This window comes from Ambystoma mexicanum, chromosome 5q (assembly GCF_040938575.1).
Source record: "Ambystoma mexicanum isolate Mex_15411 chromosome 5q, UKY_AmexF1_1, whole genome shotgun sequence".
Lineage (NCBI taxonomy): Eukaryota > Metazoa > Chordata > Amphibia > Caudata > Ambystomatidae > Ambystoma > Ambystoma mexicanum.
Window position 1 is genome coordinate 127,027,837 of NC_090933.1, and position 72,089 is coordinate 127,099,925.

A 72,089-nucleotide genomic window follows, 5' to 3' on the forward strand; every position below is an offset into this window, starting at 1 on the left:
TGACGGAAGCTCTATATATAATCCCTTGCCATGTTTTCTGCTTTCTTTTGTGATCAGTTTCAAGTGGAACTCAAACCTTCCTTTCTTAGACAATAGTGCTTCAACAGCACTGTGGTGGTTTGGGGCCTATCATTGGTCTCTGATTGCCATTGTCCTGGGTTCAAGCCCCAAATGAGACTGAAACCTAATTATATGAATATTAATATTGAGCATTGTGTAGGAGAGGAATCAGTCTGCTTGTCTTTTCCGGGCACTAGTTGAAAGTCACCTCTCTGTCTGTATGCAATGGGGTGCGACCATTCCAGACAGAAGGCATTTTCTCTTCCATTTTGCCACTTTCCTGGTGACTCTGCAGCCTTAGAGGATTATCAGATGGTTCTCCCGGATCAGAGATTTGCAGTGAACACTATGTCAGGAGGTAGCTTTCCCCATGAATATCAATGAAGAGCGTGGCAATTCTCAGAGCGCTGCTAATGTCTGTGTTGCAAGGACTGAGTGAGCAGATAACTTGCAAGTCTCATGTCTACAGGGAGGACATTGAATCACAATGAGGGTTCTAAGCACGGACCCGGGAGCAACACAGGTTCGAATCCCGGTTCTGCACTTAGAAACCTCTTTGGTATTAAGCGTGCTATAAACAACCAATTATAATTCGAATAACTCACACAGATCTGGCTAGTCTTCTGCTATAATGAAGGGGAATCTACTACAGCAAAAGTATGCAACCTTTGGCCGACCAGATGTTTTGGATTATAACTCCGATCTGTCCTAGCCAGTAGAGTCAATGGTGGGGGATTATGGAAGTCGTAGTCCAAAACAGCTGGCGAGCTGTAGGTTGGAAGACCCATGAGCTATTGTTATGGATAGCCTTCTATTTGGAATCAGCTCTGGCATGCAAATTCCTAATCACACAAAGAAATTATTGATATCTTTATATCTGTCAATGACCTTGGCCATTGTATTAGTCATGGAATCAGCTGAGTGCTATATGACACTCTCTAATGTACCATGCAGAGCAAGTATTTATAGGCAATGGATGTCTATGACAGAAGGAGGTTACTTAATTCTTTTAGAATACATTGATTACCTTTGCGTTTGGTTAACGTAATGTGGTGAGGACACTTGATCGAATGGTGCATGGAAAATGTGAATCAGTTTCAATAGAAACCGGAATGCAGTCCCTTTTCTTCTGTCCCTATGAAACAAAAGCACTTACTTAACTCCTTTATTATTCCAGTTTTCCCAAGGTACACATATATTTTCATATGTTTGCTTCTAACCAGAAAGTAGAGTTTTCTGTGCTTTCGTGATATTTCTTCTAAGAGCCATATGTGTCCGAGCCAAAATATAGGAGTCGATTACCCTCCCACAAGTTTGTTTGTTTGTTTGTTTATTTATTTATAGTGCACATCACACTCTGAGGTATCTGGGCGCATTACATGAATATGCATTAACATGGTTACAGAGTTTATCATTACATACAAATAAAACAGTGGAAATAGGGCAGAATTGTTAGTTACAGCAGAGTGGAATTAGGGTCATTTACAGGAAGCTAGAGAAAGCAACATTATTATATTCAGATACAATTTTTACATACAGCTGAATCGCTAGGCAGGAAGTTAGATACAGCAACATTATTATATTCAGATACTTACAATTTTTACATACAGCTGAATCGCTGGAAAGATCAGTTAGCGCACAGTACACGGCCTAATAGTGAAAATCATTTGAGATGATCCAACTCTTCATGTCTTTTTTAAACTTGTAGAAGGGTTGGCCAGATCTTAGGGTAATGGGAAGTGAGTTCCAGAGTTGGGCGGCCATAACCAGGAAACTACTGCCTCCTGCTTTCTTAAGTTTATATCTTGGTATTTGGAGGCGACCTGAGGTGGAGGATCTAGTCGGACGCGCTGTGTGGGCTTTAGAGAATTTGTCAGAGAGGTATTAGGGGGCTGCATTGTTAAGACATTTGTGAGTCAGCGCTGCTGTTTTGAGTTGGATTCTTTCCTTGATGGACAACCATTGGTTGTCGCATCTTATTGCGGAGATATGTTGTCTGCGAGGAATGCTCAAAGCTGATCTTAATGCATTGTTCTGCAGGATCTGAAGTTTTTTGATAACATGTTTGTTAGAACCTAAGTATAAGGCATTACAGTAATCGATTTTAGATAATATTAAAGCTCTGGTCAGAGTTAAGCAACTTTTTGAGGACAGGAAGGGTTTACAAGCGCGGATAAGCCTACAAGTTTATGCTGTAAAGGATGCCGTAACACTCACTTGTTTGCCCAGATTCAGTGAGGAGTCGAGGTAGAAGCCTAAGGTTTTTACTTCATTAACAACCTTCATATTATTTCCATCAATGCTGGAGCGGTATTTGTCACCTAGTTTAGCCAAATTGCTAGGAGTGGCTAGTATAAGAAACTCAGTTATCTCATCATTCAGGCACAGGCCGTGTGTGGCCATCCATGCCTGGATGATGAGATAGATTCTGTTTATCAGGACCAAGTCCCTATCGTAGTCTCCTGTCAGTGGTATGAGGATCTGGGTGTCATCCGCATAGTTAGTATAGGTGACAACCAGATCATCCAATTCATCAAACAGTGGTTTGGTAAAAGTACTACTGAATAGTTTGCAATATCACAATAAACCTCTTTTTCAGCAATGTATTTTGGGAATCGTTGTCACAATTGATTTTTAAACGAAATAGTAAATGTTGATTATTTGTTTAGTTGTTTTTAGCCCATGGCATAACTATCTTCTATTTAGATTTGACATTTTATATAATTGTACATAACCCAAAATACTAAGTTCTGGTGAATCAATTGTGTCTTCTCTAAAACACTTCAGCACATTGCAAGATGACTTTATAATTTCCCATTATATCTAACCATCATGTTGTAATATGCTGATTAAAGTGTAATTTTCATGTCAGTGTCAGTCTCTTCAAGCCACAAGGCTCCAATCAGGTTCCGAATCCCAATCAAGAATATTGTTTTGCATGTCTTCATATTTATTACATTAATCGTCTGACAGATTGTCTTGTTTGCAAATTTTTATTCTCAATTTGCACGTTTAGGGCCTAATTCACAGAAGCGTTTTATAATGGTAAAACCCCATTGGAAAACGTTCTGTGAATTAGACCTGTTTTGAGTCTTTTATCATTCATACTAGAAAGGAAAGAATGAAAAAAAAACAGACCTGGCAGCAGCTGCTCCCAAGCTGCACCAATTACACTGGATAGGACACTTTGCTCTGCCTTCGGATGGAAAATCTTGTACTTATGCTACCCAACATTTTTTTTTATCGTTGTCTGCTCCTGTAAAAGGGGAGTATTGGCTCTCCATCCCTTATTTAGAGAGTGGGATTCCACACATAATAAAGAAATAAGCCCTCAGCAGGAGGGGCATGACCACTTCAGGTATTGCCCTGGGGCCCATAGTTACAGGCCCGAGTGAAGCGGGGGCCTTAACGAAGGCCCTGGGGCATTACCTGAAGTTGTAATACCATCCCTGTGAGGGGCATATTGCTATAAGTACCCTGGCCCGTAAGACCAGGGCACTAAAATAATGTTTGTTTCTGTTACGAAACACTCCAGGCATTTCGGAGCAGAACATTTTTATTTTTTAAATGAGCGCCGGGGAAGGGAAAATGAAGTGTGTGTTCCCTTTCCATGGCAGCCATAGAAAAGTTTTTTTTTAATGGCTGCCAATGGAATCGTGAGAAGGGACCACAAGTAGTTCCTTCTCTCTTTCCATGACGTGCATTAAAAAATTAAAAAAAGTAAATAAAAAAAATGGCCTCCATGGAAAGGGGAGAAGGGACTATGTGTAGTCCTTTCTTCCTTTCCATGACCAGCCGGTCGCGGATCGGGAGCGGACGTGCTGGGGACAGAAGTGTTCACATCACGTCCACTCCCGAAATGGACTTTAAAAAGGGAGGTGGGGGTAGGGTGCAGGGAGGGAATTCAGTGGTTGGGGGGAGGTGGGTGAGGATGGGGGAGGGAGACCACACTTACCTCGTTCCCCGGCGGGAGAAGATGGTGGCCTCCAGCTATACCGAGCCTTCTCATTGGATGAGAGGCTGCCAAACGGTTACTAATAAAGCATAGTTCCCTCTCGATGAAAATTGATGAGCTTCAAATTCAGTTTCAGTGTATGTAGGAAACTGCAAGCATCTGTGATTTTTGGCAGACATATGGATGATGGCTTGTGGGTTCATAATTGTTTCTCTCATTGGGTGTTGTACAGGAATGGGAATTATTGCCGTCAGGCTCTGGATGCTCTGGTTTCCATTTTGTTTTTCATCTCTATCATAGATGCTTGGTACTGCTCCTGGAAACTCTGCTTAGGAAAATACTGACGTCTTCTCATTATTATTATTATTATTATTATTATTAATATTAGTGTATTTATTGAGCACTGACCTAGCTTCGGGAAGCAATGGAGCGCTTTCCAAGTCATAGGGGGAAGAGCACGGTGAGGGAAGCAGAGATACAAGGGATCATGGAGCTAGCAATGGCTGAGGGTGGGTGAGCAATTTGGTGGCAAGGGATCAAAAAGAAGGGGGAAAACCGGGGTAGCATATCGCCCACTGTCAGTTAGGGTGGGCAGTGTGTGCAGACCTAGGTGTTAGGGAGGAGCCATTCTCTGCAGTGGAGGGTCTTGAGCTCCTTCCTGAAATGTAGAAGTGAAGGGGCGGGTCTCATATTGATGGGGAGATGTTTTGGATTTTGTGGGATATAGAAAAAGAAAGCCTGTCTGTTTCTTTCCTTCCTGCACCAGTGGAATTCAAGTGTGCACATATCCTCACTTCTGGTGGATTGTAGGCCTCTGGAGATGCAGAGCTCGTCAGCACGGTACCTTGGGGACTTTCTAGATGATGCAGCATGATTTGAAGGTGATAGATGCTTCAAGCAGGAGCCAGTGCAGTGCAGTGTGATTAGGGTCGGGAAATGTGGTTGAAGTTGCAGAGTCCTTTCATGAGTCGTGCTGCAGCATGTAAGACACATTTCATGGGTATCAGGGTGGTCAGCAGAAGGATTTCCAGAAGAGCATTGCCACAATCTAGGTGGGAGAGGACCAAGGCTTGGGCAGCATATCTGAAGTTGTTTGCTGGTATAAAGGGTTCATTTACATTCTGAGAATCCTGAACATCCGTCTTCCCATTTTGGCTTTCTAATTCCATAAAGTTTTCTGTCTGTAACTGAAGGTGGATAAGTATATAGAAATGATGCAGGTGCAGGCGTGCTGCGGAGCAACAACTAAGATGGCTGGAAAACTACAGAGCTCCACTGAGCCCATTTAGAGTTCAACTAAACAAATATCGGTGGCTGCATCTATCGTGCACAACTGTCTGAAGTTTTGAGCTGCAGCACCCTGGAGAGAGCGCTGTGCAGCCGTGAGCAGTGGGACAGCCGGGTTGAGCTCTGGGTCCTCCTGTGCAGCGACTCCCTGGAGATGTGTAGCCACTGTCTAGCTCAGCCCGGCATCGGAGGAGATCTGCACCTCGTTTTGTTGTGGCTAGTGACTGCGGTTGGAAACCCCACCACCTCAAACTGCCACGCACCGCCCCAAATCCCCTATCCCCAAACACACAACACATTGATGTAAAAACAAAATTGCAAAACCCGGCAGCGGAAAAAAACGTCACGTTTAAAATAGCCACAGTAAAAAAAAGCCACGGCAAAAACACGGTGATCGGGTGGAGCAGGACTTGGAGTGATGAATAGTATCATACATGATCAAGCCATTGCATAACAACAGAAGTAGCACACACTCCAAGTACCGTGTAAGTTCTTTGGAAAGACCGTGGGTTTGTGTCAATGCATTTAATAAATGTCACGTGCATAATTAAAGCAACCACAATTAAAAAAAGGAGTTGTACTAACATGTAAATAGGGCAGATTTCCAAGAAATCGTGACGACAGTTGATTGGATGTGTGAAACTTGCGCATCTACGGGAAGCAGCTGCTAAATGTTAACTTGTATGGAAAAATTGACGCACTGTTTTTTTCCTTCCTTTTTAAAGGTTTGTAATAAACCAAATAAAAACACAAAAAAAAACAAAAAAAATGTTAAATTGCACTTAACGGTGTAAGGTAATCAGAACTGAAAGGTCCCGTTCCGGAGTTCTGGACGTTCCTAATTGCCAGTGTTTACAAATCTAGACCTGAAAGTGTGATTGGCATATTATAAAACTGTGATTACAAAAAGTAGCCAGAACTAAAAAAAAAAAAAAAAAAAATGAGCAGCAAAAAATGAACCTGTTAGGAACATCCCAGGCATCCATGCAGGTCCCTCTATTGAGCTGGCTGCTTCAAGGACCCCTCTTCCTGCTTGAAAGAGTCTGGCGAATTGATTGAGTACCCCTTTGACCCCTTCACAATCATTAGTCTCCCGGTGTATAACGTGCACCCGTGGGAACGGCGCTCTTCCGTTAAATGATCCTCCATTACAGCCCATCATGCCATGGGGGCGACACGGCCTGGCCCCCGCGGCTCGCCTTTCATGCACTGTGAAATTCTCATCCGCCACACCCAGAAGGGCAGAGTGATGCTGCTAGAGACGGGCAAACAGATGGCAGGCACTGTGTGCAGAGCTGGATGCGGACAGGACAGCTGCAAGTGGGAAATGGAAAACGTGTACTCTAGGAGCGCACCTTCTTGGGTTGGAGTCACGCGGGCAAAGGATGGGCTTGCGAAAAAGTGTAAAAATCATGGGGCTCAAATATCAGTCACACGGCGATGACTTGGGAGATGCACAAATCACATAATAAATCAACATGACAATGTGTCTTTAAATCCTTATAGTACCATGGGGAGCAAAACAAGGATTTTAGTATGGGTTTAGCTTTATTTTTCTCATACGAAACGGAAATCTACAATTTCCAGGACGCAAAGTAATGTCAGCCTAAAAAAATGCAGCTGAGATCATTCAAAGTTGCTATCCTGTCCCAGTTCTAATTTCCCACCCTTCACATTTCTTAAAGGACAGTCCAAAAGCAACAGCCACGCCCAGTACCCGCCTACTGCTGCTTGTGCAGCCTTCTAATGTTAATCGATCTTTAATGTGCTAAACAAAGAGAATAAAAAAACGAATCTGACCAGAGGTCTTATGTCAGTGAACAAAAAAAGAGGGAGCCAGACATGTGATGGCATCAGTGATGTCATCAATGACATTTGTGATGTCATCTTTGAGGTCATGGGTGTTAGTCCTTGCAGTGCACAGTCGTAGCGCAAGTTATGGTTGCGTACCTTACCAGAACTGGTGAATTTCTGGGGGTTTTCAATTTTTCCTGTAAGCATAACGTCCCTGTAGTAATGTTTTTCCATTGAATTTCATAGATTTTTTAGTAGTGCAACTTAACCATAACGTCCCTTTAAAAATGTTTTTTGTATTTTTGTAAGTGGGCCTCATTACACGGATGGCGGTAATGGTTAATGGTCACCGTTAATGGTAACGGTGACCGTTAACCATTACCACCTTACTTCGAGGTCCCTTAGCGGGTTGGTGCTTTAACGCCTGCTTTTTGCAGGCGTTAAAAACCAACTCGCTAAGGGACCTTGGTGCTAATTACGGCACCGCAAAATTGCGGTGCCGTAATTAGCACCTTCCCCATTCCCATTATGCCCTATGGGGCAAAAATGGGAATGGGGAAGGGCAGTGGTGGAAGGGGGAATTACCGCCCCGCCAACCTTGGAATGGGGCAGTAATTCCCCTTTCCACCAAGGCGGTGCCGGTATTTTACCAGCATGGACCAACGTGCTAATAGCCCCTTGGTCCATGTGCTAATACCGCCATCCGTGTAATGAGGCCCAGTGAATTTCATAGGTTTTTAGTAGGGACTTTAACCATAACGTTGCTTTAGGGTCGTTTTTTCAATAAAGGGGAAATGTTTTTAGTAGCGCAACTTAACCATAACGTCTCTTTAACAATGTTTTTTGTTAGTGAATTTCATAGGTTTTTAGTAGGGCGCTTTAACCATAACGTTATTTTATCATAGTTTTTTCAGGAAAGGTGATAGGGTTTTAGTAGCACAACTGAACCATAGCATCCCTTTAATAATGTTTCTTTCACTAAATTCCATTACTTTTTCACAGGATACACTTAGTTTGTATAATGTACTGTACAGCATACTGAAGCCGGTGGCCCTATACAAATAGCCACAGTGGTTGGGAACACTGCGTCTGTTTGCAGACATCGGGTGGAGTCCAACGTGCCGAGAAACGGTGGGGTGATCATAAAAAGTGGTAACATGCAGCAAATACAAAAAATATATAGAAACAGCAGCAAGTGTGTGAATGGGAAGGGAAATGCAGTAGCTGTACAAAGTCTGTACTTTCACAATAAAGAGCTCCAAGGCATAGGGTGTGTAGCATAATGGAAAGCACCAACAAGAGAAGTGACGTTTGCCTTCATCAATGTTACCGCACATCTGATTCACTATCGAACAAAGGATGAAGAGGCAGAGGTTGAGACGTCCACTACCGAGAGCAGAACGTCACTGCAACGTGGTGAGTACACGAAAGTTTATGTTGTAATTGCACAGGCCCGGTAGTGTACAATAGTAGGAAAGCATGATGTTTTCTGTTTGTGCACAGCAATGGCTATACCCCAGAATGGCTGGAGGGTGATAGCCCCATTGCTACCCGCCACACTGTGAAAAGGGAAAGAGTTACTGCAAGGGCAAGCAGCCTAGAATGGCTGGAGGAGAATTTCCTGCATGACGAAATGAGTGACCATAGTAACTTGTGGCTATGAATGTGTGCTAATAAACATTGATATTTTAATGTATACTGATTGTATATGTGCCTTTTCCTTTGTTTTAAGAAGGCCATTCTAAGAGTGAAGGGCACAGCACTAGTGGGGATGATTGCAAGTGAGGAAAATGGAGTAGTCGTGTGACTGCCGCACCTGGCTGCCCTATGTGCAATCACAATGAAAGCATCCATAGGATGCCAGTACTGGCCACATGTTTGCATGCACAGAACCTCCTGTAAATAGTTGCAGGACCGTGCGTTTCTCTCGGTCGCACAACTGTGCACATTCGTATCTCATCCTGTGATGCCTGGTAACACCGTCCATGGTCATGATATGCGAAGAAACGTGTGATGTAGTTGTAGTAGGTGAAAGCGTGCACCCACATCCTGCGAGTACCTTTGCACGTAAACATTCCACCTACTGTATTGTGCTCACACCAAGCTTATGTAGAAATGTTCAATGCAGGTGTGCCGTACATTTAAGTAGTCCGGGAATGGCAAGTGTATCCGTAGGACAGCTATGCATGTGGCCACAAAGTATTACGGACAATATACGTCCCGCAGACAGGCGTCCAAATGGAGAACAATGGCAACGTCACCATGATAACGGAACAACGCTGCATGTGGTTCTTTATTTGGAGGATACAAGCCAGATCCATGCACATCGAAAGAGGACACATTTCTGTAATGTATGGAGTGTTACAGTGAGAGTGCACCCTTACCGAGATCCTACACTCTTCCTTCTGCATGAAGGTATTGTAGGGAAACACTTAGGCCCACTTTGCGGTGGCATGTGCTCCACAACACTCCTATAAAAGGATGTAGTGCACCCCATTAGTGCACTACAATCCCTGTTTGGCTTTCCAGAGAAGAGCAGCGGTGCACATTGGTTCGTGCAGAAATTGCTTTCTCGCCAATTGTGTGCCTGCAAAGTATCTCTCTCAGTAATGGCCACCAGAGCTTCTGCTACTACCTCTGACTCAGGAACACCCACACCCTCACCACCAACACCTCCTTCTGAAGGTCCTGAGCAGGGGAACAGGCATCATAATGTGGAGGGCCATCGAAAAGGAAATGAGAATAAAGTAGAAGGAATTCCCATTGCCTGCAGCCAGCGTGAGTCGTGGGTGTGGAATCTATTTAGGACCATTGGAGATGTGCCCAAATCTTGTGCAAACCAGGTAAAATGCACTGAGTGCAACATAGTACTCAGGTGTGGAAAACCTGGCTTGTACAGCTATGGCACCACCTCCAGGAGGCGGCACCTGAAAGCGATCCACCAGGCAGCTGTTCGGAGGGTTGTCCACTTCCAAGCAGGCAGTAGGTTATTTTCCTTCAGAGCATCCTTAGCATCTGCTCCTGCCACCACTACGGACCCTCCAGTGGGCCACCGCGTCCCACAAGCAGCCTTGGAGGACATACGCACTGCAACAGACCTGTACCTTTCAAAGGTCACTGTATTGTGCATATAATGCGACGCAGTACTGTGTAGGGGGAACATTTTCAAAGTGCTTTTGAGGTTTCGGTACGGGAGCATGACAAAGAGTGCCCCCTACCCAAGTGAGGTGCACCCCACATCTTCTACTATCCACGTACGATTTCTTACCCATGTGATTAGTACCCTTTCTCAAATCTCCCTTCAATTGGCGGCTTTTGTGGCATGTCTTATGACAACAGCAAAGATGCTACAGAAACAGAAGTTGGGTACAAAAATGCTCTTATCAGAGCCACCTTGCACCGTTGAAAAATAGAAGTTGAAAGAAACATGAAGGCGGTGGCACAGCCTATGAACGCCGCGTACAGAGATGGCAACAATGGGTGGCGGGACTCCGGCAAAAGCATTGTGTGCAATTGCAAAACGGAGTGGTGGCTCTGCAAAGAGCCTTTTTGTGCTGTTTCTGTTTGTAATATTGGAAGTGGTGAAAAACCACAGGGAAAATGCTTGCTAGACTTGCAGGAAGCACTGCAATGCATTTTGGATATTACGCAGAAACAGCTCATTGCCAGCATCAGTCAGATGAACTCCATCTGAACGAAAAATGTTGGTACTACGAAACGTAATGTTTTCATTGTGGAAGGAGAACATGCGAACGTTGCGCAAAAAAGCGCAAACAGCCTTGTTCCCATTGCACCGCGCTTTCTCCATTTGTGGCCCACACAAGGAAGTACTCAGCCACATCTGTCTCTGGGCAATGCAAGAAAAAATGATGTGTGAATTTGGAAACATTTCCATGAGTTGCCAACATGTCTCCTTCATTGCAAACTGCAGTGAAATGCTGCTAACATGCCCAAAACTATTCCCTCCACAATGAATAATAATAATGTCTGGATGAGCAAGCGTCGCCAAACTGGCACACAGAGGACCCAAATGGACCCACTTCATCCCACAGATTCCGTACCAGTGCACGTTGACATTATGGAACCCAAGGTGCGCTGCTAGTGCACAGCGTTCTGTGTGAACTTGTACCCAATTTATCCAGGAGTTGCCCAAAAGCCATATAGTCCACCTACTGAATGGCACAACCACACCCATAGCCATCTCTACTCCTATTTGTAAACACACGTTCTGGCACAATCTGTTGCTACACACCACACCCAGGAAATCAAATTGACCAATCCCAACTCCTGCACAGTCCCATTTTCATTGCAGCCATGCTGAAAAGACCCGGATGTAGCACATGTGCACCTCCAAATGGCGCGGCTTTCACAAACATATTGCCCTGTGTGGGGGGCTGCACAAACACATTTTAAGCATCATAGAAAATGGGCGTCTTGGTGGAAGTTGTGAAAAGTGTTTTGTTCTAATTTTGCTAAAGCGACGTGTAAAGAAACACCTTTTTGTGTGCTCCTTGTTACGGATTGCTCTCTGCTTTTCCTCCTTACATTACTATACGAGTGTCTGCAGCGTACATTGTACATAGTGCAACAGATGACTAATTTCAATAGAGGAAAAAATATCAACGTCACTGACAAAAGTCACACTAGATGCACAACGGTTCTCATGGGCACAGAAGAACATCCTAGCATGGAACAGAAAAGCATACATACACCAGAATCGATATTCCGTAGTCCCATTTCCATGACAAGCACATTAAGAAGGACAGAATGCAGCATGTGCGCTTTGTCCAACTACCGCAAGGGCCGCGCCTAGGAAAGCAGGGCTAGTCCTTCTTCCCTTTCCAATACTCTTTTACCAGCACTCCCTGATTGGCTACTGTTAAACGATTACTTACACATCCACCAATTACATCCAAGAATTGTGCATGTAACGCTATCACATCTATTGAATAGTCCATACCAACCGTTAAACACCCAGAGGTCCAATGTCCTGTAAACCAAAAGCACCGGCACTGGAAAGTACTGTAAAACAATCTACAAGTGCTGCAAACACATATATCTGTATCGCTACCCATCACCACGCCTAGTAGGTATTACTATTTTTTTGTGCAGTACAGTGGCAACTGTATTATAAGGTCGTAGCAACAGGGCACCTAGCAGTGAATCTCCATAACGTACCATCTTCTTATACAAGTGCAGTACCCACCTCTCTCCAGAGAGCCACTGGAGTGTGATATGACATGATATGGCATTTGTAACGCGCCTATACACAAGTGTTTCAAGGTGCGACGAGGCGGGGGGAACAAGGGGAGACAGACAACGATCCTACTAGGCCAGGTGTCATTCAGATCGCGCAAGTGCAAGGGTAGAGGGGAAGGGAAAGTGCAAGGGGGAAGTGGAGAGGGGAGAGTGCAGAACATGGTTAATAGCATACAGGATAAATAACAAGGGCCAGCTAGTGGCAATTGCAGGATAAGTGCAGACAAGTGCTGGGAAGGGGGGCTGTAGGGATACAGACACAGTCCCGCAGTGCAGGGGGTAGCCAGGGAGGCAGTGCAGGGGAGAGTGGCTCGACCAATGACCGAGAACGGTGAGTCGCCCAGTTGCAGATTCAGTGCAGTTTTAGAAGTTTAGCAGGGGAGAGGGGGAGAGAAAGCGGAGGCAAAGAGGAAGGTTTTGAGGTGCTTTCGGAACCAGAGATGGTTCTCCTCAAGTTTCAGGGAGGCAGGAAGGCTGTTCCAGAGGGAGGCCCCTGCAGCGGAGAGAGATCTGCCCCCAACTCGTTGTTTGGAGAAGCGGCTGACCCTGAGGGAGTTGGAGGCGGATGAGTGAAGAGCTTGAGAAGGAAGATATTTAGGAAGAGAGAGTTGAAGGTATTTTGGCCCAAGGCCCCAGAAGACCTTGTGGACAATGCAGAGGGTTTTGAACTTGATCCTTGCAGTCACTGGGAGCCAGTGTAGTGATTTCAGTCCTGGAGAGATACGGTCCCTGGGCTTGAGGCCAAGGACAAGTCTCGCAGTCCTGTTCTGCATGAGTTGCAAAGGGCGGAGAGTAGAGGCAGGCAGATTTAGATAGAGGCTGTTACAGTAGTCCAGCTTCGGGAGAACCAGGGCTCTAGAGACAGTGAGCTTCTGGGGAAAGGAGAGGAAAGGAAGGATACCTCGGAGGAGGTGGAGCAGGTAGTGTGACTTCTTAGCGCCATCGGATATGTGAGGAGAGAAGGAGAGTGTGGAGTCGAAGATGACCCTGAGGTTTTTTGCCTTGCAGGTAGGAGCAGGATGAGGGCCAAGAGAGGCCAGCCAGAGAGTTGCAGGGAAGGAGGAAGTGGGTGTGCCGATGAGTAGAATCTCAATCTTACTGGCATTAAGGCAGAGGTCGTTGGCGGCACACCATTCCTGGATAGCAGAAAGACAGTCAGAGATGAGGGAAGGAGAAGAGGAGGCCGAGGGTAGCCTGAAAATGATCTGGGTATCATCCGCGTAGCACTGAAAGTTGGGGCAGAGAGCGGCGATGCGGTTGGCGAGGAGTGCCAGATACTCGTTAAACAGCCAAGGAGAGAGGTTAGATCCCTGGGGGACACCACAGGTAGAGAAAAAGATGTCAGAGAGGAAAGACCCCAGTTGGACCTGGGAGGGTCGATTGGAGAGCAAAGAGGACAGCCACACCAGAGCCTGGCCAGTGATACCCAGGTTATCACGGAGACGGTTGAGCAGGATGGTATGGTTGACGGTGTCAAAGGCAGAAGAGAGATCAAGCAAAATGAGAACACATGGAGTGTTAGAGTCAAGATTCGAGAGCAGGTCCTCACGAATGTTCAGGAGAGCAGTTTCCATGCTTCTGGCAGCTCTGAAGCCAGACTGATGGTCATGAAGACTACCAACAGATTCAGCATGGAGATTAAGCTGGTAGATTGCCAGTTTCTCCAGGAGTTTGCCCAGGAAGGGAGTGATAGAGATTGGGCGAGCGTTAGCAGGGCAGGATGGGTCGGAAGAGGGTTTCTTAAGAAGGGGGTGCACAAGGGAGTGCTTGAGAGGGGATAGGAAGACTCCAGAGGTGAAGGAGTGATTGCAGAAGTCAGCAAGGGCAGGAGCCAAGGAGTCGATATGGTCCTTGATAGTTTTGGAGGAACAGGGGTGGACCTGTTTTGACGAGACTTTCATAGATGGGACTTGTCTCAAAACCTCGTCAGCAGAAAACAGGGGAAAGGCAGAGAAGGAGAGAGGAGGGGTGGCTGCAGAAGGGCCAGAGGTAGAGCAGGGAATAGAGGGGGGAGGTGATAGGAGGAGAGTGAGGACAGGATGTTCTGAATTTTTGAGATGAAGTGAGAGGCCAGTGCCGTGCAGAGGGCCTGGGAGGGGACAGGAAAAGTAGAGACTGCAGCAGGGTTGGCCAGCTCCTTGCAGATTTTAAAGAGTTTGGCCGAATTATTAGATGCAGCAGAGATGCAGGATTGGATAAGGGCTCTCTTCTTGGTGAGAACGGAGAGCCGGTATTGCCTTTGGAGCAGGCGACAGTCCAGTTTGTCAGAGGATGAACATGAGGCACGCCATTTCCTCTCTGCCACCCTGCACTTGCGTTTAAGGGTGACGAGATCCGAGTCATACCAGGAGTTACATTTGGCTTTGGGCTTCAGGCGGATTCTCATGACAGGGGCAAGGATATCAAGAGTATCAGATATAGCAGAGTGGAGAGTAGAGAGGGCTGTGTCAGGGTGGGAGTAAGCCGAAGGGGGACGAGGGGGCGAGAAGGTGGCAGCGAAAGCCTCAACTGACACGAGCTTCATGGGTCGGATGACCGAGAAGGAAGGTGGCAGTGATGAGGGTGGCTTTGCCTGTGGGGTAGGGAGGGTGAGGTGGGAGGAGAGGAGAAAGTGATCACTCCAGGAGAGAGGAGTGAAGAGAGGGACAGAGAGGGGAAGGTCAGAAGAGATCAGAGCTTCGAGAGTGTGCCCTGCACAATGGGTCGGCCCAGACGAGAGAATAGAGAGTGAGAGAGAGTCGCAGAGGTCGCGAAAGAGTCCAGAGGTCCACAGGAGGCATCCAGGTGGATGTTGAAGTCTCCAAGAAGGAGGAGTTGAGTGGTTGAGGACAGGAGTGAGGAGAAGAGGTCCGCCCACTCGGAGAGGAAGGAAGAAATTTGACCAGGTGGCCGATAGATAGTGGCCACGGTAAGGGAATGGCTAGGAGAGAGAGAGAGTCGGCAGACAAGAAATTCAAAAGAGGAGTAGGTCTGCGTGGGAGTAACAGTGGCAGGAATCCACTCAGGGAAGATAAGGGCCACACCCCCTCCAGCACGGTTGGGCCTGGGCACGGAGAGGATCTTGTAGCCGTCAGGTAGGAGTTTGTCAAAGCTGGTGACAGAGATGGCCGTGAACCACGTCTCAGTGAGACCGAGGACATCAAGGTCCAGTTCCTCAAGAAGGCGGCAGATATCAGAGGAATGTTTGACGGCAGAGCGAGAGTTAAGAGTAGCAATGTGGAGACGGTTGCCATCTTTGCTGGACTTCCGGGGAGGGGTACAGATCAGAGGTACGCCCTGCAGAGGTGAAGAAGGAGCATGTGAGGGGGCAGGGAGGGAGGGTAGAGGCAAGGTAGTAGAGGACAGAGGAGGGTGGTGTGCACTTCAAAATACAGCCTACAATAAACCTACTCTCAGCAAGCAACAAAGTAAGTACAATACCATCATACTGTTGTATGTCTTACTAGAAAAGTACACTATTGTTGTATTGTAGCATTTAGATGTGTGGCCATACACCAGTATATACTTCATTGTTACTGATGACACTGCTACAGGTGCTCAGTGTTTGTTATGTCGCCACCATTAGACTAATCCCCACATAGTAAGATACTGTCCCCAACCAAATGTTAGACACCACTCCACAGTGACACACTTCCAGTTAAACGCCTACCCTCCTATTGACCCACTCATGCACATTGCACACATATACATTTCAATTTTTACACACCCACACTTCCCTTTCTTCGCCAACAGCTACTACACAATACCTACCAAAATGCAACTCTGTAGAAAGCAATGCAGAAAGAGAGCCACGCAACCTAAAAACACCGAAAGTAGCCATACACTGCAAGCTGAACGTGACCAGAAAGTTGAATGAGAAGAGGTAATTCAGTCATTAATTAAAAAGGATGCATTTATCAGTGAAGATAGCGTAGTTGATCTGTCAAAATGTGAGAGTGAAAAGAAAACCACTAAGTACAGTACAACTCACACTACTGCTAAGAGAGCATGTACAAATGGTATTGTAACCCCAAGCAAGCAGTCTAAAAAATTAATTTAACAAATAAAATTCCACCACAGAATCCTTCAGAACCTTTTAAATATAGGGCAAAATCACGCTCAACCCTCAAAACCTACCGCAGAAAAGTCATCCTAGAAGCTCTTGTAGACAGTGCAATGAGCGTGAAACGGAAACTGTTTAGAGTAATTCTGAACAGAATGAAACCACTAACAAGATTAATTGGTAAATTGCAAGCACTACTTCGAAACAAACGCAATGTCAGCATAGATACCTTTGGCCACATCTGTACAGGTGAGTGGAGTCACACCACTAACAGAGAGCCATACTTCAATGAAGAATTATACAAACAAGAACAAACAATCCAAATTGCCTTGCATCGGATTGGACGAGGGTATGAAAAGATACACAATACCATAATGGAAGAGGAAACACTGCTATCAGAAATATCCCCATCAAACTTAGATGTCACTCTCCATTCCACCAAAGCAACACACCTCACCTACAAATGGCCTTTCACATCAATGTGTAACGTTCACCAATGCTTAATCAAATCTTTGCAGCAATTCCTCAATCAATATTTCAAAAGCAACGACAAAATAAAAATAAAAATACTACGAACTATGCAAAAAGTCCACCTTTAGCACTCCAACATTTAAATCATATTCTCCTACACGGTACAGCCAAACAAGTGCTCGATAAAATAGAGCACATCCAAAGGAAATATGGTAGAACTGAAGACCACTTACACAATCCAGCATTTTCAGACAACAGTACTGACAACAGTGCAGCTATCAACTTTTTATATCACACATACAGAAAAGAAATACAACTTTTCAAAAGCACATCTGTTGAAATGCTAAACCAAGTATGTGTGTGTTGTCGTAGAACTTTCTATAGAAAGAGCACCAAAACCATAGATATAATGCAGAAAATAGAAGGCAATGAGGAATCCCAATGGTTTCAATTAGCTCTGTACCTTATAGCTGAAAACAAATACGAAATTACGAACACCTCCATACTGTGCACTTACTGCACTGCAAAACTTGACAATAAACAAAGGCCTTCACGGGCAATTAGTAATAGTTTGGAACTAGTTCCACTGCCAAACGCACTGCAGCAGCTTAATTTGTATGAGACCATTATAATCCAAACACTGCACCCATTTCAAGCAATAATACGACTTCAACTGAATAGTAGTTTATTTACCATTAGCTCTCAAAGAAAATGTAGACACTCGACGAGTGCAAAGACCAATACAAGAATCTTTGATTATCCTGGTAAATGATGTACCTACAAAAGACAAAAATAAATTGGCAGCAGCTAGTGGACTTAATCAAAGTTAGGGAAGCATTGGAATTCCTTAAAGAAAACCATGAATACTACAAGGAAATAAACGTTCAAGAAAACCTGAGAGAAACAACTGAAATAATTCAGGACTCCTCAACAACTGGCCAATTTGAACGTCTAGATCCTAGTGCAGCCTCCAATATTTTAGACCACTATACAATTCACCCACTGCACTCCAAAGACACCACAGACGATGCACTAGAAACATTTCAAATGCGGCAAGCCAAAGGAGCGCCAATCAGTATATGGGAAAAAAGTGTGGCAGCACAAGCCTTTCCTCTCCTCTTACCGACTGGAAAAGGTGGAAAATATGATGAAAGAGGCACACAAATAACAGCATCAGAATACCTTTGTTTACTAATGTATTCTTAACACCTAGATTTAGACCGAAGGTGGAGTACATATTTCACAAGCTCTTTGAAAGTGAAGTGGCAACGCTATGTAATGGAGTTGCCCACACATTAAATGGGGGATGTGGCATTCCCAAATGGGCTCAATGGGGAATGGGGAATTACTTTACCGCCGAACTCGTGATCCGGCGCTATTAGCGCCGGGGAGTTCGGTGGTAGGGCTAATACCGCCGGCGGTAATGCCACCTGTGTTCCCGCCAAAGTCGTGATCAGGCCCATAGTGAGCTACGAGCATACATTTTGCAATTCCAAAGACACAAGTGTGGCAAGTATTGTCAACGCAAATATAAAAACAGAGGCAAATACTACAACAAATGCCGCTTTGGTTTCCCTAGACCAGTTTCAACAACAGGCCAAGTAAACAGCTTCATGTCTTCGGGTTTTTCCTAAGAACACATACTGCATAAAAAGGAGTGAAGCATTAAGGTACATCAATGATTACAATGCAATTATTGCCCTCCTATGGAATGCCAATGTTGATGTATAGTAAATTGCATACAATTCCACGGCAGTTGCACGATATGTCACCACCTACTTAACCAAAGCAGACAAAACAGAGTTCAAAGACCTCTGGGATGACATATCCTCTGACAAAACACTGGCACAGAAATTGTACAGCTTTGGCATTAAAATGCTGTCCGATAGAGAATGTGGCAGTTATGAAGCCGCTGATCATTTAACCAGCACTGCATTATATGGGAAATCTGACAACATAGTGTGTCTAAACCTTGGTGCTGCTGCATCCAGAAAAAAAGTACTTAAATCATATGAAGACATCCAAACAATAGGCAAAAGTGATCCCAACAGCCAGGACATTTTGAAGAACAATTTATTGGACACATACTACCCGAACCGGAGTATTACTTTAGAAGCCTTGTGCCTGTACCAGATAGCCCGAAACTTTGCATACAAAAACAACATTAAACCAAATGAGGAAAAAAGGTATTTATTTATTTATTTATTTATTCGTATTTGTTAAGCGCACAGAATCAGCCTGAGGCATCGTGGCGCTGGTTACAGAGATAGTGCTGGTTACAGAAATAGCGCGACTTAGTTACAACATAGAGGAATACAGCATACAGGGTTCGACAATAGCAACATTTGCAATGTGTGTAAGTTAGGCTCTATGCAGAGCAAGTTTAGTTAAAGAGAGAGGTTTTGAGTTTTTTTCTAAACACCGACAGGGAGCATTCTTCTCTTAGAGCATGGGGGAGATTGTTCCAGAGTCTGGGTGCTATGTAGGGGAAACCTTGCCCTCCTGCTGTAGTCTTTTTGATGCGAGATACAGTGAGTTGGTTGGTGTAGCAAAGTCTGGTCAGTCTGGATGAGGTCATTCTAAGGATAGTGTATAGTGTATAGATAGTGATAGGTAGATACAGAGTGGAAAGTTGTGAAGGCAGCCAGGTGAAACTTACCAAACGCAGCCTAATTAATCATATGAAGTTGTCATTAAAAACTCCTCAACACAAAGAACTGTACTACATGGCTCTACTGCAACTTTTCAAACCATGGAGAAAAGAGGATTTATTAGCCATCTACACCTCCTCTGAAGATGCTTTCAATGCCTGTGAAAGTACAATTACAGATGAAAACTTTACACAGTACAAAACCATATTGGATAATGAATGCCAACAAGAAGAAGAACTTCAAGCACAACTAAATGTAGACACTTCTTAGAGCAGTGAACCTTCTCAAACAGTCAGCCAAGAACCACTTCGACAGCCACTCATAGCAAATGAGGCAGAATTATCCATGGCAGAAGTAACCACCACTATGCTTCAGTATGAGCAGTGCACAGAAAAGTTGGCAGTACTGAAATCCCAACTAAACAATGAACAGTGTGCCATTTTTGTCAAAGTAAGTGAAACCATTACACATGGTATACAGCACGAAAGTAAAACTTGCACTTGTGACAACTAAAAACCTGTATTGCTGTATGTAAGTGGTGAAGCTGGGTCAGGTAAAACATTCTTGATAAAAATGATCAGTAAATACCTCCAACAATTAACAAACAACAACCTTTCTGCTGTTGTAATTGCCCCGACAGGTTTGGCTGCCTACAACATAGGTGGAATCACTCTACACCGATTGCTACTCCGTCCATGAGAACACCAAAACAAATTAGAGTACTAGAAACTTTCAGCAGAATCTGCTATGGAGCTACACAGAGTTCTGAAACAAATGAAAATGCTCCTAATAGATCAGGTGAGCATGGTCTCCAACCTAATGTTGGCTTTGATTCACCTCAGATTGCAAGAGGTCCTCAAAACAGGCTACGAAGAACTCTTTGGAAGAAAACATGTGATTGTTTTTGGAGATCTCCTTCAATTAACACCAGTCAAAGGTGAACCTATCTTCAAAACCTTAGGACACAAACAGTGCCGTAAAAGTCTTGGAAGCATCAGGAATGTAAATCTCTGGCAACATTTCCAATACAGAGAACTAACTCAAAACATTCGTCAGTCTGCAGACCTCACCTACTCACCGACGCCAACATTTAAAAAAACACATGGATTGGTGTACTATCAAAGGAGGCACAGTCTACCCTCAATACTAGATGCATCCATGAGCTGTACAGGCATAACACATGTGCTACTGATGTCATGGAACAATTAGCTCAACAAAATATCAGCTGTATGTCCTTAATGCCAACTCTAGCAAGCTGCGTACAATTTAATGCAACAATGCCTCAAAAACAAAAACAACCACTAGTAGAAATCTATGCCACAGACAAACTGGACGTACACGGTATGACAATACCTATGTGTAAACAAGGCATAGCAGGACTACAAACCTTAGAGAACTATTATCTCCAACACTGTCATAACCTACTTGTAAACCACTGATAAGTGAGAAGAAACCCACTAACCTGGATCAAATGAAGCAGCAGATATTGAGAGATCTCCCCGAGACCTCTTTATCCCCCACCCTGTCTGAAAGGTACAAAGGGAAACAGAAGCCCCAGGGACACCCTCTGTGGTAAAAAACCCTGGACACTGGATTAGAGTGCGATGTGTTTCTGGATTTCAGCAGATCAGAAGTGTTCTGAAGTCACTGGAGTTACCACTGCGCCTTGAAGGATTGTGTCCTGGATTGCCTTCAATTCACCGGGTCACTGAAGAGCAGCGAGACAGTAGATTAATGTAGGGAAATCAATTAGAAGACGGATAGACGGGGCTCAGGGAAAATCCTAACCTGCACAGATGCTTGTGTCGGCTTTGGTGTGTTCGGCAGGGATTAGTTGCTGTAGCGCGTTCAGAAGAGCAGTAGTATGCTGCAAGCGGGAGAGGAGAAATGTAAGTCTGAGAATACGAGGAGGAGCTAGCCGGTAGCGTGGGGGAATGCTTACCGTTTCGCGAAGGTGGTGGTCCCGTAGGAAGCCAGAAAGGCGGAAGGAAACGAAAGATGGATGTCGACAATGTCCGTTTGAGTCCGCCGTGAAACGGAAGCGAGATTCCAAGCGGGATAGAATGAATGGTACGTAATTAAGATAATGGTGCAGAGAGCAGGGAAGAAAAGTGGGAAAACAGTACAGAGCTTCCAAGAATCCCTAGGCACGCACTTCGAAAGCGTCAGATGCTGGAGTAGTGACGTGCTGTTCTACAGTTCGCCACTGCTGATAAGCTGGAAGAGGTGAACGTCGAGTGGGTTCCTCCCCAGCAACTAGCATGCAGGCAGGATTAGCAAAGGGAGGTAAGGCGGTGGCCATCTTGGGAGAGGAACCTGGAATAGAACTGATGCAGTGCACACCCCTACGGTGCAACCAAGACCAGTGCCGGTATGGGGTCATAACAGTATGCCCCCTTCACAGAGGCGCCCCGCCGGGCTTGCCCGAATGGAGCCGGTGGAAACGGCGAACAAGGTGGGTGCATGTACCGCAGATGCCGGTTCCCAAGACCTATCCGCTGGAGAGTAACCCCGCCAGTACACTAAATACTGAAGGCGACCCCTGTGGTAGCGGGAGGCAGAGATCCCAGAGACCTTGAACTCCGGACCTTTAGCAGTAGACACCGGAGGGGGATGAGAAAAAGCCACTTGCTGGAAGCGGTCTGGTGGGGCTGGCTTGACCTAAGACAAATGAAACACAGGGTGTATACGGGACCAAGAAGGAGGGAGCTGAAGACAAAGGGCCGCAGAGCTGACCAACTGAAGGACCTTAAAAGGCCCAAAATATTGGGGAGACAGTTTAGACGGAACTAGGTTGTGTGGCAAAAATTTGGAAGCCAACCAAACAAGGTCCCCAATAGCATACGATGGAGCAGGCTACCTCCGGCGATCAGAAAACTGCTTCATACGGTCCTGAGTTTCTTGAAGTGTGACGCGGGCCGACCAGTGGCCTTGCTGAATGTCAGCGATGAGAGCATCAACGTCAGGTATCCGTGAAGGAGTTGGTGAAAGGGCCGGAGCAAAAGAAGGATGGAAACCGTAGGTACAGTAAAAAGGGCTAGCCTTCAAGGACATATGCGCTGAGTTGTTGTAAGCGAACTTGGCCATGGGAAGGAGATCTATCCAGTTGTCCTGAGCTGCAGAAACAAAACAATGCAGTTAACATTCTAGCATTTGATTCAAACGCTCGGTCTGCCCATTGGTCTGAGGGTGAAATCCCGAGCTGAGGGCACGTCTTATGTGAAGACGGGAGCAGACCTCTCTCCAGTATTGTGAGTTGAATTGAGGGCCTCGGTAAGAGACTATTGGTCTCATCACGACTTTGGCGGTAACCCTTAAAGCTGGCGGTCGCGCTATTACCGCCGGATTTAAGGGTCCGCCATATCAGGACTTTGGCGGATTTCACCCCAGCTCTTGGCTGGGGGGAAATCCGCTGAAAATTTGCGCTATTACCGCCGGCGGGAAATCCGCCGGCGGTAAGAGCGTGAATTTTCCCCATTGAGCCCAATGGGGAATGGGGCATTCCCGAATGGGTTCAATGGGGAATGGGGAATTACATTACCCCCGAACTTGTGATCTGGCGCTATTAGTGCTGGGGAGTTTGGCGGTGGGGCTAATACCGCCGGCGGTAATACCACCGGCATTACCGCCAAAGTAGTGATCAGGCCCTATAACTTCGGGCAAGCCATGACGGGCAAAGATGGTGCCAATAAAGAGCTTTGCCATGTGGGCAGCTGTGGGAACACCTGGCAGTGAAAGAAAGTGAGCCAATTTGGTGAAGTAGTCTATGACAAACATGATAGCAGTGTGGTGACCTGACAGGGGTAGATCTACGTTAAAATCAGTAGATATAACTTGCGGGGCTTGTCCGGGATGGGCATGCGTGATAACAGAGCCGATGGGTGCTGACGGGGAGTCTTGGCCTGAAGGCAGATGGAACAGTAGGACCCATAGTCACGTTCGTCTCTAACCATATCAGGCCACCAAAAATGTCTTCTAACTAGGGCAAGAGTTTTGGAAATTGCTTTTTGACCTGCTGCTAGAGAGTCATGGCAAATCTGTAAGGACTCCAACCGGAGTTTTGAGGTAGGGATAAACAGTTGGTGACCATGAAAGAAATACCCCTTCTCAAAGGTCAAATTGTTCAGTACTGCGATTTCCTGGCATTCGGTAAGGTGTGTATGTGTGCTTCGCTTGACGGCTTGTAGGAAGTCTGTAATTACATATATGAATCTGGCCTTGGGGAAGATCTTTTCTGACTGGAATTTGATGGTGGGATGGTCTTTGCGGGACAAAGCGTCTGCTCTTAGGTTCTGCCTACCTGGTAGGAAGGTGAATAGAATGTTATAAGGTGAGAACAAATGGGCCCATCTGGCCTGTCCACTGTTCGTAGTGTGGGCATACTGTAGAGCATTCAGGTTTTGGTGATCAGTATGGACCTCAATCGGGAAGTGAGACCCTAGCAGGAGATGTCTCCATTCCTCTAAGGCCTTTTTTATTGCTAAGAGCTCCTTTTCAAGTACAGAATAATTCATTTCAGATGGGTTTAGCGTTTTGGAAAAATAGGATACTGGGGATTCTACACTGGCGTCATTCTCTTGCACTAAAACGGCTCCTATCGCATGGTGGGATGCGTCCATTTCCAAGATAAATTTCTTGTTCTGGTTGGGTGTGATAAGGATGGGTTCTCTGGAGAAGGCTTGTTTTAGATAGTCAAAGGCCGCCTGGACCTGGGAGTCCCACTAAAATGGTACCCCCTTTTTTAACAGTCGTGTTAGGGGCAAAATAATATCTGAAAAGGCAGGGATAAACCTTCTGTAAAAATGTGCAAACCCCACAAATCATTGTACTTCCTTAACTGAATTGGGTTGTGGCCACTCTAATACGGCTGATACTTTTGATGGATCCATGGCGATGCCTCCAGCTGATAATATATATCCTAAATAAGACACACTGGGCCTCATTACGAGTCATGCCGGTAAGGGAAAAATGATGCCGGTATGTAAATACCGGCATCATTTAACGTTCCGTAGCATTCTGACCCGCAAACCCGGTATGAACAGCACCGTTATTTACGGTGCCGCTAATAGCGGCATAGGCGCGTACACGTGCCTCTAATACCGGCATCGCAAACACGGTAACAACGGGCTGCATGATGCCGGAAAAATAGGCATCGCGGACCACCCGCAAACAGCAACCAAGATACAAGGCAGCTGCCACAGGTGCACACAATCCCCACAGGTGGAGTCAAAGGAGGCTGCGCCAGTATGAACTGAGCACACCCACACACCACAACCCCCCACCCCCACAGGTGTAGGCAATGCAGAGTGGGCCAGTACAAAAGGAGCACACCTACACACCACACCCCTTCCTACACCAAAATGCTACCACTAGCATTTGCAATCATGGTGCAGGAGGACATGCCTATACTGCTACAACTACAGCAACAACATAAACTACAACAACAACAACAGCAGCAAGAACAGGCAGCACAGAGGAGACGCAGGAGGAGAAGGAGGGTGAGTCAGGCCCAGCAATTACCACCAGCGCAGCCACCAGCGCCTCGTAGGCAGCCACCAATCCCTCGCACCAGACCCAGCCCATTCAACCTAACCCCTGAGCAGATCCACACCCTGTACCGGTTGGACCGTGACACCATCACCACCATAGTGGACATGATACAGAACGACATTGCCAGCCACATACAAATACGCACTGCCATCCCCCCACTACTGAAGGTGGTGTCTGTGATACACTTCCTGGCCACAGGCACCTACCAACACACAGTGGGCCAGCTGCATGGCATTTCACAACCACTATTCTCACGCATGCTGAACCAAGTGCTGGATGCCCTCCTGAAGCACGCAAGCACCCACATATCCCTACCACGGACTGGCCAGGAGATAGCCGAAACCAAAGTAGGCTTCCATGCACTGGCAGGCATGCCCAATTGTGTCGGTGCCATCGACTGCACCCATGTGGAATTGGTAGTCCCCCATGCCATAGAGGCGGTGTACCGCAATCGCAAGCAATACCACTCCATCAATGCGCAAATGGTATGTGACTCCAGCAAGATCATCACACATTGCTGCGCCCGATTTCCTGGATCCACACATGATGCCATGGTACTGCGTAACTCCACGCTACCCCGTCACATGGAGCGACATGCTGGACCACGTGCCTGGCTGCTCGGTGAGTTGCACAACAGGCCCATGGCCATGCTGTGGGGTACTCATGTGTGTGGATGCAGAAGGGGGGGGATAGTTTACCAGGGTGGGAAAGGGGGGGTTAAAAGTACACCTGGGTGGCAATAGCCAGTGAGTGGAGAATGAATGCAGAGCTAAACACTCCTCACCTGACACAGCCAAACTGAAAATGACACATCACTGGGCCACATATCACAAATAATGCAAATGGATGACAACAGGTAAGAGGCAGTAGCGCAATGGGCGGGCCCCGCGATACCGGTGTAGGGGGCTTGGAGGCCCTTTACGGGCATGGCGGTATTGCCACTACCGGCATGGGGGAACGCGCGTGCTCGCGCACTCGTAATGACCCGCTATTAGCGGGTTCATACGTGCACGAATTCGCTCATTCCGGCATGCCGGTAATGAACCCGGTTTTACCGGGCAACTCGTAATGAGGCCCACTGGGTTGGTGGAACTTGCATTTTTCCATCTTGCAATACAAGTGGTTTGACTGTAGACGCTCCAATACTACACGCACATGTAGAAAGTGATCCTAATACCAAAATATCATCTAGATTACCACGTAATATAGGAGAATGTCAGCAAACAAATGGTCCATAAATCTTTGGAATATGGCTGGTGCAGTGGACGTACAAAAGGGCATTACGTGATATTGATAATGTGCAAACGGGGTACGAAAGGCGGTCTCCCACTCGTCCCCTTCAGCAATGCGTATTAAATGATAGGCTTCTCTTAGGTCGAGCTTAGTGTAGATTGTGGCTCTGTTCACTGCCTCCAAGATGTCAGGTATGATGAGCATTGGGTAGCAATCTGGGATGGTAATCTTATTAAGTCCACGGTAGTCTAGACGAGAGCGAAGCTCATCTGTGTCCTTCTTAGGTATAAGAAATAAGAAGACGCCCGCAGGGGATGTGGATTCAGAAATGAGGCCCTTCTGCAGGTTCGTCTTGAGGTATTCCTTTAATATCATCTTCTCTTTTTGAGAGAGCATATACATCCGCCCGAAGGGGAGAGGCTGATCTGGCATCAATTCAATGTGACAATCATCGCTTCTGTGAGGTGATAGTGCAGCGTATTGTGGTGAAGAGAAAACTTCAGTGAAATCTGAATAACACAGAGGGAGGCTACTCATATGACTCAGTATCTTGGGTTTTTTCTACTGAAGGCAAGTGGGTACAGTTCTAATGCCAATGACTCCTTGGGTGAGACAATTATGCACACAGTGCTCTGAACGGAGAAATATGGTCCCAGCCTTCCAGTTGGCATAGGGATTATGAAGATGGAGCCACGGCAATCCTAGGATAACGGGGAAATGTGCTGCTCTTATGATGTCGAAGCTAATCTGTTCCATATGTGATGCAATCTTAGATGAGATCTCCTGGGTTTTTTCTCTGATAGGCCCTGAAATCAAGGGGCTACTGTCCACCCCTTGGACCGGGATGGACACAGGTTTGGTGCAACAGTCAAGGCCATTCTCTCTGGCCCACTGGTTGTCCACGAAGTTGCCAGCTGCTCTGCAGTCTACTAAGGCTGGGACGTTCTGGACAATCCTTTCCTTGATCTTTAATTGAAGAAGAATCACTACCTTAGGGGTTTCCATGGTTTCCGTGTTCTGAGAGAATAAAACAGGATTTGAGGAACCTTGTATGTGTTCCCCAGCCGTGGCTCCTCTTACGACTGGGTTCTGGTGTTTCCCGGTTTCCGGGGGTCCTAATGTTGTGGTGGAGTGACAGGGCATTCCCGGAGCAAGTGATCTGATGAACCACAATACATACATAAACCATTAGATCGCTGATGGTTTCTTTTCTCCTGAGTTAGGGGTCCTCTTGCGGTACCCAATTGCATAGATTCCTCTGGAGGCAAAGGTCAGGCCTGGGTGGACAAGCCTTCTACTCTTGCTTGAGGTGGTCTTTCTTTCCGTTTCACATGTTGTCGTTCCTGTATCCGATAGTCCATCTGCATCGTAAGTGTGATCATATCGGCCAGATTGGTGGGTCGAGGCACTCAGGAAATCTCGTCTTTCAGTTCCTCGGTTAATCCATGCAGGGAGAGGGTTAACAAAGCATCATCAGACCATGCAGTCTCGACTGACAACTGCTTGAACTTGGTGATGGAATCCAATATACTGAGTTGGCCTTGATGGAGATCCAAGAGCTTTTCCTGAGAAGTAACTGTTATTTCTTGACGACTAAACATGTTTCAGAGACTGTTCACGAATGCCGGAGAGACATTGTCATGCCCCGACCCCTTATGCGGCGATGCCAGCGTATGGGCACCCCTTATGTCACCTGGAAAATTCCCTGGTGTCTTGGGCAATGCCGAAAGTGTGGCGTTCCTGTTCGGACTACAACGTCCAGCATTCCGTGTTAGTAGTTGAATCAGACACTATGGTCACGTGAGCAGCACGGAATGCCTTCCCGCATCCGCATGCAAGTAGTCTATTTATTGTTAACTCGAATACGGCTTGGGTGCTCCTTAACTGTGTATTGTTGCCAGTTTTGTAGTGCTTTGTATCCTCATATTTACGTCTTGATTCCTGTTTTTGAATTTTTGGCCTGTTATCAGAAACTATTCTCTTGGATTACCCTTTGGTTCTTGGTGCCTGGCTCCCTCAGATTGATTCCCCGGTTTTCCGGACGCCGCATTGCTTACCTGGATTGCTTCGTGTTTGGTTACATCGATATTTGGATTCCAGTGTCTTGGTCTTGCAACTCCTGAAATCTTGCTAAGTACTTTCCGATTCCCGATTGGGCCATTTTGGTCTACCTGTGTTTCCCTTTCTTCAGTTTTCTTCTCTTTACCTTTCACTTCTTACGTTTGCTTTCTCTTTCTACCCCTTGCAAAGACTCACTTACCTTCAAATTTTCATTATATTTTTTGGGACGCTTTGCTGAATTTTCGAGGACCTTTTTTCCTGGACACACGGGTCACCACTCTGGACACTCTCTTGATTACTTCGCTGGTCACCCCTCCATCTAACTCTGGGACGCTGTGCAGAAAGTTAAAGGACTGCCGGGGAAATATTTGTGATTCATGCCCTCGTTCAGTGCTTCAATCTCTACTCTACTATTGGGATCTCGGGACTTCCTCTGAGGATTTGTTACCTTGTTTTCACCTTGCTGTATTCTGTGGGGCCAAGTAGGTTTCGGGTCTTTTCCTTCACGGAGTAGGTAAGAGTGGGAAGCAGAGGGTGGTGGCTGTCAAGGTTGGCATCCTTGATCATTGTACTGAACTGCTGTTGTTGTTGTCTTTTTCTTCTAGCTCTGTTGCTGCTGCTCCTGCCTTTTCCCTCAAGCCCCTACTCTGTCAGGTATACTATAGTCCTGCAGTCTGCGCTCTTGTGAGAAAAATCTGGTTGCAATTAGCTCCAGGCTTTTTTTGCAACCAGCTAGGATTGTATGGTAGAACTGTCTAGGTTTTGACAGGCATCAAGAATAGGGTTATTTAAAGTCACTAGGGGGGGAGCCCAAGCGAGAGCAGCACCAGAAAGATGGGAAATCAAATACCCCACCTTATCTTGGTCTGTTGGGAAATATGCTGATTTAAAGGAAAATTGGATGGTACAACTGTCCAGGAATTCTTTTAATTTATGAGGACCACCATCATACTTGCCACCTGGCAAGGAAGATAGGGGAAGTTCTGGACCTACAGTCAGACGGGCCACCTGTTGTTTGAGATAGTTGTTTTCCTGTTTTAAGTTTTGCACTTCATGGGTCATTGACTGTATAGCCTGCATATCCTGCTGCATTTGATCCATGTTGTCGGCTATGTAGGCATCGCTATCTGTCATAAGGATGTTGTAATCCACTGATAAGTGAGAAGAAACCCACTAACCTGGATCAAATGAAGCAGCAGACATTGAGAGATCTCTCCGAGACCTCTGTATCCACCGCCCTGTCTGAAAGGTACAAAGGGAAACAGAAGCCCCAGGAAAACCCTCTGGGGTAAAAAAAACCCTGGACACTGGATTAGAGTGCGATGTGATTCTGGATTTCAGCAGACCGGAAGTGTTCTGAAGTCACTGGAGTTACCCCTGTGCCTTGAAGGATAGTGTCCTGGATTGCCTTCAATTTACTGGGTCACTGAATAGCAGCTAGACAGTCGATTAATGTAGGGAAAACGATTAGAGGATGGATAGAAGGGGCTCGGGCGAATCCTAGCCTGCACAGATGCTTGTGTCTGCTTTGGTGTGGTTGGCAGGGATTAGTTGTTGTAGCGCGTTCAGGAGACCAGGAGTATGCTGCAAGCGAGAGAGGAGAAATGGTAAGTCCGAGAATAGGAGGAGGAGCTAGCCGGTAGCGCAGGGGAATGCTTACCGTTTCGTGAAGGGGGTGGTAGAAAGCCAGAAGGTGGAAGTAGACGAAAGATGGATGTCGACAATGTCGTTTGAGTCTGCCGCGAAACGGAGGCGAGATTCCTAGTGGGATAGAATGAATGGTAAGTAATTAAGATAACGGTGCAAAGAGCAGGGAAGAAAAGTCAGAAAACAGTACAGAGCTTCCAAGAATCTCTAGGCACCTACTTCAAAGCGTCAGATGCTGGAGTAGCGACGCGCTGTTTTACAGTTCTCCACTGCTGATAAGCTGGAAGCAGTGAGCGTCGAGAGGATTCCTCCCCAGCAACTAGAATGCAGGCAGGACTACCAAAGGGAGGCAAGGCGGAATCTTGGGAGAGGAACCTGGAATAGAACTGATGCAGTGCACACCCCTACGGCGCAACCAGGACTAGCGCCTGTATGGGGTCATAACAAACACAGCTGGTTTGGAGACAATGTTAACATTGCGGGTTAACTGTAGAGTTATGTTAAAACATAACATTGACGTAGAGCAAGGTTTAGTTAATGGAGCACTTGGTACAGTTGTTGGCTTCCAGGAATACCCACGGGATAACAGCATTCAGTTTGTAAATATCAAGTTTCAGAAGTCAAAAATATGGGACTCACAAAAGCGCAATTCCTTCTTTTCAAAGACATGTATGTACGCAGAGAAAAGTTTTCTCTGTCGCTAGCTTATGTAGTAACTATACATAAATCGCAAGGCCTAACCTTAGATCAAGCACTGATTGATATTGGCAGCACAGTCTTTAAAGAAGGCATGAGTTACTAGCACTGTCATGGCTACGTACACTGTAAGGACTGTATCTAGTAAATTTTGATGCAACTGCAGTCAGTGTAGACATTCCTTGCATCCTAGAGTACAATAGACTATGTGCACTGTACACACCCCATCTGAAAATGTACCCTAATCCTCAGAAACCGAAATGTTTGAAAAGAAGGCTCATTCAATCTGAAATTGTAAATAATTTGGCAACAGTACCATCAAAGAAATTGAAAGCAACTCATACTAGATCAACTACCAAAAGCACATACAAAAGGAGTCAAAAAAACAAACCATACCCAACTCTACCTACAAAAAAAAATGCCTCTGCAAAGAAACCACATACCCTTCTATCAAAGTGCTCAGACACAGAAGTACCTGGCCCATTCAAATGTTCCAATACAACAGGTGTTAATTGCTATGCAAATATAACAATGAATGTTCTATTCCAAATACCAGCAATTGTGGAAAACATTTATTTAAATGGCGCAGACCAGTTGTGTTTGCAAATGAACGTCCTTTACAGAAATGCAGTAAGTAATCCTGACACCATTTACAGTGTCTCAGGAATAAGGCAAGAATTGGACTACAGTGCTGGAATAGTGAAATTCACTTTAAACCGACAAGAAGATCCACAGGAATTTCTAATGTACTTACTACAAATACTGGAAAGGAAAAACATACTCATAAATTAAATCTTTCACATTTCCTACATGTGGAAGCATACATGCACTCTGTGGAACCATGTAATTTAGAAACAAGTCGCTAATGAATGCTTTGTGTATGTATCAATACCTAACTGTGACTCCATTACATTTCAGCAACTGGTGCAAAATGCAAACTAAAGCATGTTATGTAAGTCATGCAATTCTGATATTCGTTCGATGCTACATATTCACTCACATAGTCAATATGTAATATTAATGCTCCTAAAAGGCAATGCCGATGGAACGAAAAACAACTGCAAACTTACTGCCTTCACATACGGACAGGTATCACTTGGCAAGAAAACCTTCACAACAGTAGCCATAATCTACCACACAGGCGACACAACCAGTGGAGGCCACTATATGGCATACATTAGAAAGCAATGATCATGGTGGGAATGCAATGATACTTCCATCACTCCAAAGCAGAGATTACCTGCAAATTTTGCAAATACCTACTTAATATTCTTGAAGCCAAAATGCACTCATTGATGTACAAACCTACTATGCCTTACTCCCGAGCAACAACCAGTACCTTTGTAAGTGGACAAAAAATGTTTTTCCTTCCACACTCTCGACCTAAAGCAAGTTACCATACTGCAAGCATTGATGAAATGCACTAAAGTGTGTGTTGGAAATTTCTATCCCCAATGAACCCAACGAATACACTCACACAAACAATACATGTACACATACTACAGTAGCAGTATTTTCAACAGGATACGTGGAAAGGAAAGTACTAAGTATGAGTGTACAAAACTATTCTCAGAAACCTCTGAAACCACCATGTACGCAAATCAGTCACCAGCTCTCCAAGAATAGTCTTACAACTCCAAGACATATGGAGCTACCATCACGTAACTCCATAATGGTACACTACCACTTCAGAATGTACACGGATGTCTAAGTAGCAACAGGAATGCACAACATTCTAAACGTACCCTTTATGGGACATTGTAAACAGTTAGAATATGCCACCTGGTATCTAACTGCAACCAGAATATGACAATGTTATTTGCTGCATTCAAACAACCCAACTCAACCTTCAACAACTACTGTGCTACAAACATATTGTAAAATACTTCCAAAGTATGAGCAGGCACAGTACACCAACAGGTATGTAACTACCGTCAGAATTCTGCACTAGCACAGTACAATGCCACAAAACCTCTAAACCACCAACAGCAACCAAACGCATAAAGAAAGAGTGATACAAAAAGCAGGTAAACATTTACAAAATACCACCTGCTATACAATGCCACCCATCCTACCAATATGTATACGCCACAAATCATAAACCCTTACTTTTCCTCCTACTTCAAGAGTACACTTTAAAAAGTGCTGTAACCAGTCCAAACATGACTATCATTCATTGTGCACCATAATAGCAAAGCAATTTGGATGTTTTTTTTTAAATCCAGCATGGATTTTCTTGCCCCACAGACCCAATGATTATGAAAAGAAGCACAGGAAATGCGCTCATTGCACAGTACACTGGTTGAAAGCACAGTACTTAGGAAGTACTAGTTATGAGGGTACACTAAATAAAAAATGTATGCTATGTAATTGACTGCAAACTAACGAAATACCTGCTCTAACATGTTCTGTTCTCTTTTCCCACAAATAATGCAGCAACCAGGACTACAACATCTCATACTCAATACACAAAAAACAGTACAGGCCCTCCTCAGTCCAAACAGTAAGTCTGCAACGATTATACATCTCTACAGTGCAATATGTGCACTTATTTCTGCTATACACATAGCAATGCCACCACTTTCAATGCACACCTATATTACACAATGGAGCTTGTGCCTACGCCCTACACGCTTCACTACACCCTGTACTGTTTAGGGCCTCCAGCCATGCACTCAACATTCTAGAACCTGTCCACAATTGCCGCTGCACTGTACAACTATGCATAGAAACATCTATCCATGTACCACTAACCCCACACATAACACAACCACCTACCCCTAAGCCACTGCAGTTGACATTGGCTGCTATTTCTTCCACACAATACATAACCTGTTTCCTACGTAGACTGGTCACTTAAGCCTATAATAAGTGGACACACTGAATGCACAACACTACAGTAACCTACCCGACAATCTGCATAATCACAACCATACAACTTGATGACTACATCCATACATTTTACATAACTGTCGTAACTGCTGCAACATGTGGCTCCTTGCTTTTCACTGGCACTGTGTAGGCCATTAGGTCATTTACATTGTTATGTACACCATTTCAAAAAAAGGTATCCAACACATATTTCAGTGCAGCGCATGGGTCATAGCTCGACAGCCGTATTGCAACCGCTGTGTTAATGCTTAAGTTTCCAAACTTCTGTTTCCCTTTCTTATTGTATAAAGGAAAACACCGTTTTAACACCATAACACCCTTACACTGTTTGACAACCGTACACACTAACTCCTTTTCTTTGCTTAACGACAGCCCCAAACAGGTTCATGCTGCACGACACCAAACTGTGTGCGATGGGCCACCCAACCACTTATTCTGAGGCAGCGAACACACTGTCTGCCATCGTCCACCGTTGCTTCGTAACACACTGCACATATAACTGGTCCTTAGGCACTGTAAAAGCACATTTAATATATGTTGCCATCTGTGCATTCGCGGCACTATGTGTACGGCACCATCATCTCTACTTGTACATCATACTACCTTCACCGTAATGACACTGCCAACATTCGTAAATGCATGCTGCAATCGAAACACGTTGCCAGCTGATTCCGTTTTTCCCCAGCATCCTCTCCGGAAAGCGAAACCTGACATACCTCTCCTTGAACAGGACACAGGCTCATTGTAAAACAGCCTTGATGGGAAAGCATATTTAGCTCCAAGGTCAGACATTGTATGGAAGTACAGCAAAAAAGGATACATAACTTACACTGCGGTTGCTCTGCCCATGTGCCCAAAGGTAGTCTGCAACGATCACATATGCCGTACACTGCCATTTCTTGCCCACCCAATACAAGCATGGAATTTGCCAAAGTTATGTAAGTACAACTTTACATCACATGTGTATTACGAATAAAATGGATTAAACTGCTCTGTATGCATATTTATACATTTTCTCTAAGCACACTTTCTCTCTGTACATTGTACGGAGCTTTGTGATGGCATTAAGGACGCCATGTTACAGTACCATGTGTCCACCATTCCCTGTAAATTGCAACTGTGCTTGTACTTCCTTTTGTTGCCATTCTTCCCCACCCCCAGCAAATGCAGGCATAAAGAGCAAGACAAAAAGGGAGTGCAAGTCGGGTACTAAAACAACACACCTTCTGTTCACTTGTGCAGTACTACATTCCCTGTTTTACCCTTTCCATGCCCTTTCACACAATTACTAGGTCTACGCACCCTCAGTGTACTGAACGTTATAATGGCCACAGGTGCATGCAGTCCTCAACCGGCACACAAACATCGACAGCTCACATTTAATTGACCCACTTCTTAGCAAAGGAGCTCCTCCATTCTCCACCAATCCAAGGTGACCCCCATGAGTGTTCTTGTTTTCTTACTTTCTTTGCAGATAGACAGACACATTGTGCCATGGGTCAAACAACACTCGCTACCACTGTCATGTTTTGCAAAAAGGAAACACAGCAAAAGAATATCTGGTGGCAAAGTTTCCAAGATATTTTGCTTGTGTGGAGCCGTACAATCACAGTATCACCTAAAAAACAGAGAGCAAGACAGTTGGGTAACATATGATGCTACTCACTAACACACAGTACATGGTCCATGAGGCAGCCAGCTATCACAACATCCTTCCCGCAAAATCTTGTCCTGTACGCCGCCATTAATACCGGCTACTTACATTTACTCTTATTCGTCTTTCTTCCCAGATATCTTGCCCCTTACTACGTGTGCCACCCTTTCCACCTTCCAATAGACGGGTGGTGGCCCAAGCATTGGAAGATTACCATAAGCGATATATTTTCCGTCATTATTATCTGGGCCGATCGATATGGGCCGGTATGTCCATTTGCGGTTCCGGCAATACGAACCAACCTGCAAACCTTTATGCTGTAAGGCATCGCAGAGGCATCAGCTGCTACCTTCTCTACCTTTCAAAGAAAATGTGTTGTTCCACATGGCCCACCAAGCACCACTAAGTACTCCTTTTCCCACTTTGCTAGACGAGAACAGAAGTACAGAAGTGCACAGACGGAATTGGTCACTGAATTTTGTTTGCGAAATAAAAGAGGGGTGAATGCAGCCAACGTGCACGTTGTCGTTAACATTCTGTAGCAAAATAAAGCACTTCGAACAATTCACTGTGCTGTTACTAAACTATGCTCTGTGTGCGCATGTCTGCTTTTGCTTTTGTTTATGTTGTTCCTTTCCGGAGCTAGATGCTCACATGACAGAGTGCGCTACGCTTGGCACGCACATAAAGAACATACCTGGAGTGCACGCCATGAGGAACGACTGTCCACAAGTTAAGTCAGTGTATGCCGCACACATGTATAGGTAATGGAAGCAATGCTCACATTACAATTTCACACAGTAGAAGCGCCAACCACGTTCGTTGGCCATCTCAACAAGTATGCAAAACAAAGCTAATAGTCTAGTCAGGTGGCCTGCCGTCCTGTATTTGGCTGCACTTAACAGCGTTGATAATGTTGTCGGCTGCAAATGTATGTGGGTTGGTCTGTACATTTTCCATACTTTACATGTGCAATGCTTATTAACTTATGTCATGTTGCAATATCTTTCTTCACTCTCAAAACACAGGGTATTATGAGAGGCACACCATACGAAACCTAAATGGTGGCATCTCAGTCCCTGAATGACAACAAGGCCAATGATGCACACCATATACAAGTGCAGGCACTTCACGCTACCTCTACTGGTGTACCAACTGCAAAATGTTCTCCACAACCATTCTGGAATAGTGAGCACCCACAGGAGACATACATATTTCTAAGAGTGTACACCAGAGTTACATATCAGTATAAGAACGGGCCCAAAGAAGGCAACATTCTGAAACCTACTTCCAACCACTGGCCAGCCTGTTAGGTCCAAGGACCCCAGCCATGTACACAAGTAGGGGCTTTGGAGGCACACCACAACATAGCGCACTGACTGGAAATATCCTTATATTGTCTGCAAAGCACTCCCCATCCCCAATGGAGTCTGCCTGCACTCACCAAAAAAGGATAGTCGCCTCTGCAGCTGCCCACCAATGAAGTATATGTGAGTACCTGCGTAAAAAGTCCATATCGCAAAACTGTGATGGTAAAAAATTCTTTCCATGTGCCAATGCTTGCCCTCCCTAAAGCAAGGCTGTGGCCAAGCCCTAGACTCCTGGGTACATGCACCCAAAAGCCTAGGCCTTGCCCACAACCACTCCAAGGCAATGGAGGCATGCATGGGACCATGGAGCCCCACACCACACTTCATAAACGTACCACAGCCACCGACACCCGTACCCACCGCCACAACACAATGGTATCTCACAACAGCAACATAATCACCAGCACCCCTAGCCAACAGCAGGATGTCAGAAGGTATGGATGTAATAACTTCTGCAAATGAGCAAAGGCAAAGGGAATGCACTCTTTGTACGTATGTGTGCAATTCACACACCATTATCACAATGGTCCCATACATGCCTACATGGCGTTGCGAATGTTGTGCTGAAGACCTATGCTCTTGTGTACATGTGGAGGCCTACGGCCTCCGCCCATGCCCCCAAGAGCCTAGTCCTAGTACACACCCACTGCAAGGCAATACAGGCATGCATAGGAACATGTGGCCACAGAGCTTTCCTGACTACAGGTACGTATGGGTACACTAACGGACCCAAACAAGGCAAGATTCTCACACCTCCTTCCAACCAGTGCCCACTCTGTTAGGGCCAAGGGCCGTAGCCATGCACACAAGGCAGTAGGGGCTTTGCAGTAACAACACAACATAGCACACCAACGGCTAATATCCTCATATTATTTCCAATGCACTCCCCATTCCCAATGCAGTCTCCCTGCACTGACCAAAATATGATAGTCCCCTTTGCACCTAACCAACAAGGCAGTATATGTCAGTAGTTACGAGAATAGTCCATATTGCAAAAGTGTGCTGCTAAAAAATCCTTCCATGTCTCAGTGTCGTAATGGCCTTCCTTGAAGCAAGGGTGTCAGCAAGCCCTGGCCTCTTTGGTACATGCAGAGGCCTATGGCCTCCACCGATGTACCCAAAAGCCTAGTCCTTGCACATTCACTAGAAGGCAATAGTGAGTACACTAACGGACCCACACATGACAACTTCCTCACACCAACTTCCAACCACTGCCCGCACCGTTAGGTGCATGGCCCCTAACCATGCACACAAGCCAGTAGGGAATTTGCAGGCACAACACAACATAGTACACCGACTGGAAATATCCTCATAGTATATCCAATGCACCCCCCATCCCCACTGCAGCCTGCCTCCACTGACCAAAATATGATAGTCACCTGTGCAGCCACCCGCTAATAAAGTATATGGGAGTAGCTGCGTGCATGGAAGCATTGCATTGTGGGGGTGGTGCCCAAGCCCTATCCTCTTGGGTACAAGGGGATGCCTGCCGCCTCTGCCCATGCACTGAAAAACATATGCCTTAGCCACATACACTATAAAGCAAGGCTGTCAAGCATGGGAACATTTCACCACAAACCCACCACCATAAAACAATGCAAACGCACAAAGACAACATAACCACTAGCAGCCCTAGGCTACAGCACATCATATGCCTAATACCTTCGCTTCTCCCTCTTTCACCCACCCAAGCCTGCAAACCATGTTTTGCTACACCTTCCAGCGCGGCACTATCCTCCGATACACCATGACGGCGTTTCGCAAAACCTTTGATGCACAGCACGCTTCCCTCCAGCCAACCATTGGCCGTGTCAAATGTTCGCCGACAGCACAGCGTACCGCAGGCCAATGAGACTTTGGTCCGCGGAGTGAACAGGGAAATGGGTCAGCGGAGCGGACCAAAATATCACACATTTTTTGGGACATGCATTTCAGTTCTTCACAAAAAAAAGTACTGGTCTGATTTCCACCGAACACACAAAAGCACGCTTTCTGACCCAAGCCCCTGCTCCTGGTGCAAATTTGTTGCAAATCCATCCAGCCGTTTGGGCTGTAGCCGTGTGCAAAGTTTTTCCACATTCAGTCTATGGAGAAAAAAAATGTTGCGACCCCCTCAATAACTTTGCCCCCCCCCGCACGAAACCTCAACCAAAATATTCAGAGCTGGCCATGTACTTTTTTTGCAAAATTTTGGTGAGGATTCCTCCAGGGGGAGCGAAGTTATGAGCCACCGAAAAAGTGCTCTTTCTATGAGTTTAGCAACTTAACCATAGCTACACGGCCGCTGCGGTAGCGGCCTTGTAATTATGGTTAACTTGCTCAACTCATAGGAAGAGCACTTTTTGGGTGGCTTATAACTTCGCTCCCCCTGGACAAATCTTCACCAAGATTTCAGCAAGGGGAGGCAAAGTTATAGGGGGGTCCCACATTTTTTCTTCTCCCTAGACTGAATGGAAAAAAATGTGCTCACACCTGCAGCCCAAACTGCTGGACGGATTTTCACCACATTTGCGGCAGGAGTAGCGGCTTGGTCTCGAAAGTGTGCTCTGGTAAATTTGGTGGAAATCTATCCAGTAGTCTTTCTTAAAATGACCGAAAAATAGGACCCAAAAAATTAGTGATATCTGGGTTCGGTCTGTGGACCCTTTTCCCTGTTCAGCCCACGGACAGCATCCGATTGGCCTAGAAGACGACGTGATGTCCACGGACATCGCACACGCTCACTGATTGGATGGTGAAAAGCATTAAGTGTGTCCGATTTTTGGAAACGCCCACCATTTTGGATTCGCCAACATCTGCCGGTGTCCGTGTACACTACAGTAAAAACATTTAAAAAAAAACACAACATTGCACTTGTAAAACTTATCAAACAATCTTTGGGGAGCTGAGGGGTGTTGAGGATGGAATAGGATATGGCCATAAGAAGCCAAAAAACAGGTGTTTTTCACTGTCAAAGTCTGCGAACAGTCCGGATGTTCGCAAACAGTCCTGTGAAGCGGACACTTACAGGGTTGGTGAAAAGCAATTCTTGGATGGCTTATACCTTTGGCACCACTCAATGAAACTGCATGACATTTTGGCATTCTATTCTAGACCTGGTTCTGAAAGGTTTTGCAAAGATTGACGGGATTCTGTGAAGAGGGGGCAAAATTAGAGGGGGGTCCCAAAATTATGTAAATGCTTATAAATTTGGTGCCTTTTGACAAATCTGCACAAAAGATGGCAAAACTATTTTAAATCTAGATATAAATGTATTTGCAAAGTTTGGTGGGATTCTGTCAAGAGGGGGTACATTTACAGAGGGGGTCCCAAAATATTTTAAAGGCTTATAAATGTGATGCCATTTGACGAATCTGCACAAAGGTTTGCAATCTACATATAAATGTTTTTGTAAAGTTTGGTGGGATTTTCCAAGAGGGGGCTAAATTAGAGGGGGGTCTCACCATTTTTAAATGGCTTCTAACTTTGTTGCCATTTGAAGAATGTGGACAAATGTTTTCAGAAAGATTATAGACCCAACCGCGAATGTTTGTGTAAAGTCTGAAAGGATTTTGTCAAGTGGGGCCTAAGTTATATGACTATTTTATGTACATATATTTTGACACTTTGGAAAAAATAAAACATGGGCGAATTTCAAGCAAACTCGTTTAAGGAGCATTGGCAAGGACCTGAAAGTGTGGTTTTGCAAATGTGCCTGTGTTTTTTTTGTTGACAAGTGTCATAATGTAGGTACAAAAAATAGTGATATACCTTTGGTGACTGAGGTATGGCCTGTGGCCATGGGCAGTGGCCAGATTGTCCCGGTCATGGTATAAGGTCATGACCCGGACAAACTGGCTACTGGCCATGACTGCTCGGGACGAAAAATTGGGTTAAAGTGGACATGTCCACCTGGGACCGGCTATGTGGTAGAGTTATTCGAAAGTGGGATAGGTTTGAAAAGGAAAGAAATGTGCTAATATGGTCATAGGGTTCTGTCTTTGCCTCCAGCAGGCTGCCATGGAAAGGGAAGAGGGAAAGAAATGTGCTTGTGGTAATATAGTCATAGGGTTCTGTCTTTGCCTTCTGCATGCTGCCATGGAAAGGGAAGTGGGGCTCTGTACGGAACCCTGCCTTCCCTTTCCATGATAGCCATCTTGGAAAAGGATTTTCCTTCTTGCGTCCCGTTGTAGGAAGAAAAATCTATTTTTGAACACCTTGGATTCCCGCTTTGGGAACCCGGCGTGCTAATGACCTTTATCCCCCATCACAGGGCCTGGAATGGAGGATAATGGTCGGGAGCCCTTGTTACTTATTTATTTATAAGTGTTTCTCATGCTCCTTGATTACAGCTTCAAAAGCACTTCGAAATTGCTTTCCTCCTCAGAGTGGTGTGTTGCAGTATATACAGAGGACTGTTGTCTTCGAAAGATATGGATCAACAGCCTCTTTTATTGCTTGCAAGGTAGCTGGTGGGATTTTGTGTTGCACAGAAGTAGACTGTGTGGTTACGGAAGTTTTGGTTGAGGAAGATGATGTGGAGGAAGACAGCCTACTACTTGCTAGGAAAGGAACAATCTTTCTGAGGGCAATTCCGGTGGTTGGATTTGGTCTGGCGGCGCATGGAGGTGTACCTGTAGGAGTAATGTCCAGGTAGTCCGCGACTGAGCACAAAGCTGCAATCAGTGCATTTCACTGAGTGGTGGTGGCTCTTGTGGAGGAGGGATGGCAATAGCTGATGCCATTTTTAAGATAAATAGCAGTTTTTCTACTATTCTTCCAAGTATGTGCTTTGTACCACATTGTTAATGGATAATGAGTAAGAATAGGTGTAGGAGCTGTGCAAGGGTACATTTTGAGCTTGAAAGTTCCTAGATCAGTAAAAAAATGCAGTTCTGAACTTTCCTCAAAGCAAGGACCCGAAGCGAAATAGGGGCAAAAGTATAGAAGTGTTAAAAATGATGCTGGAAGGTGGTAGAATTGTAAGGTGAAATTTTGTAAATTGGACAAAAATGTTGCTATATTGGGTATATTATCATGCTCTGGTAAAAACCCATGAAATTCTTTGAAAAAAGCTTTGTTAAAGAGATGTTATGGTTAAGTTGCACCAATAAAAACCTATAAAATTCACTGCCAAAACTTTGTTAAAGGGACTTCATGGTTAAGTTGCACTAATAAAAACCTATGAAATTCAATGAAACAACTTTGTAAAAGGGATTTTATGGTTAAGTTGCAATAATAAAAACCTGTGGAATTCTATGAGAAAACTTTGTTAAAGGGACGTTATGGTTACAAGTAAAACTGAAAAAGCTCAGAAATTCGCCAGTATGGTAAGCTAAGCAACCATAACTCGTGCCACCACCATGCACTGCTAAGACTAGCACACAGGACATCAAAGATGACATCACAAATGTCATTGATGACATCACTGATGACATCACCTATCTGGCCCACTTTTTTGTTTTAAAATATACAGTGGGCAACGTCGAAAGCTGTAGTCAATGGTCCTGGCTAAAGGCCATTGCTACTGCCCATTAATATGTCAGAATATACAGTCAGATGTTACCTTGCTTTGATGATTGGTTTGCATGCATGATGTGTGCATCATAGGTTATGATGCATACATCATTCACATGCTGCTGCAGCATGCAGAAAGCTTTGCACCAGACCTGCAGATTAACTTAACTGGTCTGCTGTTAAATCTCAGTTACCAGTTTAATGGTATCCACTACAGAGTCATTGCTAATTTTACTTTAGCTGATATGATAGCTCAGTGGGTTGAGCACTTGCTGCTGTGATGTGTGGGATCTGCAGGTTGCAAGTTCGAATCCCAGCAAAGGCCATTTCAGCCTTTCATCCTTCTGAGGTCAATAAATGACTACCAACACAGGTTGGGTGATATTGTGTGCATATTTGTTCTATAAAAAAGAGCTTAATTGTAAGAGCTATACAATAACATATTATCATTTGGCCTTGGACGTCTGCTTACATTCACAGTAATTTGATAATATGGATCTAAACACACAGATGATAATGATACATATGGGGATCCATTCTTGTATGAAATGTATATCACATTAGTGAAATCATAACCATATTTTTCGTAGTGTACTTAGGGACAATGCTATTTGATCAAAACCAGAGATGTGTATTGCTACACAGCAAGCCCAAATGCACTCCAAAGGGAGAAAGATCCCTATACAAGAATAAATGTTTCTTAACAAATATTAGACCGTTTAGGCGAATTTTTGGATACAAGGGTACCTTGTTATCTCTTATACTTAATAACAAATGGTTAGTAGCAATTTTCCATTGGCAAAAAACGTAACATTTAAAACATCAGTGAGGAATGTATAAGTGAATAAATCAGAACCTAGATTATAGAGGTAACCCTTGGATTTTAATCATTCAGGTCCAACAGGTTATTCGAAGTGATAGAATCAAATTTACACAGCGTCCTCTATTTACACATAGAGAACATATATGTTCATGTAATACACATAACCTTTTTTCAAATATCGGAAATGCCTGACAACAACAGGCATTATGTGCAACAGTCAAAGGTCTCTAAAAGTGTGTCACTTCACAAAACTATAATCCATAGCTCCAATCAACATTAACTTCCAGTAAAAAGTCCCTTTTTGGATGTCAAAAGGATGACCAACGCATTTCGGTTCGTAGAACCATCTTCAGGGTATAGACTTTCACTGTTCCTATTTCACAGTGATATTCATAACATGGACCCTGTGGGGTAATAGGGAAAACAACTATTCAGTGTATTGTCTTCTTTTATGAAAAAGTGTTAAGGGTAAAAAGAGGAAAGGGTACACTAACCTTGCTGAAATGTAAGCGGGGTGTCCAGTCAGTCCTCCACTCTTCTGGATAACAGACCAAAAGGTTGGGGCAAGGGTGGGGTGGAGCCAAAAGGAATTGGACCAAAGAGGGCCAAAATGTAAAGAGCGGTCTCCAACCTAAGGGAGAAAACCAATGGTGGATATGGAAATGTATAGTAGAATGAGTAAAATATAACCATTGACACAGAGAAGTCGCGCCATGGTCAGTGGGGTTTATCAGCCACAATCAGTATTACTGTGAGGGCTATGAGTGCTCTTCAAAGACATTTGTGAAGGCATGAATGAAGGGAGTCAGACCCGTGAAATTGGTACGGTCACGGTCTGACTACAAAATCCTTCACTTCAGATACATGCTTACAATTAGACATGTCAGGCAGGCAAACGTGTGGTGGAACGCGGTAAGGGCACTGATGGACCCTTACCTCAGGCTCGAGGAGCTTCTGCACAGTCTGGCCGCCGAACAAAGCGCGGCTCGACAAAGTTCTGGCGTTATGTGTCGTCCTGGCAACCATGCGCATGCGCGCAGTTTGCCAGGGCAACGTCCATCTTGGTATGGGCATACGGAGGTATTCAGTTGTCACGGCAACGCCGCTCAGTAAACAGAAAATTCTGATTTTCTAAATGATAAGAGCAATCAGTCGATGGAATGGGAACGCACAAACGGGGTCATTGATGCGGCCCCAGCTGGACCGCCGAGTGCCCCCATCGCGTATATGTTAATCATGAAGGGGTCAAGAGCACGCAGGGGGGCACGACCACAGCTCGAGTAGAACTGCAGAGTGCCCCCATGGCGCTGGAGGGTAAATACGGACAGCCAAAGGGCCGCCGTATAAGAGGTAAAGGTTAAGGTAATAGGTAAGCATGGACACGGGTAAGGATAAAGGTACAAGTACGTCGACCAATGTAGGTAGGTCCTGCTTATCAGCCCTCAGAGGCAGAATCCAAGTAAACTAGGGTCAATATAGATTAACATCTAACACGGAACCAAAGGCAGAGGCATGAGTAGGTACGGTGTCAAAATGACAGACCGCGGGGCCAGCGGTCGACCAGAGGGGTAGAAAGCAAGCCAGAGTAAATGTCTAATACTCCCACAGGAGTGGGGAGGGATTTGAGGTGCATAACCAGGGAGACACAGTCTAGGCCATAAAAGAATTTTAGTGGGCATAAAAACACTGTCCTAGGTGAGTATAACAAAAATGAATCATTCAAATATCACAAGGGACAAAAAATAATATATAGCTTTGAGTCCTCAAGAATAAACAGAACATGAATTTGGAGGAATGTAAAAGTAAACATTTTCCCAAACAAGTACAAACAGATAATATAGCATTGAGTCCTTATGAATATCCTAAGCATGAGTACTAGCAGACAAGGTTCATAGTGATGGTAATAACACTCATGGAGGAGTGTGGAAGGAGCCATCAACCCAATGAGCACAGATAGTTAAACATCAAGTTTCTTTGAACTAGAGGTCAGATGTCTAGGTGTTACACAAAACACATAAGGTTGAATTCAGTATTCATGCCACGAGGGCTAAGTGAGTCCAAGAGTTCAATCCATAGGATTTCTCGCTGTAGCAGTTTCCGCTGCACATCCCCACCCCTGCTTCCCATTGTGACTTTCTCCAAGATGACACATTTCAGTTGCGCAATGGTGTGACGTGCTTCTACAAAGTGTAAAGCAACTGGGGACCTTAGGCTCTTGGTACGAATGTTGGATTTATGTTCTGACCACCTTATTTTTACTTTTCTGGTGGTCATACCAACATAGTATAAGCCACAGGGGCATCTGAGAGTATAGATTACATTTTGAGCATCACATGTACAGGAATGTTTAACTAAAATTGGTTTACCAGAATGAGGGTGAGGTATACTGTTGTCTTTTATGATATTGCTGCAATGTTGGCAGTTATAGCATGGAATGGTGCCCTTAAATAAATTCTGAGTCCCGACGGATGGTATTTCTGCTTTAACCAAACTCTTGCGCAAAGACCTGCTGTTCCTATAGGCGAAAGTAGGTCATTCTTGAAAAAGTTGCTGTAGTTGAGGGTCCATTCCTAGCATTGCCCAATTCTTTTTAATTATCCTCCTGATCTTCATGCTCTGCCTAGAGTACGTGGTAACATAGACTAGCGGTTCTCCTAATTTGGGAGGCTTTGGGGTCAGCAGTGTCTCTCTATCTGTACCCCTCGCTCTCTCCACCACTTCAGTGGTTTTTGACTGATTATAGCCTCTTGCCATGAATTTACACTCCAATAATGATGATTGACGTTGGTACTCGCTGTTCTCCGAAATAATCCTTCTGTAGCAAAGGAATTGACTGAATGGCACGCTATCAACGGTTCTCTTGGGGTGGAAGCTTGTAGCGAGCAACAGGCTGTTTCTATCGGTCTTTTTTGTGTAAATCCTGGTCTCTAGAGAGGTGTTAGTAACATATATCTCAACATCCAAAAAGTGGATGGCGGTGTTACTTGTCTCAGTGGTAAATTTAATCCGGGGATGAATCGAATTCATCATTTCATAGAAGTTGTGTAAAACGTCTTCTGGCCCAGACCAGGTGCCAAAGATATCGTCAATGTATCTGACGTACAGTGAGAGGTGTCTCATCCACCTTGGAGAAGTGAGGATGTTTTCATATTCAAGGTTATACATGTAGGCATTGGCATAGCAGGGTGCCATAGCCGCACCCATGCTGGTGCCTGATGTTTGGAGGAAAAATCGATCTTAGAATTTAAAGAAATGATTCATCAATACCAATTTTTGTAAAGTTAATACAAAGAGTCTGTCACCTTGGCATTGGTCGGATTGTAGCAACAGCCATTCAATTGCTTCTAAGCCCGCTTCATGTACGATGTTAGTATAAAGCGATGTAACATCCATGGTAAACATCACGTCTCTCCCTTTAACAAATTGCACATTTTTCAGTTTGTGTAAAAAGTGCATGGTATCCTTCTTATATGTTGTGGTTTTCTGGACTAAAGGTTGTAGAATTTTATCCAGATACTGGGCCAATGGTTCAAGGAGGCTTTCTGTAACCGCTATAATAGGGCATCCCGGAGGGTTGAGAAGTCTCTTATGTATTTTGGGTAGTATATATGACAGGCATCAAAGGGTGTTTATTTTCAAGGAAGAGTCATGTTTTCTCCGAGATAACGTCATTTGCTTCCGCCTCAACCAACACTCCCTTGATGAGTGATCGTACTGCTTTGGTAGGATCCAGGGGCACTTCAATGTACGTCTCTGAGTCATTCAATTGGCATTCGATTTCATCAATGTAGTCTTGTTTGTTCATGAGTACAAGTGCTCCCCCCTTGTCAGCCGGTTTGAAGATGACTTCCTGATTGTCCAGAAGATTTTTTACTGTCTGCTGTTCTCTCACCGTAAAATTACCTTGTGTACTAGTTTTAAATTGGATCCTCTTGAAGTCCTTTAGTACGGTCTTCTCAAAAGTTGATAAAATGTGATTCTGTACTGGTGGATTAAAAGTACTCTTGCGATTGAGTTCTAAAAATCTATGTGGTTCTTTGGATGTGGAGTCCTCCTCCAGTGAATCAAAGAACACCTTCAGTTTCAGCTTTCTCATCAGTTTAAAGAAATCTATTTTTTCACGAAGAAGAGTACTGTTGTTGTTCGGGACAAACGATAGACCTTTTTTCAAGACATGTTGTTCCATTTTTGATAACTGGTATGATGAGCTGTTAACAATCAATGTTTCTTCGTTGTCTTTTTCCGCTGTGGATTTTTTCTTTTTTCCTCTTCGGACTGGCCTTTTGCTAAAAAAGGCGTGGGGGCAACCACTGGTTCCTCTACTTCAGGTCCAGGTGTTGTCTCTCCACTCTGGCCTCCGATAACTTCAAGCTCTGTACTTGAGGCGTCAGAGGAAGTATTCTCTGCTGAAGATTGTCCTGGTTTCCGTGGATTACTGAAGTTGGGTTTGTTCTGGAAATGACCGTAATATGACTGCCAACTGTAGACAATGTCAATTTCTGGTTCGTCTAATAATAAAATCTGCTTAAGTTGATCTGCAGTGTAGCCCTTGCTTAGTGAGGTTTTGAGTCCTTCTATATCCTCATTCAAGTTTTGTAGTGAGTGTGCTAGTTCCTCAATAGTGAGGAGTATAAGGTGGAGCGAGCACTTATTTAAGATTTGATGCCAGCGTTTCACAAAGGTCGGGTTCTCTTTACAGAGTGTTGGCTCTAAGTTGACATGTAAGCCTCTTGGTATCCTCTTGGTGGTGTAATATTGGGCCTTGGTAGAAGTGTGAAGTTCAAGATTAATCTCCCTTCGTATCTTCCATTCAAGCTGCCGTATTAAGGCTTCAGGTTTGTCGGTTGTCGTGAGTTCCGCTCCTGCGGACTTGATTAGTCCCAGTATTTTCAGCGCTTCCTCTTCGCCAAAGGCGAGGGTTTCACTGATGTTTTAAATGTTGCGTTTTTTGCTAATGGAAAATTGCTACTAACCATTTGTTATTAAGTATAAGAGATAACAAGGTACCCTTGTATCCAAAAATTTGCCTGAACGGTATACAATTTGTTAAGAAACATTTATTCTTGTATAGGGATCTTTCTCCCTCTGGAGTGCATTTGGGCTTGTGTGTAGCAATATACATCTCTGGTTTTGCTCGATTTCTTCGGTCCCAAGTGGCCTTGTGACGTATGCCCGCCTGCACCTGAAATATTTGCTATACTGTTATCTAATCCTTGTTGATAATACATCCCTCCACAATGCCCCTGCTTCCTGAAATAAGTATATAAGTATTTAAACTGATCTGTGCACCCCTATACCCTATTTTTCTTCTACAATGCTATTTGATGCCACTTCATATTTTGTCAAGGGGTGAAAGGTCGTGTTTCATTGCTTCCTGGGATGTCACTTTGGGGTGGGGTCAAATGACATTACTTCCGATTTTGTCATCAAAGGTCAAGGTTCATGAGGCGAGGGGTGTCCAGGCCTATTTCTGGTCTCGGTGCGACCCTTTCCATACCCCACTCATACAAACTACTTGAAAGTCAAAGTAGCAATCATTTTCCTGGAAACAGAGAAACACTGCAGATATCATCATTGCTGCAATGAAAACTGTGTGTCTGATTGAAGATAGTTGGCTGTTTTGGTTGCAGGCTTTTTGCGAGAAACTAAATATTACCATGGACCTAGGTTTAACAAATTTCACAATGAAATGGGTTGGAATGCGAGGAATGCAGTGGTTTCAAATTCTTCCAAAATTGTTAAGTTTAAGAAGTACAGGGCACCCAAACGTCATACCCATTGATTGTGGAGACAATGGTTTGGCGAATGTATGAGGGGTGACCCTTACTTTAATGATGAAACATGACATGGAAAACTGAATGAAACTATTTCCTCACACCATCGTCATCTTTTCCAATATAACTCAGAGGCAAAAATGGAGATGGACCACCAGATTAAATGGTAAAATTGAGAAATCCCAGAGAAATGTTAATAAAGCAGTTTCAGCATTCATGACAGACCACATTCAATTATGGATTTCGAACCAACAACATACAGTTCTACATGGCCAATTTCTATAGGCATGACGGCACGTAACCGATGAAGGAAATGCAGTGTTCCTTGATAACATCAAAACAGTACTCCTGATGTGCTAAGGTTCTACTCTCAGTGTTCCCCCAAACAGTCCTTTTAAGCACTACTTATCATATATAAATATAAAAATGCAAAAAAATAATAACAAAAACATTTTTTATTATACCCGTGGCTACAGTTCATTGACTTTTATTGAAGCAGCAGTTACAAAAATATAGTTGAGAAGGGGACTGACTTTTATACTACTATACAACTTAAATAATACCCTGTAGGCCAGTATGTCCCCTTAAAAAATGCACCATCTTGTCTTTGCCCAACATGCCATGCCACTGTAGGAAAACAAATCCATATTGCCTGCACCAATGTGCCACCCCTTCAAACCCACATTAGAATGATCATCATGTTGGATTTGCCCATATTGACAGCACAAACATAAGTCACTGTAAGAAAACATTTGCATGGTGGCTGCTGCGCACTAATCTAGGCCCCCAAATCACAGGCTTGTTTTCCAGCACACATAAATGCACAGACAATCACACGTGCACCCATACAACATACCTTCTCTCTCTCATTCAAATACACACACTGCTCTCTCTCATTCATATGTGCACCTAAAGAACATAATATGATAGCTGTCCCTAGGTAAAAAATGTGTAAAAGGTTCAGCAATTGTTACATAATCCATGATTTGAATTATGTTTAATAAGAACATAAATACGAACTATATATTCAAGTGATTTATTGTGTTGAACTTCACATCAGATAATAGAATTGAAGAACAAAAATTAATGATAATTGATTACATTTGGCATGTATGATGATTTTATTTGAAGCAATTCGTATTTACCATACACTGGAACCATGGGAAATAGTAAACAGTTTGAAGAATGTGTAGTCATTTTTTAACACTTCAACTCTCTGATAATGCTTAACAAGAATTTATATAAAAACAATGTATGGAAATGAGATCAATATTAGAGTGATTTTGAATTCACATTGAGACATGAGATTGAGAATTTGGTATAATCAATGGTTAAGATGAAAATTAGAGCTGTAAATTAACGTTGTCAACATTATTAGATAATTGAATTCATATAGAATAAGATTCAAGTTTATCTGAATAGCATGGAGACAACGAATTGCATATGTAATATCAAAAGCATTTGAATACAATTGTATTTATAGAATCATTGCGACATTAGCAAGAAAAAAAACAAACCTGGTTGTTGGCCGCACGGGATGATGTCACCATCATAGTGACGTCATCGTGATATTTGCGGCAGCGGGCATCTTAGAATCAAACAGGAAAACCTTGCATCAGATCGGTTTCCTAGCCGATCGATGTGGAGGGCTCCATAAGCTCTGTAAAAGGTAAGCATATGAAGCTCAAACAATGGCAATTGGATACAGCAAATAAGTATTAGACAAGGGAAACAAAAACTAATAAGAATACGTTTATATGGCAGGAGTTGTCACTAAGAAAATCTTAAAAAACAATTTTGTTTATCACGATATTTCTTAAGGTGATAGTGAATGTTGTTTTATATATATATATATATATATATATATATATATATATATATATTATATATATATATATAATATATATATATATATATATATATATATATATATATATATATATATATATATATATATATTCATTGAAAAAACTTTGTTAAAGGGACGTTATGGTTACAAGTAAAACCGAAAAACCTCAGAAATTCGCCAGTTATGGTAAGCTAAGCAACCATAACTCATGCCACCACCGTGCACTGCTAAGACTAACACCCAGGACATCAAAGATGACATCACAAATGTCATTGATGATATCACTGATGACATCACATGTGAAATTCATTTTGATGAAAAGTCCCTACGAGGGGTTGTGTTTATAATTTTGGTAACAAGATGTCAGGGGTGATCGGTAAACCTAGCATTTACTACTTAATGTATTAAAGAATGTAGTCATCTAAACAACATTGCATTGGAGTGTTGTTGGTAATACAGGAACCTAATCATATATAAACATAGGCAATGGCGGCAGCATGCACCATAGAAGTACCTCATCTTCCTCAACCAATACTGTAATCACTCAGCCTACTTCTGTAGGACACAAAATCCCACCAGCTACCTTGCAAGCAATACAAGATGGTGTTGATCAATTTTTTTAAGACAACAGTCCTTTGTGTATACTACAACATATCATTCTGCAGAGGGAAGCAATTTCGAAGTTGCGTTTGAAGCGGTAATCAGGGAGCATGAGAAACACTGCCCCCTCCCTCAGAAGTAACACATGTGCAACATCTTCCCCTGTCCACCTGTACCTCCATATTAGTGCTTGGTGCCTCTTCCCTCTTTTCCCTCCCCACCTTTCGTTAAACTCTTCTGCCAAAAAAATAAATACATTAAAAAAAACAAAATAAATCTTCTTTTAGGAACCACCTTTCACAGTTAAAAAATAGAACATTTCTTAGTAAAGTACATAGGGCCTCATTCCGAGTACGGCGGTAAGTAACACTAATTACCGCCATGGCGTAAATACCATGTACGATGTGGTTGGAAGGCGCTATTTCCACCATATTCCGACTTCGCGTGCACGAGTATTCCGCCATGGCGGTAAACTCCCTTGCGGCATAGCGCAAAAGGTCCCGTCAAACCCCTTACCGCCATAAACCTATACGTATTTAACACCATCGCCTTCGATGGAATCCGTAATTAGCGGAGACCGTAATTTACGCTAACCGTAAATTACGGCCACCGTTAAATACCGGAAACGGAAATAACGTCATCGCACAGGAACGGGAAGCATCACGGCGGCCATATTTAAAATCACAATCCATTGCAATCCTCTCCATACAGGACATACAGGACTCCATACAGGACTCAGATCGACCAAATATACTACAGAGAACAGCATCATGCCTAAAGTTCTGAAAAAGGGCGCTGCGCGCATCCGAAAAGAAAAATTCACCCAGGATGAGTTACAGGTCCTGGTCGACACTCTGCATGAACATGCAGATATCGTATTCTGCAGCGACATGCGTAGGCCCACCATCCTCAGAAAGAAGGAGATATGGGAGTTGGTCGCACAGAGGGTGAGCGCCGTTGGGAACACCCCCCGCAGCACAACGCATTGCCGCAAACGCTGGGATGACCTCCGTCTCAGGGTGCGGGCCATCCTGTCAGCAAACCGTCAGCAGGCCCTGGAGACAGGAGGAGGCCCAGGCTCACCCATTAAAATGATGCCCTGGGAGGGAACATGTGCGGAGATGATGGGCACAGAAGCCATCGAAGGTGTTGGCGAAATGGATTGCGGTGATCCCTCATCCGCTGATGCAGGTGAGTGATATGAGTCCAAACAGTACATGCATCCCTAATGTAATTCACCGCAAAGGGCCGGCCAAAGAGTCACATCATGTTTGCTTCGTAGACCCCCCCCCGCAACCATGTCGTAACAAGTGGGACCCAGGATGATGTCAGGTGCAAGGCTGACACCCATATTGGCCATGCCACACAGAAAGCTGGTCAATGTCACTCACCACAGTACTCCGCCAACATGATTGACCCCGCCAACAGTATGCTTTTACCATCCAAGCCAAGTTCACTCACCGACCAAAAGATCACCAAGACGCTGCTCTCCCAATGTGTTACCATAGGCTTGAAGTCATGATGACCCCCAGATCATTGCTCATGCTGTCTCTCTCTTGCCCCCCACAGGTAGCGGTCATGAAAGTGAGGAGCAGGAAGGCTCCCGGCCAAGTACCTCCCGGGACAGGGGCAGGGTACAGCGCATACCTGCTGGCAGACATAAGGCCCATACTACACCACCTGCTCCAGCAACCCCCATGGAGGGTACACAACCCCCACCCGCGCACCTGGACATGCCTGCAGTTCCGCCGGAAACATGCCCCACGCTGCACCCTGAGGAATCCAGCATGTCAGGGGAGAATGCTGCCATGTGCCTCCTTAGTGTGCCAGACAGCCCCACATCCTATTCCGTGGTCAACGTGGAGGAGACCAATGACTACAGCCCTGAGTCACCATCGTACAGCCAGGTTGCACACAGCGACTCCGGGTCGAGTGATGGCCCAGGCCTCACAGGCGAAGGGGTAACACCTGTCTCACATCAGCCCACTTCCCCTGCCGAAACACCTGAGAGGCCTGCAGGCCCAATACCAAGCCTGCCAACCACATCCCCCACATCGGCCGCAGAAGCTGTGCACTCCCAGAACCTCACGGCCATGGTAGAGGAGTTTCTCCGGGACAACCGGGAATCAGGGTTGGTGCATCACAATAACCTGCAGGCTCTGGGCGAGGTCATCACTACATGCACAAACCGGCTATGTGAGGGGCTCGGCAGGATTGCTGATGCCCTGGAGGCAGCAACCCCAAGACCTCAGCCCAAGCAGGAGGAACCACCCTCCCAGTGCTCCTCCACGCAGACCAGCCCGGTCCGCAGGTCACAACGCACAATGCGAAAATGATACCCCAGGCTCGGGGAGTGCCCATTGACTATGAAGCCACACACATGTGGCCTATGTAGTATTGATGGGACCATTGTGGGGCTGTTGTGGGGGGAATGTGAGGGGGGTGAGGGTGTGCGTGTGAGTTGGGGGGGAGGGGGGGGCGGGTGTGCGTGGGAGTTGGGGGGGAGGGGGGTGAGGGTGTGCGTGGGAGTTGGGGGGGAGGGGGGTGAGGGTGTGCGTGGGAGTTCGGGGGAGGGGGGTGAGGGTGTGTGTGGGAGTTGGGGGGGAGGGGGGTGAGGGTGGAGGATTATTTGTACACGTTTTCACATGATTATACAATACACAGTTTGGTCAATCTTGGAAAACAGAGTGGACATTGATCATTGTGCATGTGTCTTTTAATGTCTCACAGTGCATGTAGTACATGTATCCCCACACCCAGTGCCCAATGTCCTGTCATCCTCACCCCCTCAGCTGACTTGTGACTCAGAAATTTTGGTCAATCAATGCTTGTCGCACGTGACGTCCCTCCTGTGCATCGGCCCCGTGATGCTGTCCTGCCATTCCTTCCTCCTCCTCCTCCTCCTCCTCCTCCTCCTCCTCATCTGGTGGTAGCAGACCCACGTCAGGGGGCAGTGGCACGTTCCGATGGATGCACATGTTGTGCAGCATTGCACATGCCATGGTGATCTTGGCCACCTTCTCGTGGCTGTAGATGAGGGCCCCACCTGACCGGCTGAGGCAACGAAATCGTGCCTTCAAAAGGCCGAACGTCTGCTCTATCACCACCCGTGTACGGGTATGAGATCTATTGTAGTCCTCCTCGTGCCTGTTTTGTGGGTTGCGGACCGGGGTCATGAGCCACGGCTTCAATGGGTAGCCAGCATCACCTGCATGAGAGTGGAATGAAGGTAAGTGTTCGTGCAATCATGGTGGAGAACTGTGCTAATCTGACATTGCAGCAGGTGTTCACTGGCCATGCACACATGTCCCAGGATACAGTCACCCCATTACATCGTACAATGGCGTTGACTGTCCCACCCGTATGCATCTCTCTACCCCCCCCTTTACCACCCGGGTGGAGTATGCTGACAGCCTACTCACAGCCCCAATGGACTGCCATGGCCCATTCCGGTTACTCACCAAGCAGCCAGGTACGTCGTTCAGCATGTCGCTCCATGTAGCGTGGTAGTGTAGAGTTCCGCAGGACCAAGGAGTCATGAGTTGATCCAGGGTATCGGGCATTGCATTGTGTGATGGCTTTACTGGCATTACACACCATCTGGACGTTGATGGAGTGCTATTGCTTGCAGTTGCGATACGGCACCTCCATGGCATGGGGAACCACCAATTCTACGTGGGTGCAGTCGATGGTACCTATGCAATTTGGCATGCCTGCAAGTGCATGGAAGGCAGCTTTGGTATCATATGTCTCCTGGGGAGTCCGGGGGAGGCATATGTAGTCCCTTCTGTGCCTGAGGAGGGCATCGAGCACTTGGTTGAGTATCCGGGAAAATATGGGCTGTGAAATGCCATGCATGTGCCCCACTGTATGCTGGTAGGTCCCTGTGGCAAGGAAGTGGAGCACAGACACTACCTTTAGTAGAGGGGGGATGGCAGTGCTGATTTCTATTAGGCTCACTATGTCATTATGTATCAGGGCCACTATGGTGGTTATGGTGTCCCGGTCAAGCCGGTACAGGGTGTGTATCTGCTCTGGTGTGAGGTTGAAGGGGGTGGGTCTGATGCGTGGAATTGGGGGCTGACGGCGTGGTAATGGTGGCTGCACCGGTAGGGCATACTGGGCCTGTCTCTGCCTCCTTCTCCTCCTGTGTATCCTCTGTGGTGGGGGCTGTGGTTGCTGTGGTTGCTGTTGTTGATGTTGTCGTAGTTGCTGCCTTGCAAGCAGGGCCTCCAGCTCCATGAATGCTGCGAGAATTGGTATCATCTTGGTGTGGGAGGGGGTGTGGTGTGTGGGTGTGCTCCTTTTGTGCTGTGCCTGACTCTATGGACTCCACCTGTGCTGATTGGGTGCACCTGTTCCTCTTTCTGGCACTGTTCAGGGTTGTTAACACCTTCTCTGCGATGCCGGTAATTACGCCATGGCGTTAAGGTACTTTGCGCCCTTGTGGAGCCCGTTTTTACCGTGTCCGCTTTACTATGGATCAGCACTGGTTAACGCCTTAGCGTTATTTCTGACGTGGTGTCTCGGGCGCGCGACACTTGTCCGCTATTTACGCCGTCGTACTTTACGGCGGCGGTAATTACGGTGTGATGGGTCGGAATAGTCCACGGCGGAAAAGGATGGCGGCATTACTTTACCGCCATCGTTTTTCCATTACCGCCGGACTCGGAATGAGGCCCATAGACTCAATAAGATTTTCCAACATTTCCATTAGCATGTTGTGTTATGCTTATGGGAATATTGGGGCATTCATCCACGGTTCCAGGGATTGGAACAGTGTATACCAGCCCGTCAGCCCCCGTTATCAGCCCAAGCGAAGCGAGTGTAGATAACGAGGTTCCGGACCATTATCCCTCCATTCCAGCCTCTGCAATGGGGGATGAAGGCCATTAGCACTCCAGGTTCCCAAAGCGGGAACCCGGGCTACTAAAAAAAAAAGGATTTTTCTTCCTACACCGTGACGCCTGTGGCGTCCCGGTGTAGGAAGGAAAATCCTTTTCCAAGATGGCTACCATGGAAAGGGAAGGCGTGGTTCCATGCAGGGCTCCTCTTCGCTTTCCATGGCAGCCTGCAGAAGGCGAAGAGAGCACCTTATGACCATATTACCACAAGCACCTTTTTCTTCCCTTTCAAAGCTATCCCCCTTTCGAATAACTTTACCACAAAGCCGGTCCTAGGTGGGCATGGCCATTTTAACCCCATGTGTTGTCCCTCGTGGTAATGCAAATTAACAAGGGGGGTCCTGGGAGTCCCTCTGCCAGACATTAGTCCTGGTTACGAGAGACTTACCCAGAGTCTTTAGCTCACTATCTTCCACAGAGAAGAAATATCCCAAACATATCAGTCTTTGTCCTGCCCTGCGGCAGTCCAGCACCGAAATGCTAGGCAATTCTCCTCTGAACAAGAGTACCAACAGAAACCCCAGACACGTGTTTCGGTCTGGTTGGACCTCATCAGTAGAGTGGATCTGTGCCTCTCTTACCTCGTGGTAATGGCCAGTAGCCAGATTCTCCGGATCATGACCTTATTCCATTACCCAGACAATGTGGCCACTACCCATAGCCACAGGCTACACCTCAGTCACCAAAGATATACCACAATACTTTGTTCCTACATTATGAAACCTGTCAAAAAATAAAACATGGGCACATTTGCAATACCATGCTTTAAGGTCCTTGCAGATGTTCTTTACACAAGTTTCCTGGAAATCCAGCCATGTTTTATTTGTTCAAAAGTGTCAAATGCATGCACATACAATAGTCATATAACTTAGCCCCTACTTGACAAAATCCATTCAGACTTTACAAAAACATGTATATCTAGATCTAAAACCTTTTCGCAAACTTTTGTGTAGATTCGTCAAATTGCACCACATTTATATGTATTTACAATATTTTGGGACCCCTCCTCTAATTTTACCCCCTCTTGACAAAATCCCACCAAACTTTGCGAAAACATTTATATCTAGATCTAATATAAGTTTGCCGACGTAAGTGTTGATTCGTTAAATGGCACCTCATTTATACGCCTTTACATTATTTTGCGACGCCCCCTGTAATTGTTTGTTTGTTTGTTTATTTATTTATTTATATAGCGCTCTTGACCCAGAGGTATATGTGCGCTTTGAACATCAGGTTACAAATAACAGACAATGGTACAGTAGTAATAATTCATAGGAGAGCTGAACAAGAAGGCAGAAATGCATAGATAATAGTGGTCAAACAACATAAGTAAAATTGGAGAAAGGGTGTGCATACATATGTGGTAGGACAGTTATTTGTTGATTAGCCAGGAGATGACCTTAGTTCTGAAGGGTTGGAAGGTGGGTGTAGATTTAATATCCAGTGGGATGGAGTTCCAAAGTTGTGATGCCAGGGCTGGGAAGCTGGATCCGCCGGCTCTTTTGAGGGAGTATTTGGGAACTGTTAGTTGTAGTGTGTTGGACGATCTGGTGGTTCTGGTGTTCTGTCTTAGTGTAAATTTGTTAGAGAGGTAGGGCGGGGCAAGATGATTAAGGGCTTTGTAAGTAAGGCAAATAGTTTTCAGGTCTATTTTTTGTTGTATGGACAAGCATTTACAGGCAGTTCTGGTGGCGGAGATGTGTTCCCTTCTGGGAATATTGAGGGCGGCACGGAGTGCATTGTTTTGTAGGACTTGCAATTTATGGATTACTGTTTTGTTGGCACCTACATAGAGGCTATTACAGTAGTCCAGTTTAGATTGAATGAGAGCTCTGGCTAGGATGAGGCAATTGCTAGGGGAGATCAATGGTCTGCAGGCCCTGATAAGTTTGCCAGTGTAGGCAGTGGCCGAGGCGGTCATGTTGATTTGTTTAGCTAGGTTAGTGTTCGTGTCTAGGTGGAAGCCGAGGGTTTTTACGCTCTTGGCGATGGGTATGGTGTTACCGTCAATAGTGAAGCTAGTGTAGCCGGGACAGAGTTTTCGGATAGTGTTAGGTGAGCCGACAAGAAGCAGTTCGGTCTTGTCATCATTCAGGCACAGGCCATGTGTGGCCATCCATGCCTGAATGATGGAAAAGACTTCATTGATCCATTTGGCGTCCTTGTTGTAGTTACCTGATAAGGTGAGGAGTATCTGGGTGTCATCTGCGTAGTTTGTGTAGGTGACACCCAGATTGTCCAGCTTATCGAATAGGGGCTTGGTGAATATATTGTATAGAGTAGGTGAGACACAGGAACCTTGTGGCCCCTCTTAACAGAATCCCACCAAACTTTGCAAACCCATTTGGAATTAGGTCAAGAATATAATTGCAAAACTTCATGCAGTTTTATTAAGTGACGCCAAAATGAAAAGCCATCCAAGAACTGCTTTTCACCAACCCTGCAATGCCGAGGTGTCTGCGAACTTCACATGGCTGTTTGTGGACTTTTACAGCGGAAACCCCCATTTTTTTGCTTCTTGCAGCCATATCCCACCCCATCCTCATCACCCCTCACCTCCCCAGAGATTATTTGATAAGTTTGACAAGTGCAATGTTGTGTTTTTTAATATGTTTTTACTGCGATGTCCAGGGACAATGGCCGCTGTCCGTGAATCCAAGATGGCGGGTGTTTCCAAAAATCTGACGCACTTCGCGCTTTTTACCATCCAATCAGTGGGTGCGTCCGATGTCCGCGGACACCACGTAGCCTTCTAAGCCAATCGGAGCCCTGTCCGCGGACCGAACAGGGAAATGGGTCCACGGACCGAACCCAGATATCACTAATTTTTTTGGTCCTACTTTTTGGTCATTTAAAAAAGACTACTGGACAGATTTCCACCAAATTTACAAAAGCACGCTTTCGGGACCAAGCCGGCACTCCTGCCGCACATTTGGTGACAATCCGTGCAGCAGTTTTGGCTGTGAACACATTTTTCCTCCATTCTGTCTATGGAAGAAAAAAAAAGATTTTTTGGGTCCCCCTATAACTTTGGCCCCCCTTGACGAAACCTCACCAAACTTTAGAAAATAATTCAGAGTGGGCCATATACTTTTTTTGCAACGTTTAGTTGAGGATTCGGCCAGGGGGAGGGAAGTTATAAGCCGCCCAAAAAGAGGTCTTCCTATGGATTTCTCAATTTAACCATAACTACATGGCCGCTACCGTTTTAGAAACACACACAGAAAAAGAACCAGGTAGAATGACCCTACTTTCTTAATTGATCAACATTTCTTTTAAATTATATAAGTTAAACAGGGTATTTCTGTAAGAATATCAATTATGTTTATTGATTATTTTGTAGTTGATGGTTCCTGAAAATGCTTAAAGGACCGGAATTCATTGGACGACAACATTTGCCTGTGTCTTTGGATTAAATAATGATTTTATATAAACCAGAACTTGGAAGCATTGAACTTCATTATGCAAGCACACTGTCAATGAATTGCATGATGATTATGAACAGAAAATAAGTTAGCAAAAAGTGTTTTTGAAAATATTTTGTGTGTTAACACACTAGAGGTCCTTCCAATTCCTCGTGTTGATATACCATGGGTCTGCTATCACATTGTATTCTTGTTCAACAGTGCAGGTGGGACTCTTTGGCAACAGGACCATATATTGTGTAAATAGATTGTATATTGAAAAATAGTAACATTCAATTAAGAGTGGCGCCCGCACAACAAGAGTTTTGCACCTAAAGAAAATACACAATACTACCGCATTCCCATGTTCACCCATACACTACAACATACACACATTGCCCTCTTATTCACATGCTGCACACTTACACAGACACAAATCTTCACATGCACACATACTTACATCCATGCATACTCTTACCTGTTCCACCTCCACGCTCCAAACACTGCCACTTACACTGTCAGAACAGCTCACTGGTTCCTGCCCAGCACGAAGGCAGGGGTTCCTGACTTCCTGGTTCCTGACATTCGTGGTGGAGCCAGAGCACCACCATCTCACTGTCCCAGAACCTCTTAATGTGAGGAGCGCTGGTGTAGCACCCGGACACATATTTGGGCCTGTAGTCCCCCAGCCTGCATCTCCAAAGGGCCATGTAAGACTGGGAAAGTAAAACGCCCCCAGCTTTGTATGGCCCTTGAGCATGCATGTCTGAGGAACTTTTCATTCCAAGGGAAAACACTTTTCCCTACACTGTAGAAAGCCAGCCTTGGGTGCATCCTCGACTACTTGTTGCAGCCGAAGAAGCGCTCAGTGTTGTCACTGGTCTGGCTTTGTTTCTCCACAATAGGTGTGGGGTCAGCACTGCATCGCCTAATACGGAAAAGCCACCACCTGGTGGTGAAGCTATAGAAAACTAAGGTGGGGTGCTGCTATTCTTCCGGTCTCAGAAACTGAAGTCAAAGACTGACGTCAATTTAGTGGGCCCACGTGTCCCATGCTAAGGGTGGGATGCAGAATAGCAGAACTATGCCCACAGCGGTTTCTTGCCTCGATGGGGCACGTTTGACCAAATTGTGCACTAGTAAGTAGAGCACTGGCAAATACACAAAAATGTTCATATTTTTCTGGCCAATTTCCAACAAGATTTGGGAAGCTGACCTTAGACCTTTGGCCAAGAAGATGTGCAGGAACAGGGGAGTTAGACAGGTGCAATGCCAACATAGGATTTGTTGCCAAATCAAAGTGTCCTAAAGCCGATGTGGTGCTCCATTTACAGCCAATTAAGAACCTTTATTCCTGGGAAATGTGATCCACTGTAACATAACCTCTTACCCCCTCTTTTCCCACTGCACCTAAATATGTATTCTTCAACATGTGTAAAATGATATTTCTGCTTCTACTGTAACTAAGCTTCTCACTGTATGTAACCAGTGCCACGATGCCCACGGGCTGCGATGCCCACGGGCTGTTGTGCGCTTAACAAATATGAATAAATGAATAAACAAATAAATAAATAAATAAATAAATTAGAAACTTGCTGTGGTGAGCTGATGGATTTCGCTGGTCGCCCATCTTAGACATTCTTGCTGTCATTGACACGAGGCATGATACCTGTAAGAGAGGTCAGTATTCGGTGGTTAGACCGCAGATATATTGCTAGCATTTATTTGTTCCATGAATTCTATTTATTTATTTATTTATTTATTTATTTATTTATTTATTTATTGTGCATTTGTAAGGCGCTTATACATCAAGTAAATTGTGTTTCAAAGTGCCCACAGGGCAACAGGGAGGGAGCATGGGAAAGAAAAGCAAATATAACAATGCAAGATAGAGGGGGACCTACTAGGCCTTGTGAGCATTCAGAAAGTGCAAGTGCAGAGTGGGAGAAGGAATAGGAAGTGGGGGGTAAGTGCTAGGTGTACCAAAGAGGGAAGTCCAAGGGAGTAAGAAGCAGCTGTTAAATAACTTGGTGAGAATAGCTGCCGATAAATAAGTGCAGGGCTGTGGTGGCACAGGCCAGTTGGTACCAAGGCAAGGGCTTGTAATAGCATGGTTGAAAACATATAGGTAAATGCCGGCGTAGGCATGGCTGGAATCTGTGTGGGAAGCCACTCCAGTGGGCCACTGAACCTACTAAAAAGACCTCTGTCTTGTATTCGTTAAGGGGAGAGGGTTTCCATTTGTGCGGACCGCAGCATTAAAGGGTACCGTAGTCACGGCCTGGCCATTTCCATGCCGGCTATCCAGTTGGCCGTTTAACAGTGTGACATCAGCTCACATGTGGTAATTAAAAAGGTACCGAAGTGGAGGTCAGAGGCTCCATGTGCACAATGAATAGGTGTGGAACCAAGGCGGAGCCATGGGACACACAGCAAGGGATCAAGGCTCTAGGGCACAGGAAGCGGGCAGGTTTCACTGGTGGGTCCAGATGGAGAGAGAAAAGATTGGTTAGGTGATAGAAGTTCTTTCCATGTGCAGGGCCCCTGTGAGGCAGAGGAGTAGGCCAGTGTGATCTAACTTTCTAAAAGCCACAGAGAAATAAAAGGCGATTGTGTTGCATGCAGAGGCACTGAGCTGCCTATTGAAACACTGGGCCTCAGTGAAGAGGGCTGTTCTACCTAAGTGCGTCGTCGCTTTCTTAGAGACAACGGCTTTCCCTATAGATTGCATGTTAGCACATTGTGATACACTTCTAAGAATCATTGGGAGTTTACTGAACAAAAGCATGCAATGTTATATCATCGCCTGCTCACTCTTATACATGTACCAAGGCCTGAAAAGGGCAGTGTGACAACCACATGCATAACAGTCAGTTCAAAAACAAATCGCCCGACTATAAGCGGTGTAGCATTTAATGAACCAAACTCCTGGCCCTGTGCCTTTTGAAACTGAGCACCAGGCTAAAAGGGGCAAGCTGGGGATCATTTTATGACAGCAAATTCTCCTTAGCAAACTGATCCTCCACAGCTCTGTATCGCCCCGGATCTCCTATGCTTCCTCTTCCATAGTGGCTGAGGGCACCAAATGCCTTTGATTGTGGCCCATCTCCAGGAACTCTTGCGGACCTTGACCCTGCAACCCCCCTCGAGCTGCCAAAGCTTGCCTTGGAATCCTGGCCACACCATGGGGCACTCTGCCAGTGCTCCTCTACAACAGCTGCAGGACACAGACAGGCTGGAGAGCGGTAATGTCCATAACTCTGATATCAGCTGCCATAGCAACCCAAGGATCACATTAACCACACCAGCTCGCGCAGCCGGCTTAAAGGGACACAATCTCACGACCAACTCTAGGATGGATTTAACATCGTGCAGTGATTGGGGTAGGGAAGGCTTTGGTGGAAATAATTAGATGGTGGCTTCTTGTCGACCACCACAGTGAGAGGGCTGCAAAGGACAGAGCAGCACCTGCATGGATGCCACCCCTGTTATCTTGCAGGTGCCAAGTATCTGCCCAAGGCGGATTATCCCACGTTATATGCTAGGTAGGGGAGCACCTGGGCACTTACCCAGTATGCAGAATCTAACATTTGCACAACAGCCCCATAAGTAAATGTAAGAATGAAATGAAATGGACTAAGCCTCAAATGTAACTGTAACCACTTGTGGCAATGCAACTGAATAAGCATGTATCAATACTATACTTGTAATCAGCAATGTCATTCTATAACCAAGTTTTTATAATGTAACTGTATTCTTAAGCACAAGCGCCCAGATGCCTATGGGTTAGGTGCGCTACATAAATGTAATAAATAAATAAATAAATAATGGACTATGAGCTCCGCACAAATGTTCAGATGTTAATTAAAGCAGTAGGTCATACCAGTAATTGACATGTCCAGGGAATGTTCTGGTGATTGAATCAAGGTTCAAGACGGGTCAGTATGTGACAACTGAAGGTGGTTGATTTCAGTTGCAGGAATACAAAGGTATAAGGAACAGCCGTAGTAAAAACAGGTATATATATATGTGGGCTTTTGTCAAATATATAGACAAGGGATGTGACTCAATTCAAATTTGAAACAAACTATTGTGAAAGCAAAGTCACAAAACAAAGAACACAACAAAGGGGCACAGATAAAAACAAACGATGTAACTGCTGTCAGTGTGCCCATTATAGCAACAGACATAGTCAACATAGCACAAAGAACACATTATTCAAAATGTGGGGTTCTTTCCCATGCCCATCCATCAAAATGGGGTCTCATGTCTGCATGTGCTAAATGCCCATGCATCGCTAGAGTATTACCCACAGGAATAAAGACAGGCTTGTTGGGCAACATTTTTCTTGGCCAGGGTATGACACTGAGGGTCTGAGGGTGACTATTAACAAAACATAGAGACAGAAAGGCGTTTCAATTTAAGATGATGCAGGCCTTTGGCATTGTGCAAACTGGGTTATAAAAGCACTAGAGTTTTGTGCCACACTACACAAAACGAAGTCTTATGTTGCTGACTACAGCCCTAACTTCAGACACATTGGCAAGATCCCTCCCTGCTGTTCCTAAAGACCGAAGCTACTCCTCACTGATGAGGCCCAACAAGGCCGGAACATGTCTGCGTATGCTTGTGGTCTCGTGCAGAAGGCATGTGACCTAGCAGTTCGGGCTGGACTGCCCCTTTTGGGGTCGGACCAAGCCTGATGTAAATATGGTCTTTCCCCTTCTGTAATGGCTTGGCAGGCGAAGAACAATGGTCTGGAGGGTTGCCCAGAGCAATGCCAGAGGTTCAAATTAATTCAAAACCTTTCAGCCATCACCTCTTTGTTGTTGCTTTGTCACCCCAAGTGGGCCGGGTATGCCCCGACCTGGGTCCCATGCTTGCTGGGCCTAGAGACCCAAGCTACTCCTCACTGATGAGGCCCAACAAGGATGCAAGGATGCAAGGATGAAGCATGTTTGGGGATGCTTGTGGTCTTGTGCAGAAGGGATGTGACCAAGCAGTTCCGGCTGCACTTCCCCTTTTGGAGTGGGACCAAGCCTGATTCGCCTATGGTCTTTCCCCTTCTGTAATAGCTTGGCAGGTAAAGAACGATGGTCTGGAGGGTTGCCCAGAGCAATGTGAGAGGTTAAGATTCATTCTAAACTTTCCAGCCACCACCTCTTAGTTTTTTCTGTATCTAGGGACCCTCAATCTTTCAGGTTGTCACTGGTGGAGGAGCCACTCCTTAGCATGGCCTTGGCACCTGAGTATTCCTGTCTGCAGCAGTAACCTGAGATAGGACCACTTGCCCTTTTCTTCACTTTACCGATATCAAAGGTCAAAAGTGTTATCAGGAACTCTTCACTTGACTTCCCATATATTTGATTCAGCGAGCAGAGATTATGAAGGACCTGATTTTGATTTGTTGAATGATGCAAAGTCTCTAAGCTTTCCTGAGCACTCTACTATGAGAGTCTGTTTACCAGTTATCACAGCAGTGATATATACTTTTTCCAAAATTTCAGATCTAAAAATCCATATTTGCTAAATCAGAGTGTTGCCCTTAGTTTGGAAGTACTTTTCCAGGGAACAAACATGAAAGAATGGATTTTTGTACTGGGAGTGATAAAGCTTTGAATCCGACATCATCATATGTCCCTTTACGAGGCAATTTGGAATAAAACAATGATTGGGTTGCGTTAAACCGATCAAATTTAGGTTATTTTGATGGTAATGTTCATGTCCATGCCTTGCTTCCCAGCTAAGGCTGGTCCATGACTATAGACTTGCTGATTAAGTCCTTTTCTTAGAATGACAACACAACTGGGACAAAAGAAAGAAAGCTTCACCTTAAGTAGACTTGACTAAGGTTGAGTTAGACGTACCCAACTTCTCTCAACGTGGTTCATTTTGCATATGTCATTCCATTCCACTAGGCACAAGAATTTGTATATCTTTTAGTGACTGCATGATATATCAATTAAACAATGAGTACACAGGCCAACGATTTTCAGCTAGCAAGATGGACCTTGGGCATATGCCTATCCCTGTACTGTTTTACATTAATTGAGCTAACTCGTAAGGCACTATTTGGATCTGAACTCTGGCCGCCCCACTTACCCCATTATCTTAATTTTACAGACATATTTATAAATTACTCAATTTACTATAATTTGGGATGTCTTCAGACAGTCTTAACAGGATATGTGTTTTCGATGGCGAATGAGCACCCGTTGACTTGAACTGGTCAATAAAGCAAAAAAGTGTTCCTCCGCAATGGCTTCCATACGTCATCCTTGGTCTTCTGCACACACGTGATGATTGCAGCTTATACCTTAGGGGCTGAGTAATATACATGTAATTTGTTTCATGGCAAACATGTGCCATTATACGTACCGCTTAATTTTTCATCAGCTTTTATGCAATGAAACTGACAACTGGTGCACAGGAGCAGTGAATGATCCTGAAGCTCCAACAGTGTTTTATCTATTAGCTTGGTGAAGATGTGGGTCCAATAAAAAGGTGGATGGTGGAGCAGGGTGCCTGTTCAGCCAAGGTGTGTTCTTGGCAATTAAGACAGGTAAGTCAATTATATTCATTTTTAACCAATTGAATGGTACTCATTTTGTCCAACCACGGACAGATGAAAGGCTGAATGGGGTTGCCAATATTCGAACCTGTAAACCTCAGGATAAACTCTGATACCTGTCGCTGAGGCATTCATTCATAGAGCCACGCACCTAGCCCCTTCCAATTTTAGCACGTAAACATGTTATGTATCTGTCTACATCCCCCACAATGAATATGGGCTCTATAAATGGATACCTCTTCATCTTGCAGCCGTGAGGTACCACCTATAAAATATCTTCTTGGCGATCCCCTATTTTGAGGACATGGGGCTACATTATTAGTGAGGTGGTAATGGAACGCTTGTGGTATTTTAAGCATCTCCTCCTCCTAATGTGAGAGCATCAGGTATTTTCTTCATGCACTGCATAAAATGTAGCCCCACATTTACCTTTTTTATGTACCCCCAGCCACTAATATTCAATTAAATTAAAATTCATAATTAAGTGTCATCTTAAAAATAGGAGGTATTTAAGATTTAGGATAGCACATGATGTTAAAGTTAGCACCATAGTCATAATGAGGCCAACAGTGATAAATGAGATGTCCTGAGAATAAGCTCCGACAATTTCCCTTTCCCGGCTGCCATATAGTAGATGTCCAGCACGAAGTCTCCTTTATGCTGCAGTAACAGCTACTGGAAGTTGCATTTCTCACAAGTACCCTTCTCCCATGAATCAAGAGAGAGTCATTTCGAGTGAATCCCTTTCTTGTTTATGTCCTTGGAGAGCCTGTTTCAGAACAGAGGGTTGGGCAATATAGCTGTATTGCTAGATAGGGTTACACATGTTCTGTGAAGAACTCTGCAGGGATACCTCCAACACAGAAGAAATGACCGTTAACAAGTGCATTATTAGATCTCAATTTCATTCCCAAAAAATACACTTTATTCAGTGCTCACTTGATGAAAATTCGCCGTGTAGCTACAAAGGCATTCTACTTCAATTCTCAATGTGAAAGTCCACATAACATTTTATAGTTTGTAAGTGCCGGGCTATTATGCAAGTCTATTAAAAAAAGGACGAGCATTTAAGGGGTTAAGTACATCCTGAATTTTTGTCAAGAAGATGGTTACTGACCAGGAGTAGTGGCCCAGCATTATGCCCAGAGGGACTCCCTGCCTGAGCGGCAGGCCGCCACCTTGCTTGAGTGGTAGGCAGCACAGTCCACCTCTGTGCTTTATTTGCACAGGGGACTGTGCTGCCTGCCTCTGAGCAGGAGCATGTCTCCTGCTGTGAAAGGTTTTATTCATTTGGGCTCTGGAAAAAACATAGCACAGAATAATGGGTGCCAGCAGTGCGGTGGAAGCTTGCCCCCACCGGCTCTCATTCTCTCATTATTGCACTAGTAGCATAGACACACTGCCTGACAGCATATCCTCTAAATCCCAGAGAAAGCGGAGGGCCATGCGGTCCTCCCCATGGCTGCGCAGGGTGCATGCAGATAAGTGTTTTTTTCTTTTTAATATATGTTTTTATGTATGTATATTGGTGTGTTTGTTTCTATGACTGTGTGCATGCAACGAGTTGTATGAATGATGTGTGAATGCACGGATGTAATGTTTGTCTGTCTGTGTGTGTGTGTGTGTTTCAACCTTCACCAATAAATGTAGTGGCCCCGCTTAGCTGGGCCCTTATATTTAGGGATAGGTGCTGCTCAGGGCATGGCATTGTGTTTTGCTTTAACCTTGATGCACAATAGTTGTGCATCAAGGGTGAAGCAAATGTGATAAGTGAAGTATTATCACGTGGCTACACTGGCCTACATTGAATATGTGATAACGCTTCACTTATCATTTGTGTGGCATGACATTTTTGCACTTTGCATAAAGGGTGAAAGTGGACACAAGTGTTATTGGGTGGTACACTGGCCTATCTTGGTGGTACACTGGCCTATCTTGGTATAGCCAGTCCAGATATACGTTCTTTCTGTTGCATGGCATTTTTTTACTGGCTGGGTATATGGTAATAATAGCATATATTGGGGCAGCATACATGGATATGTATGGGCATAGCCAGCATGAACATGTTCTACATACTGGCATATGCTGTGGGCAAAGGCATCATTGAAATGTCTTGCAAAATAGTCCTGTGCCCCGTTGGTGATTTGCATCTACTGCAAACTTTGTGGCGTTTTAGCCAATGTTTTCCACAGAAAGTGACGCAAAATACATCATTTGACCCCATTATTTTAAATATCGTATCGGCGGGTTGTTTGATTTGGTTCAGGCTTTCTCACTGCACTTGGTCGCTCCTGCATATTAAGTGCATACATTTACATTCATCCAATTCAAAAATTCACATACCGCCACTGCTGGCTAGAATTTACATAATGAGCTCATTTGATATTGGACTGCTATGTAGTTTTACTTTTGTGGCCACAGTTATAGTCAACATACCTTGAACATAGAGATGCTCCAGCTATTGGTGCAATTTGTGAACCAATGCAAAATATGCAGCTACTCACTGCTTATTTCTAGAAATATGCCACATTAGTGATAACAAATTGTTTCTAGTAGTGACTTCAACTGTGATTTCATTAAAATAGTGAGGGTGTCACAAGTGACATTGCAAACCCCAAATTCAAAGCCATTGGGTGTTTTTGTTAAAAGATCTTTATTGAAAATGTTTGTTTGTTTGTTTGTTTGTTTATTCATTTGTTATGCGCACCAGACTCGTAAGTAAAAGGGCGTATCAGTATGGAAATGCAAAGCTTACAAGGTTGCGACATGAGCACAAGATACAATAATTACATGCTTACAAGATATACACAATGTACAAAATAATTGCAAAGAATAAATGGCTTATATAATTACGGAAATAAACAATAAGCATTGTACAAAAATATATATCACAAAAGTAAGGCCCTTCGTATATCACTTAGGCTCTCAAGTAGACTGGATTTTGCACAGGAAGACCAGATTGTACATGGTCTTCAAATGTGGCGCCGTAATATACTATTAATGCAAGATAAGAGGTCTCTTCCGAGATGGGCAGGTCCACAACAGGTACAGGGGGACTAGGGCCCAGTGGCAATGATGTATTTTATTACATTCTTTCTGAAATGTGGGTAGGGCTGGTCAGCTCTCAGATCTTGAGGCAGTGAGTTCCAGAATTTAGCGGCCTTTACAGTAAAACTGTTGCCACCATGAGTAGTGAGCTTGTATTTAGGTATGGTCAGACAATTAGCATTCCCAGTTCTGGTAGGTCTGAGAGAGGTTCTTCTCAGGAGTTTATCTGTAAGGTAGCTGGGCGCAGCTTTATTGAGGGCTTTGCAGATCAAGGAGAGGGTTTTTAGTTGTATTTTATTGGATGTAGATAACCATTTGTGCTGGCGTCTCACAGAGGAGATGTGTTTTTTTTTTATTTATTCCTAGGGCTGCTCTTAGGGCATTGTTCTGTAGTGTTTGGAGCTTTTGGATGGTAGATATATTAGCACCACTGTATAGGGCATGACAGTAGTCAATTCTGGAGAGTATTAGGGCTCTGGCCAGGATCAAGCGACTGTTGTCGTAGAGGAAAGGCTTACCAGCTCTGAGTAGCTTGCAAGTGTAAGCTGTAGAGGAGGTAAGGGATTTGACCTGTTTATCAAAGGACAATGTGGAGTCCAAGTAGTATCCAAGGGTTTTTACATCCTTAGAGACTTTGATGGTGTTCCCGTCAATATTAAAAGTGGAAAATTCTTGGCCTACTTTTTTAATGTTGGCCTGTGAGCCCAGAATGAATAGCTCAGTCTTATCATCGTTCAAGCACAGGCCATGAGTAGCCATCCATGCTTGGATGATAAGGTAAACTTTGTTCACTAATCCCGTGTCTGTGATGTAATCCCCAGAGAGCAGGAGGAGAATCTGAGTATCATCTGCGTAATTAGTATAGATGATACCCAGATGGTCCAGATCATCAAACAGTGGCTTAGTGAAGATATTGTAAAGGGTTGGCAAGACGCAGGAACCTTGGGGAACACCGCATAGGATGGGTGTCGGGTCAGCGGCTGCCGAAGGGGAGAAGACTCTCATAGTTCTCTCACTCAGGAAGGACTCAATCCATTTGATGGCTCCAGTGAAGAAATGGGCCGCAGAATCAAGGTGTTGGCATAGGACCTTGTAATTGACCAGATCAAATGCGGCAGAGGGATCAAGTAGGAGCAAGAGTACTGTCCTCCCTTTGTCTCTCTGCTCGTCTATTTGGGACTTTAGGTCGATTAAGGCTGTCTCTGTTCCAAGTAATGGCCGGAAACCAGATTGTCTGTTACCTAGGAGTTTGTGCAGTTCAAGGTGTTTTTGAATTTGTATATAAGCAGCTTTATCCAATATTTTGAGTAGAAATGGGACCGTGGTAATGGGCTGGTAATTAGTGGGAATAAGAGGAACTAATGACTGTTTCTTGGGGAGGGGGCTTCAACATATTAATAATCATTGATTCATAAAGAGATAAACGCCATGCCCTTGAAAAGAGCTAATGCATTTCTGTTTTAGAGTGCACCACCGTACATACTTTTAACAGCTCAGTAGCCAATTTAGTTAAATCTCTGCCTTAGCCTAACAACATGTACTTGTCCCTCCCCACCCAAAACATATCCTCCTGGGTTACCTTTGAGTTAGTTTCATCAAACTTGGCCTGCAAGTGTTCTTTCTAACAGTCTTCTGAGAGTTAAAGGAGCAGTTCTGGCCCAAAGGATAAGGCATGTATTTTTTAGCATAAATCATTACCTCCGATTTACTCACATTTAGATATGCGAATCGCACGGGTCAGGAAACCTCTATCTTGTGATCATATTATCCATTGATCAATCGCAGTACATTTAAGTGCCCTGTCAGCAGTGAATCATAACACAAGACCCAAAAGCTGACATTTAATCAGAAATAGGCGTCCCCAACACCATGAACCCAGGGGAGAACCAAAGTAAGACAGACCCACCAGAGGGGAAAAAAGGAAGTTCATGGGAATAGAACCATAGAATCAATCAATGGAATAAGCTGCCCACTGAGAGGGAGCTGAATATGGGGACAGATCAGGTCAAGGAATCATAGAGATATATTCAATCAATCTTTAATAAATACATATACAATTACCATACAATAAAAACAGCTTAAAAACACATAATTGATACTAAACATATCTAGTTAAAGTGCATATTATTTTACTAAACATCCTAGGATGTAAGCAAAAGTGCAATGTGCCTAACTTAGTTCAAAAGTGCATAAATTCCGTAGACAATAAAGAGCCTCAATTGAACCCCAAATTGTATTTAGCCAGGGGGATATATTATAACTAATCTCTGTATATATGTAAGAGTTAGTTAGTGAGGCTTAAAGAGTTATGTAGGACACCAAAGTCACGCAGATCAACAATAAACAATATTTTCTGCGAGATGAAAAGGGTTGTACCTTAGTCCAGCCCAACATTTCTTTATAGAGAACAAGCAGCAACCTGTGCTTGTCTCCAATCTGACCAAAATAGTCAACAACCGGTACCTAGTACAGCTCCCAAACGTATCGTGGGCTGTACTGGTATCTGAACATAGGTAGTTTCGACGATCAAATAACAATGTCTAAGCTGTCTATCTCTCGTCGTGGCAGGAGAGAGAAGGCTTGACAATCGTCTTCCTCAGGACAGGGCAGAATTGGTGATAAATTCTAAAATCTAAACATACAGGTTCTCTACATTTGAATAATCAAGAACCGTCTGGGGCCACCTAGTGCAAACAATAACTTTCTAGGGCCACATAGTACAGATAGTGTCTTTTGAATTTATTCCATATATCCAATCTTCTTCAGTTGGTTCTTCCTTAATGCACCCAGGTGTTCAATAAATTCCCTTTTGTTGATGTTCGGAGTAAGGGTTGCATTGAAGATGGATATATAAAAGACCAAGGGAGAGAAAAGAAAAAGGGAAAAGCAAATGTAAGGCAACACATAAATCAAGAAGTGTGTATACAAAAATTTTTTTATTTTGATTAAAACATTCCTTGACCCGATCTAACAACCCCACATGTAGCATCCTCCATGC